We start from the raw sequence: 72,089 nt of genomic DNA on the forward strand, positions 1-72,089 counted from the left end.
ATTTAGGATTCCTAAGATGTTTATGCATTCATTTACCGAATAATTATCAAGCTAAACACTTGTAAACTGAAGAATGATGAAGTTCGTAAATTTGGAAAGGAGAGCTTTATTTCTCATAAAGGGTTGCAGCCTGCAGGTGGCCATTTCTGAGAGGCTGGGAAGCATAGCCTCCAGCCAGAAGCTGGAAACAGACCCTTCAAGGGAGGGGCAAATGGAACAGGAATGTATGCTGAGCAGGATGGCCAGATACATATATTCAATAACCTATAGGAAGACCCATGAATAATTTATGAACGCAGAAACGTATGCATGTGCAATTGAGCCTCATACCTCTCCATTGGACCCATGTTCAAAAAACGACAGTGTTAGCATAATCCAAGGGGAGAGTTTTCGGCCCTCTGATGTCAAAAAGCGAAGCAGAGGACTGGAAACTCTTACCATGCATCCTCCATCAGCTGGCCGGTACCACTCCATGGTTGGTGGTCTCTTACCAGAAAGAAATGCTGTGTATTATTTTGTTGAAACCACAAAAGGGAGGGACAAGAGTCAGGTGGTCGGTTGATATTAGTGGTGTTGGAGTCTGTTGACAGGGTTGGTTTCTGTTGAGCCCTTAGAGAAGAAAGCCTAATGCTGCTTAGCAAGAGAGAAGATATGATGAGGCGTGTCTGACTTCCCATCCCATCATGGCCAATAACTCAGTGTTCAAGTTTACTCTGGGGTTCCTTTGGCCAAGAAGGGGTCCATTCAGCCAGCTGGGGGGCTTGGGATTTCATTTTTATTTCTCACACTGGAGATGTAGCAACAACAAGACAGATATAGTTCATATTCTAATGGAGTACGTTTTCTGTTTTTGTTAGACATTCTATCTGTGTTCGTCAGGATTCTTTCTGTGTAAGTGACAGAAGCCTGAGTTATACTGGCTTAAGTGAGAAGAGAATGAATGGCTCTAGAAACTGGAAAATCCAGCTGGGAAGAACAGGATTGGAGAAGGATGTGGTCATACCTAGATTTAGTGGCTCAAATGATGCCAGGGAGACTATCTTTCTCCCACCATCTCATGTCTTTACTTTCCTTCATATAGTCAGGAAAGATGGTTGCTACCAGATCCAGGCTTGAATGGTCCTAATTTAGGACTCCCTGAAGGCTTGGAGCTTAGATTTTTTTATGGACAATTTGGTGAGCAGGGGCTAGGGAATGAGTGCTACTGATTGGTTAGGGATGAAGTCATAAAGGCATGGAAAACAATCCTCATGCACTGAGTCTGCATTTGGGTGGGGCCACAGGATCAGTTGAGTCATGAGTCAGAAATCCAGGTGGGGTGAATCTGAAAAACATCTCAAAAGAAACCAGTCTTAGGTTCTACAAGAGTGATGTTATCTATAGGAGCATACGACCCCTGAGCAATAAGAGATTATAGAAACTACACCTATCTTGCGACCTCTCATTAGTCTCACAAAGGTGGTTTCAGCACCCAAATAGGGAGGGGATTAGTTTTATGTCTAATTAGTGCTTCACCATTTGACATCAGAGGGCTGAAAACTCTACCCTGGATCATATTAACACTTCTATTTTTTGGGCATGGGTCCCACAAAGAGGCATGAAGCTCAGTTGCACATGCATGAATTTATACTTTCATAAATATTTGTGGATTCTCCTGTAGCTTGTCATTCTTGCTTTCAAGTTAAACTATAAATGAAATTCCTCCCAAAGTTAGCTTGGCTTATGACCAGGAATGACCAAGGACAGTTTGGAGGTCAGAAACAATATGGAACCAACTATGTCAGATTTCTCTTACTGTCATAATTTTGCAAAGTTGGTTTCAATCTTAGGAATCCTTTAAAGCTTGTTATTGTAAGGCCTACACCAGCACTTTCCAGACATAACTGTTCCTATTTCCTCTTTCCTTGGTCTCACTCAAGTAAAAGTGAATTCCTAGGAGAAGGGCCTCCTAAAATTATCAGGGACAAAAATTAACCTTTTCTTTCTTTTTTTTTTTTAACCAGAAGTTCCAGCCTAGGTATAATGGTTTCATTATGTTTTCTTGACTCATGATAGGACCAATAAAAGCTAATAAAACTACCAAAAGTTTGGCAAGACACAACACAAATGGTGTCATTTTCAAGTGACCCATCAGCAAGTCCTCACTAAGCTGCAGTTTTATTTCATAAGCCTTAGTAGGCAAAAGGGAACACAAAGCAGGAAAATATGGTCCCTTTTCCTCAGTGAGCTTATAATCAATTTAAAGAGAAAAGACACACACGACAGTTGAACAGTGAACTCTAGAACATGATAAATGTATTTGTTAACATCCAGTGATGATGTAATAAAGCACTGAGTTATAATTATCATCACAGAATAGAATAGTAAAGAATAAGGGGCCAACTGAGTCCATTTCTAAGAGTTTTCATGGTCTATTTGGCTGTTGTTATGCCTGTGGTCATTAAGGAAGGCTTTCTGGAAAAGATGGAACTTAAAGTGGGTCTTAAAAGATAAACTGAAGAGATTATGTGCAGAGGATAGCGTTCTTCCCTTGTATCGGCCATGATTCACTTAGCTTCCTCCCATATAAGCTTTAGGATACGATGCTATTGCCCTTTAAATTAAGAAAGTCACTCAGAAGACCTGAAAGAGCTGGCCACTTTTTGAGAAGGGAGTTTATCAATGTTGAAGAGTAGAGGGGTATTTGGAACATTTAGCATAAGTGTATGATTCCCAAACATAAAGATTATTCAAAGAAACTGGGATCTTTTGGGGGCCGTTCCTAGCCTTTGAAGTTGATGTTAAAACTTCAAAGTTTATAATTAAATTATTAACTTCAAAGTTAATAATTTTCTTCCAAAGTTGTAGAATCAGAGTTGCCACAGCCACTGCCTACAAGGATGACAACCAATATCTGAATATTGCAGTTGACCATTTATGAAATACCAGGCTGCCCCCCTATGGCCCCAAACTAGTCTAAGGATAAATTTCCCATGGAAAAACTGGCTTATATTCAAATCATCTAAAAACTAAGAGCTTACCCTTCAAAGTTTTTATTCTATCCTCAAAGACCCTACATTCCCCAAATTGGATTTTCACAATCTCTGGATGTTCTCAAATTTTATTGTGCTCTTCTGAAATTGGGACCCAGGTTGTGCTCAGAAAGTCTACTTCCTTGAGCTGTTCCATGTGACGATCTGAGCTCATGCTAGGGTGGCGTGTTAATGGCTAAGGTGAATGAGATTTGCCTATTGCCAGGCAGTGACCCAGCTCTTGGGTGATGCCACCACACTTCATTCTTACTCTTCCCATCTTGTGGGAGAATCTCTCTCCTGTTGGATTCTGAATCGATCCTGAACCTCTTGGAGAGGGGCTTCCCTCTGGAGGGTGTCGGAAGTGAGTCCAGAAATGAAGGCTTCCTTCATTTTCAGAAGGACAACTTGCAAGAAAATCCAAGAGAAAAACAAGTTTAGAGAAAGATGCATCCTACTCTTGACATCATCCTGAAGTAGATTTGAAACCCAGCTCTTTTAGTAATGAGCTGTATATCCTTAGGTAGCAAATGGCTTTACCTCTTTGAGTTTGCTTTCTTTAGGTGTAAAGTGGATTATTGGTTTAAACAAGATCACTAGAATAATAATCAAATTGTTAGTATCTATGAAGCTTTCTTTGCATCCTGTATTGCCTGAGGGGCTTCAATCGTGTGATTCTCCTGCGCACAGAGGTATTCTTTTTGTAGTCATTTGATAGATAAGGAAACTGTGATTCAGAAAAGTTAAGCAATTTGCTTAAGGTCACCTGGCTAGTAAAAGGCAGAGTCAGCTTTCCAGTCTGGGCAGTCTAACCCCAGAGGCAGTGCTCTTAAAAGCCAATACATCGTGTGCCTGGGTTGGAGTGGATACTACACGAATGATAGCAATGAACAATACTTGGGAATAAATGAAGGCTATGGAGAGACTGGTTGGTCATGGAAATATGTGAGGTGTTGGTGGGCTTTAGTATTGGGATACGAGTTGGGCAGGAAGACCACAACCCACCTGCCTATCCCAGCCAGACACGCTATTGCCATGACTGGCTCTACCCGAAGTACTGGGTCTGAGTCAAAGGCAGCTTTTTCTAAAGGCTTTGGATCACATGACAGCTTTGCTAGGCTGAGATAAATGCAGGGGCTTTCTGCAGAGGAATCTGTCAAAGGAAAGTTAGTTTCTGAGGAATTAATTGGAATTCCCTTAATGTTCCCCTGACATAGGCCTGAACACTGTGTTCATCCCCAGTAGATTATCATTAATCGGGTGAACAGGGAGACAGAAACAGCCTCTGATAGCTAATTTATTAACTTCTCCAATTTGAAGGAGTGGAGCAGACTGAGGTGCTTGGATTTATTTTGAGGGATTTGGTGTAGAAAGCTCAGTGGTGAATGGTATTGCAACCCTGATCTAAACAGAAGGATTAATGATTTCTCTTGGTCGCAACAAAAGTTAGAGTGGGAGTGCTCTTTTCTAATAGGTTTATCAAAGTATAATTGATATACAAAGAAGTTTACATACTTAATGTGTACAATCTGATAAATTTCAAAATATGCAAACACCAGTGATACCATCACCACAATCAAAGTAATAGACATGTCCAGCACCTCTAACCAAAGTTTCTTAGTATCCCTTCAGCTTATTTATGTTTTTATGATGATAAGAAAAGTTAACATGAGATCTACCCTCTTAACAAATTTTGAAGTGCCCTAAGTTCTATAAATCCGCTATAAAATATAGTGCCTATAATTAGCAATACAGTATTGTGGACTTCAAAATTTATTAAGAGGATATAATTTTTCTGAGATCCATAATTTTTATTACTATTTTTTCTTTCTTAGCTTTGGGTTTCCATTTCCTTTCACAAATCTCCCATAAGAAAATCTCCTAATTGTGTGTTTGTTCTCTTCCAGTTGGTGCACTTTGGGGAGACTGGTTTTCCTGTAGCCACAAGCCATTGTTTTGTGTAGTTGATGTCACTTCTGACACTTTATACTCTTCTATTTTCTCTTCCATGCCTATTCTACCACTCTTTCTCGTTCAACGTGGCCTCCAGAGGTTAAGTTGCCTGTGGATGGTTTTGTACTGCCCAGGATTATTATGAGGCTTTGGCACTGGTAGACTTAGATTCAAATGCCAATCTAGTCAATTTCTAGCTCTGTGGCTCTTAGCAATTTACTTAACATCTCTGAGCATTGGTAAGCGGGGATAATCTTAACTACAGCACAGGGTTGCCCTGAGAATTAGATGTGGTCCTGTGTGTTATGTCCAGAGCATAGCAGGTGCTTCCTGCCTGCTTGTTTCTTCTCCACTTTTCTTCACTGGAGAAGAGAAGGAAGGACTCCATGCTAGGTGTGAGTGAGAATCCTGACTGCAACTTAGCATGGGGCTTAAGGAGTGGCACAAGCTAATGCTTTCTAGAGGCTTGCTCTTGGTAGGCATGTTTCTCTCACTATGCTGGCCTGGAAGAGTTTGCTCGCTTCAGCTCTGGTTAATGGGCCTCAAGCAGTAAGATATTGCATAGAAAAGTCATCAAAACCCTGCTAGACTAGCTTACCATGCATGATTTTCCGAGATAGAGGTCACTGCTCTCTCTTCCCCTGGCCTCCTTATCCACTCACTTCACTCTGTAGATACCTCTTTATTGTCTTTTCCTGAGGTCCAAGTGATTTTGGGGTAAATCTTCACCTATGGTCACTTTTGTATCCCTTTGTTCTACTTCCCTTACTCTCACTGAAGGTGATAGGCTTGTGTTAAGAGTGATGAGTTCTGAAGTCAGACTAGTGGGTTTGATATATGATTTAATTTTGCATATTTTAAAACTTTATATAATTGAAATCATTCTGTATTTATTATTTTACAACTTGCTTTTACAACTTGCAGAATATTATGTTTCTGAGGCTTACACATATTGTGTCTTATATCTTTAATTCCTTTTTTCCCACTATATAATATTCCACTGGATAAATATGCCACACATGATCAACTGTATAGTTGATAGACATTTAGGTTGTTTCCAGATTTTCTATTACTATGAGTAGTCCTGCTATAAACATGTATTGAGTGCTGGTGAACATTTGCTAGAATTTCCTAAGAGCAGATATCTAAAGTTGAAGCTTGAAAATTGTTGAGTTATGGGCTACACCTATGTTCAAATTTATCACCTAATGCCAAATAATATTTTAAAATGATTATAACAAAATTCACTCCCATTAGTTTGGGTAACTAGTCGATTGCTTTATATTCTTGCCACCACTTGATATTGCTGGACTTTTTTTTTCCTTTTTTTTTGGCCATTCTGATGTATGCGAAATAGTATCTTGGGATTTTAGTTTGCATTTCTCCAATTTCTAATGAAGATGAGCATCTTTTCTTATATTTATTAGCCATTTGGATTTTCTCTTCATAAAATGTTCAAGGCTTTTGTCCATTTTACTATTAGATCATTTGTCTTTTTCTTATTTATTTGCAGGATATTTTTAATATATTCTGCATATTATTTTTTGCTGTTGTTATTACATTTGTTGCAAATAGCATCTCCACACTGGTGGCTTGTCGTTTACTCTCTTGATGGTGTCTATTGATGGGAAGTTCCCAATTTTAAAGCAGTCTAGTTTATAAGAAGTAAGAAATCTAACTGAAGCTTAGCATATTTGAGTGTCTTATGTAAGGCCTTTTTGTAGATGGTAGTTGAGAAAGATTTGAATCCAGATCTGAAAGAAAACATTGATCTCTTTCTACCAGATTGCACTGTCTCTACGCAGCAGTGTCTACAAAGGTCAGACATAGAATAGAAGTTCATGAAAGTTTTGTTGGATTGCATTTTCAGGTAATTCAGGGGCACTTTATTCCCTGCCCCTACCAGAATGATTGTTCAAATAAAATAAGGAGGTTTTATGATAGAATTTAGACACATCCCTTTATACCATCTTTCATGTCTAACCTCTTCTTTTTCCCCATGGCAGTAGGATTTTTGTTAAAGCTCTGGTTATATAGCTCATAAAAAACAATTTTACCAAAATTCAGTTAGAATCACTTCTATGTCTCCGTGTTGTGTGTAATCCTGGCTGATAACAACCCAGATAAAGAAAAATCAGGTTGTCTCTCTAAATGAGCACAAGGAGATTTGGGCATCTGTTCCTTTTAAACTAAGCATATTTTCAGTGTCATAAAACATTTGATACTGAGCTGGTGAATGAAAACACAAAAGAATTAAGAGTGCAGTGTTTCAGTGAATATCTCCTTAATCACAGAGAATGCGACTTCTTAATTTAAATTCTTGATTAGGCATGTTGGGCGCGGACAGCACCACTCTGATCTCATTAGCCCAAGTGATAATGTACACTAATTATCCCTCTTCCAAAGTCAGGGGCTCATTTATTACCTATATGAATGAACCTTTCTCTCATCCTCAGCATCAGAGTTAAAAATGAACTTGGAAAAGTGATGGAGATGCCGGGAAGGAGTAAGTTAAATGGCTTCAGGTTTCAGAGGAAGGAGCAGAGCCAGACAATTTGTGCTAAAGCCAAGCAAGATAATACTGACTTCTAGGTTTTACCTATGGCTTGAAGTGATGTGCAATCCCTACCATGTTCTTTCTCTCTAGTAAGTTAGTTTCTCCTTGGCCAGTTAACATGAAAATATAACACAAATGCTAAAGTCTATGATGCAACTTAACACTTGGGATTTGGGATGATAGTGATAGAAACATCACTCAACTTGGGGCACCCTGACCTGCTCTACTCCTGACCTCACCCCCTGGCCCCTGTAGCTCTCTGAGGTTGGAGCCCTGGAGTTTGATGAGCCATTTTAGTAATACTGTGTGGGTGGTTGGGGAGGGGGAGAAGTGGAACCAGAAAGTATTCCCTATTGCTTCTAAACATGGGGAACCCTGTGAGGCACGTTTGGAGTTCAGCTGAATTCCTTCAGAACACTAGTGTTATGATCTTAAAGGAGTGATTTCCAAGTTGGTTTCTAATACTCTCTACCTTCTCTTCATAGACGTGGAATCTTAGAGATGTTCTAATTTTATAACAAAGAAAACCAAAGCTCTTAGGAAAGAAGTTATTTGCCTGGATTGTACTTTCAAAAATGACCTTTTCATCATTTTTAGCACATGATAGGAGTATATATTAGTACAATTTTTCAAGGGTAGTTCCACATATCTATTAAAACTAAGTTAGTGCATGCACGTTGACCCAGAAATCTCACCCCGGAAATCTAGACTATGGAATATTTGCATAACATTTGAAGATATATATGTATGTCCTCTGTATCCATATAATGATTATATATAATATATATCCATATAAAGATTATATATATAATCTCATCTGTATCTACATCTATGTCACCCATGCCACCGTCTACATCATCATGTACACCTCTAGAGAGACATGACCTTATTTATTTATTTATTTTTGAGACAGGGTCTTGTTCTGTCCCTGAGGCTGGAGTGTAGTGGTATGATCTTAGCTCACTGCAACCTCCACCTCCCGGGCTCAAGTGGTCCTTCCACCTCAGCCTCCCAAGTCGCTGGGACGACAGGCATGCACCATCATGCCCAGCTATTTTTTTGTGGTTTTTGTAGAGATGGGGTTCTGCCATGTTGCCCAGGCTGGTCTCGAACTCCTGGGCTTAAGTGATATCCTGCCTTGGCCTTCCAAAGTGCTGAGATTACTGGCGTGAGCCACCATGCCCAGCCAACCTTATTTTTAATAGAAAGGAAAGTAGAGCCAACTCTAATACCTACCAGTAGGCAATTGGTTGAATAAACAATGGTACATTTCCATACGGAAATATAAAAATAATGAAAAAGTTTTTGAACTGGCACAAGAAGGTGTCCAAAATTGGCAAATGAGGAAAGCTGGTTTTAGGATTGTATATAAGTGTAGTATCCCATCTGTGTAAAAGACTACACATGTATTAGTATTTATGCCAATGGTTCTTTGTGGTTATTTCCAAGGGAGGGGTGGAACGGAAGCTGAGAAAGAGAGGCAGGGGAACTTCCACTTTATAAAGTATACATTTCAGCATTATTTGGAATCTTGCAATGAGCTGACTTTATGTTGGTAATCAGCAAAAGCAGCAACAATAAAAGCTTGCTATACAGTGCCGGTAAAGATGGGTTCTGCTATCCTGAGGCCAAGCACTGATAGGCTGTCAAAATTGCAATGCAATTGGAAATCACAGCCCTAAGCACACTAAATGGGTCTAACTCAGTGACTGTTAAAAAACAGCATTTCTCACAGAGCAAAATTGTCCCAGCTATTAGATAATATCCTTAGAAGAGTTGTGCTCATAGTAGATAGGAAGCATAATCTGTATCAGACACTATTTCAGGTTAATGCAATTCCTCTACTGTTTGCAATTTAGAGCCCACCTGGTGACAGAGCTCCAGCACCTATGCGTGAATTCATTGGGTTTACTTTTGCATGCACACGCTGGATTGTAGCACTGAGATACACCCTCCCCCATCTCTTTGTTCATCGAGTCACTTTTTTTTTTCCTTCTTTGCTTCCTTCCTTGTTTTTTCTCCTCTCTCTCCTTCCTCTTCCCTTCAGCAAACCTTTACCTAGTCTGTGCCATGCACTGAGCTGGGTGTGGTAGGAAATGAAGCTCTCAATTAGGATTCTTGCTCCAAGGAGTTAGTTCATAATCTACCGGGAAAGACTACCATGAAATGCAAATGATAAATTCTGATAAGGAAGGGGGCTTAAGAGCCAGGTTGGATTAAATGGTTTACAGGGTAGAGTCTTTGCTCTGCAGTATATTTTCCCTGTGGCCTTGAGAAGGTTACTAAACATCTCTAAGCCTGCTTCTTCATCTGTCATTTGGAAATAATAGTGTGTACCTCACAATAGTACTGACATGAAATAAGGCATGTGGTGCCTTTTTCCTTCCCTTCTTTTCTTCCTTCTCCCCTATTTTAAAAATATGAATAATTATGATAAAAGGATGTAAAAGTGCTACGGGAGCAGGAATGGGTGAGCTATGTGGGAAGTGTGGGAAGATACACAAACAGATGTTCAAGCAGGGCACTGGAGGATGAGCAGAACAAATTTTCATGGTAAAGACTGGGGAGGGAGAGGGTCCCAGGTAAAGGGAACATTGTAGGAAGACCCAGAGGCAAGGTACTGAGTCCTGAGGTTGAGGTGAGGGAGGGAGGGTGCTTGAGGCCTTATCTGTGAACTGGGTGTTATCCTACCCCTTCCCCTTCTTCTGTGGGAGCCCTAGTCCCATGTTTACTCTTCAATTTATAATGACAATCAGGAAATGCTTTGATATTAGCTCTTTAATGAGAATTGAGGTCATTATTTTTTTGTGTGTGAGCTTTTGCACATAAGGCTCATCTGTCATTGTGGAGTGAAAGTTCTTTTTTCCCTCTTAGAGGAGTTTGAGGCTTCCTAGAGCAGGAAGATTTGGCTCTCCCCTTCCTTTTTTTCCTAGGGAAGAGCCTTTCCTACCCACTGAAATCCCATCTCCTAGCAACTGCCTACAGCACTGCAGGGATGAGCCTGACTCTGCTTTTGAACTTCCAAGGTCAGGAGAAAGGATATCCTGCAGGCACATCTCTGAGAGACACATGTTTAAGAAAGCCACTAAATCATGGCCCAAGCCAGGCTTTTCATTAAAACGTAGTAGGGTGAATACTTTACAAGGAGAGGAAGCAGGTAAAAGATGAACAAGGCAGCTGCTGTCACTCACTTAATGCTCTGTTCACATTCAATATCCCACCCATTTATCACTCACCATTGGCTATACTTCCTTCCTCCTACTGGAAAGTAGTTTTATGGTTGGGATCAGCAAAGCTCCCCACGAGAAGTCACCACTTGAGGAGTCCCATCAAGATTTATTCTAAGAGGAGAGAAGACACACTGTTTGTTACTTCTCCAGTCAAGGACTAAAAGTCAAGTTGATTGATGCCCGTGATGAAATTGCGAAGGAAGTACAATGTGTGCTGTGGTGGTTGTGAGTGTGGAGTCAGAAAGCCTGGGTTTGAATGTTGGCTCTGCAACTTTCTGTAATCCCTTGGTGCCTCACTTTTCTGTCTTCAAAATGAAAATAGTGATAGTAATCCAATCAAGGTCTTGATATGAGGATTAATGGAGTTAATACACAGAGCACTCAGCACAGTGCCTGGGATGTGGTAAGTGCTCACTACGTGTTAGCTATTTTTGTTTTTTCTAACTAAAAATGAATGCTGACCTTTGACCAAAATTTAGGGTCTGTAGATCCTTAATTGGGGCTTGGAAGCAGTTGCTGGGAACACACGACTATCTATTATTTGTAAGAAAGGCAGTAAATGTGGTAGGCAAGCCAAACAGTGCCAAATGTGACTCTTAACTTTTTCAGCTCATTCAGTCAACACATTTCTATCAGGTGTCCACTACATACTGGTCACTTGCTATGGTCTGAATGTTATTTTCCCCACCCCCTCCCCAATTCATACATTGGAACTTAATACCCGATGTGATGGTTTCAAGAGGTGGGCTTTTGGGAAGTGACTAAGTCATAAGGGCTCAACCCTTATGAATGAGATTAAAAATACCCTTGTAAAAGAGGCTTGGATGAGCTCCCTCACCCCTCTTTTCTGCCATGTGAGGACACAGCAACAAGGCACCATCTTTGAAGCAGAGAGCGAGCCCTCACCAGACACTGAATCTGCTGGCACTTTGACCCTGGACTTCCCAATCTCCAGAACTGTGAAGTGTAAATTTCTGTTGTTCATAAATTACCCAGTCTAAAGAATTTTTAAAATAACAGTCTGAATGGACTAAGACATCACTCGTCTAGATGCTGAAGTGGTGAACCACTGACAAGGCCCTCTTGCCATGTGCTGGCTATGTAAGCTTGGATGTTATTTACCCTCTCCGAGCTTTACCTTCCACATCTGTGAAATGGAACTGCTAATAATAGCTGCTTCATAAGGTGATAGCTATTGTTGGTAGTTACCCATTACTTGTAAAATTGGGTAGGGATAGATCTCATATCACTCCAGCTGAATATAGGAGCAAACACACTATAACTACATATAGGAACAAATGCATTAACTAGGTCATGGGGGTAGAGGATATTTTTCATCCTGGTATTTAGGCTTTCATGAACCAACTTATTCTCTGACTGTAAGCTAACATACCTTATTCATTAATTACTTGGCATAGTTAGCTTCTTGACCCTGAAAAGCACCAGGATCTCTCTGAGTCACCATGTCGCCCAAACTCCTTTGTCAATTATGACTTTGAAAACTTTTCTGATGCTAGAGAGATTTTATTTTGCAAATACTGCAATAACTTGAGGTTTGGTCTAGGGTCCCAGGAAAAGAAATAAGCCATAACTTTGTCCTGTACTTTCTCCACCTATTCTAGTTGTTTTATGAGTCCTTACTCTAATTTGTTGGCTTTTTTCCCCTGCTTCTGTGCTCTCTTGACAATTTGCTTGCACCTTTTCTAGAATGCTCACTCCATCTTGTCCTTGATTATAGTTACCTGCTTACTACATCTGTATATATATTTGTTGCCTCACTACTTATAACATTTATAACATACATGAATACATAAATTCATATTTATTGAGGATTCACTGTGCCTGGGACACTGTGCAATGTGCTTTAGATACATTATCTTCTATTATTATTATTTTTTATATTCTCCAATTTAAAACTTTTAATTAAAAAGTAAACTTTAATGTCGAAAATGCAAACTTGGGGAGGGCAGAATGATCACACACAAGGCTGTCACTTCACACTTGGAGGGTTGCACAGTGGCCAGGCAGAGGCGCTCCTCAGTTCCCAGATGGTGCGGAGGCTGAGCCAGAGGTGCTCCTTACTTCTGAGATGGTGGGGTGGCCAGGGAGAGTCGGTTCTCACTTCCCAGGCGGTGGGGCGGGCAGGCAGAGGCACTCCTCACTTTCCAAATGATGCGGGGGCTGGCCAGAGGTGCTCCTCGCTTCCCAGATGGTGCAACGGCTGGGCAGAGGTGCTCCTCACTTCCCAGACAGGGCAGTGGCCAGGGAGAGGTGGTTCTCACTTCCCAGACGGTGGGGCATTATCTTCTATTGTTATCATCCCCATTTTACAGATGAGGAAATGGAGACTTAGAAACATTAACTATTTTGTTTGTAAATTTGCTTAAATTCCTTCTAGATTCTGGATATTAGACCTTTGTCAGATGAATATACAGCAAAATTTTTCCCCATTCTGTAGGTTGTCTGCTCTGATGATAGTTTCTTTTGCTGTGCAGAAGCTCTTTGGTTTAATCATATGCCATTTGTCAATTTTTGCTTTTGTTGCAGTTGTTTTTGGCAATTTCATCATAAAATCTTTGCCCATGCCTATGTCCTGAATGAAACAACTTCATTAAAAAGTGGGCAAAGAATACGAACAGACACTTCTCAAAAAAAGACATACATACAGCCAAAAACATGAAAAAAAGCTCAACATCACTGATCATTAGAGAAATGCAAATCGAAACCACAATGAGATACCATCTCACAGCAGTAAGAATGGTGGTTATTAAAAAGTCAAGAAACAACAGATGCTCAAATAGGAATGCTTTTTTTTTTTTTTTTTGAGACAGAGTCTCCTTCTATTGTCAGGCTGGAGTGCAGTGGTGCGATCTCGGCTCACTGCAACCTCCGCCTCCCGGGTTTAAGCGATTCTCCTGCCTCAGCCTCCCAAGTAGCTGGGACTACAGGTGCCCACCACCATGCCCAGCTAATTTTTGTATTTTTAGTAGAGACGGGGCTACACCATATTGGCCAGGCTGGTGTCAAACTCCTGACCTCATGATCCACCCGCCTTGGCCTCCCAAAGTGCTGGGATTACAGGCGTGAGCCACCGCGCCCCACCAGGAATGCTTTTACGCTGTTGATGGGAATGTAAATTAGTTCAACCATTGTGGAAGACAATGTGGTGACTCCTCAAGGATTTAGAATGGGAAATATCATTTCACCCAGCAATCCCATTACTGGGTATATTCCCAAAGGAATATAAATTATTCTATTATAAAGATACATGCACACATATGTTCATTGCAGCATTTTTCACCATAGCAAAGACATGGAATCAATTCAAATGCCCATGAATGATAGACTGGATAAAGCAAATGTGGTACATATGCACCATGGAATACTATGCAGCCATAAAAGGGAAGAGATCATGCCTTTTGCAGGGACATGGATGAAGCTGGAAGCCGTTATCCTCAGCAAACTCACACAGGAACAGAAAACCAAACACCACATGTTCTCACTTGTAAGTGGGAGCTGAACAACGAGAACACATGGACACAGGGAGGGGAATAACACATTCTAGTGTCTGTTGGGGGAGGGTGAGGAGGGATAGGGGAGCATTAGGGAACAGAGCTAATGCATGCCGGGCTTAATACCTAGGTGATGTGTAGACAGGTGCAGCAAACCGCCATGGCACACATTTACTTATGTGACAAACCTGCACATCCTGAACGTGTATCCCAGAACATAAAAAAATAAATAAATAAACCCCCCAAAACCAAAAACAAACAAACAAAAGAAACATGAAGTAACTTGGCTAAACTTATGAAACTAGTGGGGGTAGAGTCAGTAAGGAATGCAAAACCTGTTCCCTTAATGGCTAAACTTTTCTATACTATGAACCCAGGGATGAGGACAATTGTTGTACAATTTTGGTGTCCTCCAAAGCTTTGAGCACAGAGTTTTGTGGAGTTTAGAAACCCAATAAAATCTGCTAAATCAAGTTGCTTTCAAGCCCTAGTCCTATTCCAAATTTGGGGCACAGTTCTCTCATACATTTGACTATGTAATGAGAAACATTGTTTTGGGGCTGGTTATAAGATTTTCCATAAGCTTTTAAATGCCTCTTCTACATGCCAATCTTCATAATGTTTTGGATTATGATATTGTCACTGTTTTTGACTAGCCCAATCCTGTTTCTTATTCTATGGGGAAGGCCAAGTGTTCATGGTTTGAGCTTTATTGGCCAAGAGATCTCAGGTCCAGTTGTTCTAGACTTTGGATGTAAGTGCATTTTTGCAAAAGCTAGTGGTCATGCTTACAGGAATAAGAAGATATATTTTTTAAAATAAGGACTAATGATACAGAATCACAATATTGGAAGTGGGAAGAACTAGTAAACTCTTAGGATCATTGGGATCATCCAATCCCCTTGGTGTTCAGATACAAAAATGAAGGCTCAGAGAAGAAAATGGAGTTTTCTGAAGTCTATGAAAGGGTTGCAATTCACATTAGGTGGGTCTTAATAATCAAGATTCCTTCTGATACACCAGGCTGATGCTTTATGGATTGCATTCATAACAATTGAGAATCATTATTATTCATATCCTGGATTCATTGCAGATTAGAAAAAGAGAAGAGAAAAGGATGAAAAAAAGAGTACTCCCAGCCTTTCTCTTTTCTGTATACCTTTTATTTTTTTAAAGGACAAATTATGTTCATCTCTACTCAAGTATATGATAGACTGCAAATCTCCTCTATTCAACCAACAATGTCTTCATGGCAAGGAACAACATACTAAAAGCTTTTATCTATTTTTTCAAATGAGGAAAAATTTTTTTGGTTCTGTGGATTTGGTAGAAATTTGTGGGAAGGGCTCTGAATTTTTTTTTTCTTTTAGACGGAGTGTTGCTCTGTCGCCTAGGTTGGAGTACAGTGGCTTGATCTAGGCTCACTGCAACCTCTGCCCCTGGGTTCACGTGATTCCGATGCTTCAGCCTCCTTAGTAGGTGGGATTACAGGTGCGTGCCACCACACTAGGCTAATTTTTGTATATTTTTGGTAAAGATAGGGTTTTGCCATGATGGCCAGGCTGGTCTCGAACTCCTGACCTCAAGTAATCTGCCCACCTCGGGCTCCCAAAGTGCTGGGATTATAGGGGTGAGCCACCATGCCCAGCCAAGGACTCTGAATTTAAGATGGAGTCTTTTCTGAAAATTTCACTTATGTGTCTTTGGAATTTCATACATGTGAGTAGGTTTTGTTTGTTTTTTGCCAGATTTTAGTCATGCTTCTGGTTTCCATGTGAAACTCTCGCCTAACTGCCCTGCTAGCAGGAGAGTACTGAGCTAGAAGTCAGAAATCCTCACTCTGCTGCTGTCCAATGGGGTGATTTCTCCACATCATTTCACCTCCTCATTCTGGAAAGGGTGAACTGGGTTAAGCCTAAGAACTCTTCTGACTCTAAACTTATTAACATTCACCAATACTTCTAGAAGATAATGGTAAAACAAAAAAAAAAAAAAAAAAAAGAGAGAGAGAGAAAAAGAGGAACTTGAATAGGCCCCAAGGTTGGGAGTAATTGATTGCCTGTTTGGGGAAATCTCAGAGGCAGCAGGAATGTTCCTTGCCTGAGACAGCTCTTCCCCTTATGCATTAGTCCCCCTTTATCCACAGGAGATTCGTTCCAAGACCCCCAGTGGATATCTGAAACTGTGGATAGCACCAAACTCTCTATATTCTAGGTTGTTCTCTATACATACATACCTATAATAAAGTTTAATTTATAAATTAGGCAGAGTAAGAGATTAACAACAATAATATAATTGAATAATTATAGCAATATGCTAGATCATGGGTAAAAAACACTGCAGAAAGCAAAACCAAAGATAAGGGGGGATTTTTGCGCTTAAAAATTCCCTCCTAGTACTTCATTTCTTTGAATTATGTCATTTTCCTTTTCTTGTTTCCTTTTTGAAAACCTGGATATTCTCACCAACCAGCCTCATTCTCCTCAGATGTTTTCCTCCATGTGTTTAGAGCGCTTTTTTGAGGTTTTGGGGTGGGAGGTGGAGGAGGGGCTGGCTGTTAGCCCCTCATTTTTGCCCCTTCTCCTGTCTCCTCATATTCTGCTCTTCTTACTTCCCCTTACCTGCAGCCATCTCTAAACACTCAGCCAAGCTCTAAGCTGTGGCTTCCTCCTTCCTGCTCATCATCTAGTACTTGTTCATCTCTTTTTGCATTTATGGAAGTTGTCAAAATATTCTTTGATTGTCCTTCCTTTTTCTCTCACTATCGTGGATTGTAACTTAAAAATTTTTTAAATTACCGTGGTGGTGATGGTGTCTCTGAATGGGAAGTCGATAGCTATTGATAGATTTTTTAAATATCCAGGAAACTCCTTTGCATGAAGATTTACTCTGATTTGTATTTAGTGTAAAACCCAATTTAAAAAATCTTATCAACTTAGTAATAACTATTCCTCTAAATACTCCTCTAAACGTTTGTATAGTACTTACACAAGTGGTAAATCAATACTTATTAATTTAACAAATTATATCTCCCCAAATACTTAAACATTGGTTACAAACTTATTTAATAAACTCTTTAATAAACTCTTAGGAAGTTTATTACAAGTTTGCTATATTAGAATCTCTTCAATGCTGTAAGTACCTAAAATGTAGAAAACAACATATGCAAAATTATTTAATGATTACTAAACTGATTATTAGACTGTTTAAAAAAATCCAACCTAGAGTTTGAATATCATAGATTTCTCCTTCTTTTTTTAAAAATTCTCTTACTATTACACCAGTTTAAATTGTGTTTTATTTTTTATAAACTATAACTAGTTGGTTAAGTTTAACCCCCCCAAAAAAAAGTAATAAAAAATGTCTTCTGATGATTACTGTCTTAAGTTTGCTATAGTTTTACCAGATATTATTTTACATCTCCCTAGGGTATATTCATATTTATCAGACTCAAAAAAAATACCCTTTTAAGTCAGTAGAAGTTTTAGAATTTGGGTTGGTACACCATTGGTTAAGATAGGGGCCTTGGTTATGACGTCCAATGTGATTCAAACTCAAGCCACTCGTCATTAGGCCAAATCCCCTCTTACGATCAAGACTTATTTGTCATGGTTCTCTGTATTTCATATGGATTAAAAATTTCATTTTAAATCTGGCATCTTTTCCAGAAATGATGTGTGTTTTAAGTTTTGCTGGGCTGGCATTATCTATTCCGTTGTCCTGCCATCACAATATATTGTCCTGATAGGTTAAAATTATTGGAAATTTATGTATGCTTAATCAGGACTTCATTATTAATAGGGTTAGTTTGAGCTTTATTCTTCTAAGATATAAGGATTCAAGTCCACTTAGTTCCCTTAGTCTTTGGAACATAACTAATTTATCATCTTGGAGCACAACGCTAGACTTTTGTTTAAATTAGTTATTGTGTATGATCATTGGTACTAATGAGCAGCAGGGATCTCCTTCCACTTGGTTATTGTAAATAAATTGTGGTACTGGTCACCCTTCCTGAAATAGTCTCTACCTCTTTGGGGACCATTTTTCTCACATTCTGGGGGGATTTGTAAACTAAAAAATATATATTCATTTAAACCAAAATGCTCTTAAAATATTGAAATATGTAATAACACACTTATTATTAAACACACTTACTTATTAAAATCAGTAAAATTAATTATGTTCTATTTATTCTTGTTTTGTGTTACAATTATCTTTTTGTATATTTTGTAATCTCTTTTGTGTACTGTTATGCAGTCATGGCCTTATGGAGTTTTTCAATTAACTGGTGATCCAGACCAATTATGATTTTTTTTCCTATGGCAAAAAGCAAAGGAGTTGGCTTCAATGGAGTCCCACTGCCCAATTTGAGCATCGAAAATGAAATAATCATAGTTAATATACTTGAAGGCTGAAGCAGGAGAATCACTTGAACCCGGGAGGCGGAGGTTTCAGTGAGCCAAAATCATGCCACTGCACTCCAAATCAGTTTCCCCAAGCATTCAGGGATCAGGTTTTTTTTTTTTTTTCGAGACAGAATTTTGCTCTGTCACCCAGGCTGGAGTGCAGTAACACAATCTTGGCTCACTGCAATCTCCACATCCCAGGTTCAAACATTTCTCATGACTCAGCCTCCCAAATAGCTGGGATTACAGGTACGTGCCACCACATCCAGGCGTGAGCCACTGCGTCTGGCCTAGAGATCAGAGTTTATTTATTTATTTATTTATTTATTTTTGAGATGGAGTCTTTCTCTGTCATCCAGGCTAGAGTGCAGTGGCTCGATCTCGGCTCACTGCAACCTCTGCCTCCCGGGTTCAAGCAATTCGCCTGCCTCAGCCTCCCAAGTAGCTGGGATTACAGGTGTGTGCCACCATGCCAGCTAATTTTTGTATTTTTAGTAGAGATGGGGTTTCACCATGTTGGCCAGGCTGGTCTTGAACTCCTGTCCTCAGGTGATCTGCCCCTCTGTCCCCCAAAGTGCTAGGATTACAGGCGTGAGCCACCACACCCAGCCAGAGTCAGTTCCTGGGTGGGGTCACAAGATCAGATGTGCCATTTTATCAATCTAGGTCGTGCCAGCTAATCCATCAAGTGCAGGGTCTGCAAAATATCTAAAGCACTGAGTTTTGGCTTTACAATAGTGATGCTATCCCCAGGAGCAATTTGGGGAGGGTCAGAATCTTGTAGCCTCCAGCTGTGTGGCTCCTAAACCATAATTCCTAATCTTTTGGCTAAAATTTGTTAGTCCTACAAAGGCAGTCTAGTTGCCAGGCAACAAGGAGGTTTATTTTGGAAGCAGGCTGTTATCATCTTTGTTTTAAACTATAAACTAAGTTCCTCCCAAAGTTAGTTCAGCCTATGCCCAGGAATTAAAGGCTTGGAGGTTAGAAGCAAGATGGAGTTGGTTAGGTCAGATCTCTTTCATTGTCTCAGTTATAATTTTGCAATGGCCGTTTCAAGGTCTTTTGTGGTAAGTATTGCTTTCTAAGGGGAAATTCTTAGTATTTGAATTACTGGATCAAAGGGTATGAACTTTTTTTTTGGAGACGGAGTCTTGCTCTGTCTCCAGGCTGGAGTGCAGTGGCGCAATCTCGGCTCACTGAAACCTCCACCTCCCGGGTTCAAGTGATTCTCCTGCCTCAGCCTCCCGAGTAGCTGGGACTACAGGTGGGCACCACCACGCCCAGCTAATTTTTGTATTTTTAGTAGAGATGGGGCTTCACCATGTTGGCCAGGATGTTCTTGATCTCCTGACCTCGTGATCCGCCCACCTCGGCCTCCCAAAGTGCTGGGATTACAGGCATGAGCCATCACACCCAGCCCAGGTATGAACATTTTTAACTCTTTATATGAAAATAAGAAGAGTAATAATAATACCTAGTTCATAGGGTTGTTGTAAGGATGAAATGAGCCAATGTGTAAGGCACTTAGGATTGTTTCTAGCTCAGAGTAAGTATTCAGTCACTGTTGGCTGTGGCATTAGGGAATACTGAACTGCCTCCACAGTGGCTCTACCCACTTACTCTACTACAAGCAGTGTTGGAGACAGCCAAGCAGGCAACTTCTGAGCACAGAAGCTTTCCAGGAAGTCTTGGTTTTTACTGCGAACAAATATCTCCCCAGCTGGCCAGTGAAGGTGGTTGCTACTGTGAAGGTTGGCTGCTCACCAAGAGGGACTGAGAGTTCCTATTTGAAACTGCTAAAGTCTGACTCTCTGTCAGCTGCTATAGTGGTGGGTAAGGATAGAAGTCAGCCTGGGGACCACAGACAGGCCTTAATGCAACACATCGAAGGACTGAGTTTCCTGAATTTCTAGTAGGCAGCTAAAATTATGAGAGGCTGTGCTTCTGTAGGAAGATCTTCACATCCATTTCCAAGATGGCTCCCCAGTATCCTGAAAGCAGGAGGAACAGTGGATTTCAGCTCTGCAGGCCCTGTGCTAAGGGATGTGGGAGGTTGGAAAAAAAATCATAAGGACTGAATCATAGGACCTTATGATCCTATGGACTCTATACTATAGAAAGGACTGTCGTTGTTGTCCTCTAGTACACCTATCCCCAGGAGCTGTGAGTATTGTGGCTCAACACTTTTCTTCCCCATCCTCTCACTTCCTCCCAGCAGCAGCCAGTGACTGACTGATGTGGTCCTCTGGTGCAATAGATGCTTCAGAGCACTGCACTCCACCCTAGCCTAAGGCTAAACTTTACTGGGTACTACATTCCAGTTGAGCAACTTCCTTGCCCTATCCTGCTTCCTTCTCTCACATCTATCCCACCCTGCCACTCAGCATGCCTTGGATAAATCAGGTACACCCAAACTTCTCTGTTTTTAGGAAACCTAACCTAAGACTGGGAGATAAGATTAGTCAACAAAGTAGACTATTCTTTGATATACATAAGCTACATCTATATAAGATACAGCTTACATCTGTATCAAAGACCTAGTTGTGTCTAAGGGATGGGAGGAGGAGAGGGGAGAAGGTTACTTGCTGGAGATGCTAACTTTTGAGCTGAGTGTATATGTATAAAGACATAGTATATATATATTTATAACATAGATATATACTTAAGATGATTTCTTACAATAGCAATTGTTATTAAAAAACTATAATGTTAGGTTTTAGGGGGATGTGATATAATACAATGATGTAGGATAATTATTTTGACTTTTTAGGTCTGTTCAGTATGGTCTGCACAGCTCTCTCAACATTGTATGTATAACTAAAGGTCAGCAGTCTGGTCCTCTTGCTCATATCCTGGTACCCTGGTTCTACAATTCAAGCTGCCATTTATTTAACACATAGGTCTTGAGCATTTACTGTGTGCCAGGCATTGTATTATGCACTAGAATTTTTTTTTAAGAAAAGGATTAAGTTGATCCACTGCTCTACTGTTCACCTCTCTAATTGACTCATGGGTAAAGTGGAGGTGATAAAATCTAGCTGGGCGCTGTGGCTCATGACTACAATCCAAACACTTTGGGAGGCCAAGGCAGGAGGATTGCTTGAGTCCAGGAGTTTGATACCAGACTGGGCAATATAGCAAAATCACGTTGCTACAAAAATTAGCTGGGCCTGTAGTCCCAGCTACTTGGGAGGCTGAGTTGGGAAGATTGCTTGAGCCCAGGAGGCAGAGAATGCAGTGAGCTGAGATCACACTACTGCACTCCAGCCTGGGTGACAAAGCAAGACCCTGTCTCAAAAAAAAAAAAAAAATCCAGCAGTCTTGGAAAAGTCTGAATCATTCCTCCCCTTCCTCGTAGCTTTTTCAACTTTCAGATCACAAAGAGGAAACTTGTTTAATTTCTTTATTTATCTGCTCTTATATTATTAGGCAGCAGAAAAGGCCCTAGTGTAAGGATTTTTGAAAGACTTAACAATTTTATTATGACATGAAAGAATAATCATGTTTTATCAAAGTCATCCTCCCTGTTAGCTACACATTAGAAGAGGGAATTGGAAACTCCAGAGCTTCATGCTGTTTTCCCTTCCAGGACTAGAAAGACCACGGAAAAGCTATGAGAAGTGTTTTGAAAAGTTGCACAGTATAATGGATAATAAACTCAGAGCTCTGAGATGTATAAACTATACAATTCAATAGAATTTGCTTTTTCAAAAGCAGCTGCAAGAAAAAAACCCAGAAAAACACACTAGACAACAGTAATCTTACACATAGCTAAAAATCCATCCCATGTTGTAGAAGAGGAAATCAATAAACACTTTCCAAGAATTGAAATTCTTTCCTCCCAGAGGGTAGAAAGGGATCGTTTTAGTGATCTCAAGATGGCAGCTCCAAAATGTATTTGCTCTACAATTAATTTTAAGAAAAAAGTTAAAACATCTAGAATTGATGTGTTAAATGGGGTGGGACACACTAAAAAAACTTTACTTTTTCACTGTCTCCCACCTAACTTTTTGCTCAAATATACACAAGTGCACATGTGTATTCTCTCTCCGTCTCTCTGTCTCTGTCTCTGTCTCTCTCTTTTTCAGGGCCAATAATTCTTCCTGGGCCTATTGGTGTAAATAGGCAGGTCCTGTAGCTTATCTTCAAGTTCTTAGATGATAAAAAATCCACTAGACTTTTTAGTTGCTCAAGGAGTCTCAGTTTAGTAATTGTCTTGTTCCACGTAACAGGAAGGGCTTGAAACCTCAGTTAACCCTTCTCCTTTCACTAGCCTTGGCCTTGGCTGGCTTCTCTATTTCTCCACCTTTTCACTTATCCTCCTACTCCCTGTTTGGTTCCTAGCTAGGTAGTCTGGGAGAGATGGAGTAGGGGACAGGATGGAGTAAAGATGATCAGAATACGCCACCCCAAAATATGCCACTTTGGCATAAGGATTATTTTGAGCTGAAAGCAATTGAGAATCGACACATACAGGAAGAGTTCGCTGCCCAACCCTTATCTGCCTAAAAGCAGGGCATACATTTTCCCTTGAGAAAGGTACCCCCATTGTGCCAGAACAAAAAGAGAGATGCTTATCATTGCAGGCAGAAAGTCAACACCAAGATGAGTTTGCATAAATGGACGCCTTACCAAAATAACCTTTATCTTCCATTAGTCCCCCTCATATATTTCTTAGTCATATCCCCACAATTTATCATCCCTTGAAGCCCGAACCCCCTCTCCTTTGTTAAAAGGGTATATAAACCCCCAAGTCCAACTGCTTCTTTGAGTTTCACTTCTTTTCTGTGAACGCCCGTGCACATAAATATTGATAAAAATTGTGTGCCTTTATCTGTCTTTTGTTAGTTTAATTCATAGGCCAGGTTCTGAACATAGGAGGGTAGAAGAAAACATTTTTCTTCCCTAATGTAGAAAAGGGCAAGAAAGGATTTAGGAGACTGGCAGTGGTTTCTTTTTTCTTCTGTGTTTGGCCAGTGTTTAAAGCTGATTTTCACTTGGGCTTAGTGAACAATCAAAGCTGACTGCTTTCTTGGGAATCAGTGGTGGATTCTTTAGAGGTCCTACCTTACAGGGATAATTTTTCTTGTGTTCCCTGCAAAGCAGATGATTCTATTTAATCTGTTGGCCTTTTTTATTTTCTCTGTCACTCTGAAGGAATACATGGTTCATTCTGACTCTCTGCTGTCTTCTTATCCCTCCAGACAGTGCTCTAAGCCAGGATTGAAAGAATGTGTCTAGCAGCCAAGAGACCTTTAAGTATACTTACCCCCTGCCCTTTGTGGATAGGTGGCTGAATCCCAATACAGATGGGTCTCTTTCTGCCCCGCTGACCTCAGGTTCATAGCCAAATCCTCTGACCTTCAGATTTCTTAGGGATCAGTCAGATGTTGGTCCATGATTTCTCCAGCTCTCCAGGATACTCATACCAATCTCTTGGGTGCAGCTAGGTGATACAGGGGAATAGAGAAAATTAAAAAATACTGTAGAATAATAATGACCTTTTCATAAAAATACTTTTACCAGTCTCCCACCTTTCCAGCTGAATTTTTAGCCACAGCATAAATAGCTTAAGGTCAAGAGATGGGCAAAGATAACTCTCCTCTGAAGCCAGGTCTGATGGTCAGAGTTGCTGTTAAAGTACAAGTCTCATGGATTGCAATGGGAGTGATAGGGCCCAGAAACAAGAGTAGACAGGTGGATGCAATTATCATAATGAGTGGCAGGGTCAGAGTGGCAGCAGAGCGGGCCTGACCCACAGAGTTGAGATGTGCTTAATGAAACGCAGAGTGCCTAGGGGTAAAGGAGATGGCTGCCAATAGATGTACTATGCTGTCAGCAAGGGTATCATGAAAAGAATCCCCAGGAGTCTGAGGACAGTTGCTCTAATATGAAGTCTTGATTATTTGTCCAGTTTTCAGACCTGATTTGGTTTTCAAACTCCAAATGCATTGATTGATGAGGGGGGCTGTGTCCTCAGGAGGAAGGACCCTACAATGCTGTGGCAAGGATACACAGTAATGGTTTTCCCAGTGCTTCCACAATGGGACCTATGGCCAGGTACTCTTGTAATTATGTGCTGGAGAAAAGAGGAAGACCAAACTTTTGAGGACTCCTGGACACAGGGCCCAACTTAACACTGATGCTTGGAGACCTGGTGCTTATATTGACACTTGGAGACTTAGAGTGAAGTGAATATGGGATCCAGGTAATAAACAGAGTCCTGACCAAAGTCTAGTTTACAGTGGTCCGTTTAAGTAATAGACCCACCAGTAGTCATTTCCTCTCTCTCTTAATGTAAAATTGGGATTATCATACTTAGTAGCTGCCACGAGCCCCATATTGGACAACCCATGGGGTAAGGGATGTCATGGGGGGAAAACTGAGTGAAAGCTCTGAAAGCATAACCCCCCTCACACCCCTCAACAAAATAGAGCAAATCAAAAACAATATTGCATTCCAGGACAGTTGGGGGAGGAATGGCTAAAATTAGTGCCACTTTTAAGCATTAAAATGATGCAGGAGTGGCATCCCCTATATCTTCAATTAATTTACCACTCTGACCCCTGGAGAAACCTCATGTGCCCTGGAAAATAAAAAAAAGATCTTCAGAAAACCAACCATGCAGAAGCCCCAGTCATGGCAGCTGTTCCAGATGCAGTATCTTTGCAAGGTTAGATTAACATGACCTCAGAAACATGACATGTGACCACTGATTTGGCAAACACATTCTTTTCTATTCCAACGAGAAAAAAAAATCAGAAATAGTTTACATTCATATATAGTGGTTAGTAATATACATTTACAATTTTGCCTGAGAGCTTTGTTAACTCTCTTGCCCTCCGAAGAGAACTGGACCATCTGGTCATTAGGCAGAACATCACATTGATCTACTGCATTGATTTCATTATGCTAATCAGGCCCAATGAACAAGAAGTGGCTAACATGCTAGAGATTTTGGCAAGACACGTGCTCTCCAGTGAATAGATGATAAATCCTGTAAAGATTCAGGGACACACACATCAGTAAAATATTTAGGGGTTCAGTAGGGGGAAAGGCAGCCCAGGTCACCCTCTCCAAAGTAAAAGAGAAATTATATGTCTTGTACTTTCCTTCAATAAAAGAAACACAGTGTCTGGTAGGCTTCATTGTGTTCTGAAAGCAACCTATCTCCGCATCTGAGAATATTGCTCCGGTCCATTTACCAAATCATTCAAAAGGCTGCCAGGTCTGACTGGGACCCAGAGCGGAAAAAGGCTTTGTAGCAGGTCCAGGCTCTGGTGAAAGCAACCTGCTATTTGGGCTACACAACCTTGAAGACCCCATGGTATTAGAGGTAACAGCAATAGAAAAAGATGCCATGTGGATCTATGTCAAGCCTCGGTGGGAAAAGTACAACATAGGCTCTTTGTTGTTTTAGATCAAGAATAATATGCCTTTATGCACCCTTTGGAAAACAACTCCTGCCATGCTACTAGACCTTGGTAGAGATCGAGCATCATGAGTTACTGGGATACCATGTGTCTGGAATTGCCTATAATTAGCTGTCCCTATACTCACCAAGTAATAAGATTAGATGTGCCCAGGAATACATTGTAAGGTGGACATGGTATATCTGGGGTTGAGCATGAGTAGGACTAGGGTACAAGCAAGGTGCCCAAGTAGGTATTGAGAAATCAGTGTCATCCTCTGTTGCATGAAAGCCCTTCCCTCTGCATATACCTCTGGCTGTATGAGCTACCCTTTAGGACCAGCTGAGAGAGGAGAGAAAAACCCAAACCTGGTTTATGGATGGGTTAACATGGTATGTGGGGGCAGGCTGAAAATGATAACTGCTTTGCAGTCTGGAGACCTTGAAAGACAGTGAAAGGCATAATTCCCTCATTGGGCAGAACTTAGGGTAGTGCGCCTGATTGGCCATTTTGTGTGTAAGGAGAAGTGGCCAGTGGTTAAAATATATATGGAATTATGGGCAGTAATAAATGGCCTGGCCCTCGGTGGGGGACATATATATTTCCTGCTTTCTGTCTTTATCCCCTTCTCATGTCTTTCTTGCTCTTTTTCCTTCATTTTAGTATAGTACTTGGAATGTATAAGTGCTCATTCATCCAAACATCCGTTCATGCCTGTTCTGTGCCAGGCATTGTTCTAGGTGGTTGGAGGAATTCAAATGAATCAGAAAGTTTCATCAGTTTTTCATCCTCTTTCTCCGCCTCACTTGCACTTACCATGTGCTTTCTACATGCCTGGCACTGCACTCAGTGCTTTCTAGGTGCACTATCTCATTTAATCCTCAGAAAACCCCATGAAGAAGATTGGTGGTGCTATGAGATGAACCCAACACAGATGCTCACATAACTTGTCCAAGCCTCAGTCAATAAGTGCCTTGCTGGAATTTGAACCCAGGCAGATGCCTTGTTTTGAGAAAAGTATCAATGCCAATAGTCCATGAGGGTTCACACATGAAAGGCCAGTCATTAACACCATTAACATAAGCAAGTTCTATTTTCTTGTTTGTATTCTTCTTATGTATTTTAATGTTGACATGGATAAGTTGCCCTTAAATTGCCTTTGGATCTCCATTGTTCCAAGGGGTCATGATACAATAGTATTCTTCACTGGCCATTCTTTATACCTTGTGAGACAGATCCTCTTTGAGCACTGCAACCTGACACTTTCTAGTTCTTTATGAGAAAGTCTTTTGTAGGTTTTCTTAAAGAAGCCTGCTTCCAAAAAGTTACTGGGAATGTAGCAGTCACTACATTAGCTGTGTGATTGACACATGGAAATGTGAAATAGCTTGCCCAAGGTAATTCTGCAGGCTAGTGGCGATGCCAGCTCATGATCTGTAGATCCGGCTCTGTGCCCTTAGCTGTGACCATTGGATCAAAGAGTCACCTTAAAATCAGGGGGCACCTGTAAGCAGCTTCAGTGTGCAAGTGCATTGCATACTGTTGGTATTTCAACGACTATTTATATGATCAGCAGTTTTGCTGTGTTTTCAGTGGCGTCAGTAATTGCCTGTTTATGGTAAGCACTTGGCATTTTTGCTTAGTTTTTTTTTTACTTTTTATTCTTTAATTCATTTTAATGTCGATGTCATCATTGGTAATAATATAATATTGGGGAACTTCAAAAGAATAGCATTGGTATGTGAACAAAACTCTTGTTTTACTCGATGAATGTGCCTTTAAATCAACCTCGTGAAATCTTTCTTGTGACACAAATCACAGGGTGGATGTTGATCATGGAAGCTGCCAGCAGGTATGAGACTTTACTTAAAACTAAATGATTTTGCATAATTAGTTGAGGGCCACAAAAATTACCTCATAAACTGGCACATTTTAAGAGATGACTTTATAAGCTGGGAAATGTATGTGGTCTCAGCAATTAGACAATGAATTAACAAATCCATGCTTGTCATATAAAATCCCTTCCCACTCAGGAATAGGCCAAGAATTGTAGAAAGTTAAAAAAGTTCTCCAAAGATGTATGTCAGACAGGTTTGGTCATTTGCTTTCTTCTTCATTTAAATTCTCATAGTTACTTATAATATGACTCTTAAGTTACTCTAAGTAACTTATAGTTACTTATAAAGTTACTATATTGTTACTTATAGGAAAAGGACTAGGGTGACCTGAATGAGGTACTTGCCTCAGGAACAAAATGAAAAAGGGTGCCAAAAACTCAAGAATCAAGATAAAACTATTTTAATGCAATATTTTTAAAACATCAAAATTACAACTAAAAATCCTTGGTGGACAAAATATCAACATTTTAAATAATGTCAGAATTTGACCCTGGCTAGCATGACCCATCTTAACCCAATTCCCCATCCTGTCTGCTTATCGAAATACTTCCTGTATCCCATGCCGCCCCCTCCCCGACCTCCACCACCCCACTGTAAGCTGCAGGAGGAAGAAACCACCTCTAACTTTTTCACCATGGTATCTGCGGGGCCTGTCACATTGGATGTGCTCAGTACATCTTTTTTTTCTTTTCCCCATGAATGAATGAAAAAGTATTTTTTCCAGTGGAAGGAGGACTAGGCTGTGAATCTACAGATAGCCCATGCCAGCTACTCACTGTGTGACCTTAATTAAATCACTTCTCTCAGCCTCATCTTTGAAAAGAGGGCATTGAACACTATGAGTCTTGTGGGTCTTTCCAGCCTTTACATAGTAAGATTTGTACCTGATATTAGGACAGGCTGTCATCATGGGGATTCATCCATCCAATCATCCAAGAGCATTGATCACTTGCCATCCTAGTACCTAACAGTGGGCTCGATGCTGGAGAAATGAAGATCAGAAACAAGGGTCTCTGACCTTCATGAGCCCACAGTGCAGCAGGAAGGCAGACATGTGGGCAGGCATGGGGGAATGTAATTAGAGCTTAATAGATTCTAGAAGAAACATTAGGGAGGAATCCCCGAGTCTCCCAGGGGCATTCCACATTTTCACAGAGGATTTGAGCAGAGAGAGAAGGATGAGGAAGGGTTTGTCAGCTGAAGAAGAAAGGGTGGGGGCTTTCCGGCTTAGGGTAGAGCATGTGTGTGACTAGATGTGTTTTCTTCCCCTTTCCAGAGAGTACCATATGGAAGGCAATGGATGCTAAGAATAGAATGGGGCCTTTTAAAATTAAACTCGAGGGTGAAGGGGGAGACAGTGAATTTTTTTTTTTAGTATAGTAAGTAGAGGAGTTATACTACCGGGAGTTCATCTCTGCAGTGCAAAGTTGTAGGGTTTTTTTTTGTTTGTTTTGTTTTTTAGAAATGGGGTCTTGCTATGTTGCCCAGGCTGGAGTGCAGTGGCTATTTACAGGTTTCATCATAGCCCACGGCTGCTCCAAATTCCTGGCCTCAAGTGATCCTCCTGCCTCAGTCTTACAAGTAGCTGGGACTACAGGCATGCACCATCATGCCCAGTTACAGTGCAAAGTTTTGGTTGTCCTTAAAATAATACATACTGAAGCCAGACTCCTCTTGAGGGGCTCTGTGCCCTCTCTTTGTCTGCCCTCACCACCTAAAACCTCTCCCCACCCTACCTGAGAAAATGATGGTCCCATCTTGGCTGAAGGTGGGATATATGAAACTGGACAAGGTAGAGGTGTGTGTGCGTGTGTGTGTGTGTGTGTGTGTGTGTGTGTACTTTTACATGGTCAAGTTTCATGAGAGAGTGTGGTTTATGGGGTTAGAGAATTATATGCTGGAATAAGTGAATTTGCCCCCAGTGGAAACGATTATTGCCGTTGTTGGAGGGAATAGCAATAATCAGGGAATCCCCATCCTCCTGATTTCACAAAGGAAATAACCTTAGCTAAAGGTCAGGTGATGTTTGCAGATCATCCAATTGCATTCTCTTCCCACTGGAATCCCATTCTCTAGCTGGGTAACTCAGGTACCATCATTTAGGTGATCTCCAGGTTATGAGAACTCATTTGATTGGTTTAAAATGCCAGAAAGTGTGGACTTGGCTAATCATATAAATGCTTAGGTTAAAAAGAGAAGAATAATAAACATTTTTCTTTATATTGGAAAAATTCCCTTGGTGGTGGTTAAATTTTTTGATATATGTCCTTTCATTTACTGTCTTACTACTATATATACTTCAACAGACAACCCTTATAGCAGCACCTAAGAGTAAGATGCCAAAAACAAAAATAAATGGGGAGAGGGGACTCAAATGCTCTCAGATTGGGTTTTTAACAACTGTGATCAAGGTTGACCCCTTATATAGTAGTTGATTATCTTACAAATCAGCATTTCGGTCAAGAAAACTGAGCCCCAGCACAAAAAGAAACTCCCTTCCAGGGCTCCTGGATTGAAACCTCTGTTTCAGGACAGCCCTCTGGGGAGCTCCTCTCCACGGAAAGCTGATGCTGAGGTGAAAAATAAGGTCTCAATGCAGTTAGAGGCTTCACTGCTTGGCAGTCATTTGGGAACTCCCTTGCTTTTTTTCAGAGAGCATTTGAGGTCGATGAATTCTGGTGACTGTGACCTGAGGCTTCACAGGCCAAAGGGAAAGACAACAGAAGCCGATGTTTACTCCCTCCCTCCCTCCTCCTGATTTCACAAAAGGAATAACCTTTGCTAAAAGTTTGCAGATCATCTGATTACACTCTTATTCCCACTGGGATCCCGTTCTCTAGCTGGGTGATGCAGGTACCATTGTTTAGATTATCTCCTGCATTTTAGGTAGTGTCTCTTTCCTTTTGTCCTACCCTGAGAGAGGAGAATTTTCCAACAATGATTATGAGGCTGGCTCTGTGCTACAAACCCCGACAAAGAATAGCATTTGTACTCAGCTGCAAATTGTATTGGTTCAAATGCAAAGCAACATTAAATATTACATACTTTTTTCCTCTTGTCATGACCTAAAAATTGTAATCTAAGTGAAGAAAAATAAGGAGGCTTTGTCTTATGGGCCAAAAGTAATCAATTGCTTTTGGGAGTGCTGTGTTGAGAAGGATACTGAGGCTGCTTTTAAGCTCGGTGAGTAAGAATTCTGTGATCAACTAGGCATGTCTGATGAGTGTGGGAAAGGGAAGTACTGGCACATGTGCCAGAAATTTGCATCATCTTGATCTTAGTTTCTAAACTCTCTCTCTCTGTTTTGCAATCACAGGGACTCTTTTTGCATCCTTTAAGCCTAGCCTCCCAAGTTTCACATGTTGGTATCTTATGCAATTAGATATACTCTCAATTCACAAAGTGTGTCTTTCTCTGCTAGTAATTCTGTAATCTCTACCTCTCATTAATATGTTTTATACTTAGCTCTTATGGTAGCAATCAAAGGATTACTAATCTTAAATCAGAGTATAATTTTTACCTATTAATTTGGAAAACATTTTGAAAATTGTATTAGCTGGTGTTAGTGATAATAGAGAATAAAATGGGCACTCTAATACACTACTAGTGGAAATGCAGTTTGCTAAATCTTTTTGGAGGACAACTTGAAAATGTATATTAAGAGTCTTAAAATGTGAACATATCCTTTGATCCAGGAATGATTTTTCTTGGCATTTAATGTCAAGAAATAATCATGAATGAACAAGTATTTATATTCATGTATGTACATTAAAGTGTTACGTATAATAGAAAGAAGTAAGAAACAGATATAGTTAGCAAAAGTTAAATAACTATGATGTAATACTAATAAAAATAGCAGCTTCCTTTTCTTGATTATATGCCAGATACTTTACATATTTTACCTTATTAATTTTCTATGTCAGATGAGGAAACTGAGGCTGAGAAAGGTAGAAGAACTTCCAATCCTAGTGATATGTGTAGATTAGTTAATCTGAAAGCCTCCTATTATAAAACATGTAGAATTGCTGGAGAAAATATAACAATACTTAAATGACCTATTTAAATGAATAGTTGCACTGGCAAGAATGTAAGGGAAATCCCTAGGAGCCAGAAATGAAGAGGATGTTGAAACAGTGAATGTCAAGCAGAAGTGTTGACTGCTCTCAGGGTACAGCTGGAGATGGGGATTTCTGGTCTCTGTAACCATGGGGCTTAGATGTTAATATCTATCTGAAGTTGAAGATGAGGTATACCCTAGGTGAGGTGTGGGATCTCACACTGAATAAAGTTGGATTTCAGTGAGTAGGTGGACTAGGAAAAATGTTCACATATTGTCAAAGTGGGTCAGCAAGGCAGTTCTTCCCTCTCTAAGCATTGACTGAAAAATAAAACCAAGTAAAAAGTTTCTAATGGGATATCATAATCACTGGCCTACTCCAATTGAAATGGACATTTGAATGTAAACAACCCAAATGATCTAGGAATTCATAAGCCTTAAAGTCTTCCTGAGCTGGTAATACTTTGGGAATACTCAACAGAAGCAATTGTAGAACTTCTTTGAAACGACAAACCTAAAATCTAGATTAAACATTATTCTCACTGACAAACCCAAAATATAAAGTTTTATATAAAATTATATATATTTATTTAAATTTACTGCAAACTACAAAATAGATGAAGACAAAGAAAATCCAACGCAAGAAAGAGCAGAAACACAAATGAGAGAACTCAGATCTTAAAGCACTTTAAACAATAAGATTATCAAATGAAGACTACAAAATAAGCATGTTATGAAGAAGAAAATCTTAATGCAGAAAAAGCAGTCAACTTTCAACATCTATTCATGAGCAAATTTTAGCAAACTAGAAATGGATTAAGGGAACAGTCTCTGTTGATAAAGAGAATACAATAAACATTATACTTAATGGTACTATGTTGAACCCTTTCCTTCTGAGATTGGGAGTCAGTAGGGATATCCTTTAAATTCTATTAAAAATATATTGAAGAAACTAGCCAGCTAAATATAGCATGAAAAATAACAAAAGCGTAAAGTTTAGATACTCTTATTTGTAGGTGATATGATTGGGTATGAAGAAAATATAAAAGAATGTGCAGGTGATTTATTAGGTATATTAAATAATTTGGCAAGGTTTTCAAATACAAAGTTGACAGCCAAAAATCAATTGCATTTCTATCAGTCAGCAACAAAAAAATAGGAAGTAAAATAAAGAAATATACTATTTAAAAATATATGAAAAAGTTATATGTTCAGGCATAAATCTAACTGAAGTACAAATCCGCCGTCCAGATAGACATAAAATATTATCGAAAGAACAGCTACACAGAGAAATACACCATGTTCATAGATTGAAAGACTAAATATTGGTAAGACATTAATACTCCTCAAGTTGATATATCAAAACTAAGCATGCCCAGTAAAAATCTTAGCAGCTTTATATCTATATCTATTATATCTATATCTATGTCTATGAATGTGTATGTATTTTGAAACAATCAAAATTACAGAAAAGTTGGAAACATATTCAAAGAAATTTTTTTCCTTAACCATTTGAGAGCAAGTTGCTGACCTAATGCCTTACTGCTACCAAATAGTTTATGTCTACTTCCTACAAAGACACTTTCCTTAATTACCACCAAAACAGAAACCGTATATTGCTGTATCAGTATCATATAATCCTCAGACCTCATTTAAGTTTCATTAGTTGTCTCAATAATGTTTTTCATAGAAAATGATCCCTTTAGAATCAGACTTAGTTGTCATTTGTCTTTAGTATTCTTGAGTATGAAGCATTTCCTAGTTTCCTTGTCTTTCATGACCTTGACACTTTTGGGGATTACAGGTCAATTATTTTGTATAATGTCTCTCAAGCCAGGTTTGTGTGGTGTTTCCTCACGATTAGATTCAGATTGTACATCTTTTGGAGGAATATGACAGAAGTTATGCTGGGTTCTTAATGAATCCTATCAGATGCTGCACAATTTCAGTTTGTCCCATTATCAGTAATGATCTCTTTGATCACTTGATTAAGGTGCTATTTTGCCAAGCTCCTTCACTATAAATTTCCTATTTTCCCCTTTGTAATTAATAAGTATTTTGTGGGAAGGTACTTTGGAAATATGTAAATGTCAAATGGTTTTCTATTTTATCCAATAGCCTATACTATACTTTTGTCATTGTTTTTTTTGATGTTCAAATTGTCCCCAGTTTGGCCAGTGGAAGGTTGTTCAAGCTGACTTGATGTACTCTCATTACTCTTTGAGCACCTTCTTGCTTTGTGGCACAAAAGACGTTCCAGGTCCATCTTGTACATTCCCTGTCTTTTCCCGGCAATCGGTCATCTCTCCAAGGAGTTTTGATTCGTTTTAGTGAAAAATGGAGTCAAGACCTGGAAGCAATGTGTGCACATTGATATTAGAATATTAATTACTTTTAGACTTTCTCAATGTACAAAAGGAATACATATATTTATATATACAAAATCTAACTATGCATTTAAAAATCTGACCTTATACTAGTACCTTCAATTCCAGTCCAACACGATAGAACACATTCTAGTTTTGTCCTTATTCTGTGTATGTAATTCACTACTCTGACAGTGAAAATCCTGGCTTCTATTATCTTTAGTATATTTACTTCTTTAATCCATAGCTCTTTATATCACTAATTCACTTCCCCATATGGATGTCCTCATTACCATGTGTTGGCTCTGAGGCCCCATGTCATACTGCCCTTGCCCTCCATCTTCTGCATGGGCTTCCTGTCCCCTTTCTTGGGCTCTGACATTCTTCTCTAAGCCACCAAAGCTAGCCTGCTTCACCCACTGTGGATACCTCTCTTGTTCTTCTTTACCGAATGATTTAAGATTAAATTGTTTGGGAAGGGAAGGAAAAGGAGAAGAAGAAAGCACAGAAGAGTTTTCTGTGTGTTTGTTTTTTCAGTGATGGGGATTATCAAACAGATAATAAAACATGTATGGAAATGCAACAGAATGGGAATGGTGAAAATGATCTTGAAGATGAAAAAAGTTCTAGACTTTACTGAATATAAAGACTTATAATTAAGACACTATGATGTTTGGGCAAGGATAGACAAATAAACTAGTGAAATAGGATGAATAATCCATGTAAAAAGTAAAGTAGAGGTTCCTCTTCAAAGAGATTCTCCTCTCCGTCTAATTAGGAATAAATAGTAACTTCTCTTAGAAGCAAAATTTATTCAAAGACCTGTGCTAACATTCTTAAATATCTGCTAGCCATAATAAAGAAATCCATGTACTTTATGTTCTTAGCTCCCACAGTTTAGCCTAAATATTTGCCCTGGCATGCTTATACTGGTCCAAGAGGGCATTAGGTCATAGCTTGTTCCTCTTCCTTATTTGAAGGTGCTTTTCCCTTTCTCAGCATTCCACAAGTTACTTCCTCCTTCTTTTGTTCTCCTCTGCCTTTGCCTGTTTTAAAAAGTTCTAAGTTGCTAGCCAATCAGGACAAACACAGAATGTGAGGTCCCGTTCCAGCCAATGGAAACTGGACACAGCAGTAGGGTGGACGCATCAGGTTATAAATGACCCTGTCTCCTTTGTTCGGTGTACTCTCATGGCAAAACTGCTGGTGAGTGTACCCTTTCTGCAGAAAGTAAAAATGGCCTTGCTGAGGAAATTAAATTTATGTTCAAGTGCTATTTCTTTACGGCACCGGGAAACAAGCATTTCTAACACCCAGAAAGATCTTACATAAACAGATATTTGATTGATGACAAAAGGGGTACTACAGAGCAGCGGGGAAAATAATGGTTTTCAATACTTTATCCTGAGTCAATTAAAAGCCCTTAACAAAATGGATCTAGACTCTTATATCATACCATACATACAAATAAATTCCAGTAAAGCTTCTATCAGATTGTAGACGGGAATTTCTTCATGACCTTCAAGTAGAACAAATTTTAGATAGGACACAAAAAGATTTCTTACCACAAAGGAAAGAAAGATAATTTGAACCACCTTCAAATTAGGACTTTTTTTTTTTTTCATCAGAAGATCTTGTGAAAGAGTGAAAAGACAGATCTACAATGGCAAAGATGATTTTAATAAATATAACTGAAAGGCTGGAGTTTTGTATGTGTGTGTGTATTTATATATCTCTATCTCTCTATATATCCCCTAAAAATCAGTAAGAAAAATGCACAAGAAAGCTAAGAAAATTGCACAAGATACTTAACATATAATTTACAAATTAAAACATTCAAAAGGCTTATGAAAAGGTGCTTAAATTTATTAGTAATTAGGGAAAATACAAAATAAGGCCAAGATGAGATACAACATGTTGTCAAAAATTTGAGAACAAGAATGTTCATACATTGCTGGTGAGAATGTAAACTGGTACAACCACTTTGGAAAAGTTTGACATTGTTTACCAAAGTTGAACATATGGCAGATTTCTGGTTCCTGCTTCTGCGTGAGTTTGGAAGTTTCCACTCTGTCCTAACAACAAATAAAAATCTAAACAGACTAAAAAATCAACAACTCTTCTTGGGCCTCTAAGAGAGGTGAGGGCACACTACTAACCCCAAGATTGGAGAGACAGGTAAATACAGGGAATCAGGGCTTACTAGAGCAGAGACTCAAGAGTGGAAATCACCCCCAGAAAACAGTGCTGGGGTTGGAAGACCTGAACAGTAATTGATGAATTGCAGGAAGCTCAGTATAGGCAGCTCTGATAGTTAAAAACTTCAGGAGGACCCAGTTATAGGAAGATCCCCACACTTTTGTGAATTTTATTTCCTGGAGTCAAACCAGGTTCTCAGAGTAAATATCAGAGTAAAGTCCCTCATGCTTCCAACAGGAAGAGGGGAGGAGTCATTTTAAAATATGCCAGCGCACTCTGTTTTTAACAAAGGCTGCCCTCAGGGGAATCTATTTAACTAGCCCCTAACTGCTGGAGTTTTATCAGAGGCTAAGTGACCTGAGGGAAGGGAAGTACCCAATTCCAGTGCCCTCTAGCCTTCTACTGGGAAAAGGGAAATACCTAACTCCAACCTCTCCCACCTCAGCTATTACATGCCACCTAACAGGATTGAAAAACCTGAGAATCACTTACAAAGTTCACAGTCCAGAGGCAGAGGCTCACGGGAAGACTGAGACCTCATCAGGGAATACCATGAACAATTCTACATCCACAAGATTGATAACCTAGAAGAAATGGAACAATTTTATGAAAGACACAGTCTGCCAAAACTCACACAAAAAGAAATAGACAATTTGAATAGGGTTATCTATTTAAAAAATTGAATTGTAATTAATAACTTTCCAAAACAGAAAACACCAGGCCCAGATGAATTCACTGGTGAATTCTACCAAGCATTTAAAGAAGAAATTATACTAAATCTCTGTAATCTCTTTTAGAATATAGAAGCAGAGGGAATGCTTCCTAACTCATTCTATGATGCCAGCATTACCCTAACACCAAAACCAGATGAGATCATTATAAGGAAAGAAAACTAAAACCCAATAGTTCATGAACATAGGTGCAAAAATCCTCAATGAAATATCAGCAAATTGGATATAACAATGTGTAAAAAGAATTATACACCATTATCAAGTAGGATTTTTTTCCCAGATATGCAAGGCTTGTTCAGCATTCAAAAATGAATTTATACAATCAATTACATCAACAGGCTAAAAAAGGAAAATTCCACAATTAATAAATACAGGAAAAACATCTGACAAAACCCATTCATGACACAGATAATTCTCAGTAAATTAGAAATAGTGGGGAATTCCTCAACTTGATAAAGAATATCTACAAAAATCCTACAGCTAACATCACACTTAATGGTGAGGAATTAGAAATTCTCCCACTACCATCAGGAACAAGGCAAAGATACCCCCCCTTACCACTTATTTTCAACAGTGTACTGGAAGTCCTATCTAATGCAATAAGACAAGAAAAGGAAATAAGAGATATAAGATTGAAAAGGAAAAATAAAGCTGTCTTTGTTCATAGATGACATGGTTGTCTATGTAGAAAATCTGGAAAAAATTGACAAAAAACACTCCTGGAACTAATACGTGATTATAGCAATATTGCAGGATAAAAGATTAATACACAATAAACAATTGCTTTTCTATATATCAGCAATGAACAAGTGGAATTTGAAATTAAAATCAATACTATTTATATTAGCACTTTAAAAATAAATACTTCAGTATAAACCTAACAAATTATGTGTAATATCTACCTGAGAAAAACTACAAAACTCTATGGAAAGAAATCAAAGAAGAACTAAATGAAAGGAGAGCTATTTCATGTTCATGGGTGGGAAGACACAATATTGTCAAGATGTCAGTTCTTGCCAACTTGATCTATAGATTCAACACAATCCCAATCAAAATCAAGCATGTTACTTTGTGAATATTGACAAACTGAATCTAAAGTTTATATAGAGAGGCAAAAGACCCACAATATTAAAGAACAAAGTTGGAGGACTGATAGTGTCTCTGACTTCGAGACTTTCTTTCATTTTTTTTTTTTTTTTTTGAGATGGAGTCTTGCTCTGTTGCCCAGGCTGGAGTGCAGTGGTACTATCTCAGCTCACTGCAAGCTCTGCCTCCTGGGTTCACGACATTCTCCTGCCTCAGCCTCCTGAGTAGCTGGGACTACAGGTGCCTGCCACCACACCTGGCTAATTTTTTTGTATTTCTTAGTAGAGATGCGGTTTCACTGTGTTAGCCAGGATGGTCTTGATCTCCTGACCTAGTCATCTGCCCACCTCAGCCTCCCAAAGTGCTGAGATTACAAGCGTGAGCCACTGCGACCAGCCCTGACTTCAAGACTTTCTATAAAGTTGCAGCAATCATAACAGTGTGACATTAGCCAAGAATATGCACATAGATCAATGGGACAGAATAGATGGACCAGAAATAGACCCACGTGAATATAGTCAACTCTTCTCTGACAAGGGCACAAAGGCAATACTGGAGCAAAGATAGACTTTTCAATAAATGGTGCTGGAACAATTGGATATCTACATGCAAAAATAAATAAATAAATCCAGGTTCAGACCATATACCCTTTACAAAAATTACCTCAAAATGGAACACAGACTTATATGTAAATGCAAAACTTCTAGAAGATAACATAGGAGAAAACCTAGGTGATCTTGGGTATGGTGGTGACTTTTTAGATATAAAACCAAGGCATACTTCATGAAAGTAAACCAGCAATAAGCTGGACTTCATTTAAAATTAACTTCTGCTTTGTGAAAGACAATGTCAGGAGAATGAGAAGACAAGTCACAGATGGGAAGAAAATATTTGCAAATGATACATCTGTTAAAGCACTGTTGTCCAAAGTATACAAAGAACTCTTAAAACTCAACAATAAGAAAACAAGCAATAAGAAACCATATTGGCCATGTGGATAACTTCTTTGGTAAGGTGTCTTTTCAGGATAAAGATCTTAAAAGGATAAAGGATAAAGACCTTTTAAGGATAAAGACCTTAAAAGACACCTTGCCAAAGAAGTTATCCACATGGCAAATAAACATATTAATAAATGCTCCAAATAATGTGTTATAAAGGGGATGCCAATTAAAATAATAATGAGTTTCGAGGGGAGCCAAGATGGCTGACTAGATGCAGTTGGGAAGAGCATCTGCCACTGAAAGACCTGACCATTAAGAAGACCATCCCCCTCCAAGCACATCTTCTGAAGGAAGGCATTGAGAGTGGGTAGAGAGAGAATGCAGACCCCAGGCTGGAGGGGGAGGAAGCTGGGAACCCTGAACAGGACTCCTGAGTGCCAGGACTCATTCCCATCCCCCAGCAACTCCTGAGGAAGGGGTGAGTTAAATAGGAGAGGAGAGGCCCACTCTCACTACAGACCTCCAGAATCCCAGCAGCAGGAGACCCCATGACCCCCATGGACATTTGAGCTGGCAGAGCGAGCTGCTTAGAGAAGTGGCAGGGACATGACTCCAGCCTGTGTAGCATCCAGAGGGCTTGATGTCATAACAGCTTCAGTGGAGCAAGGCCAGAGATGCCCATTCCCCAAGGCTCACCACACTCCTTTGGGTAACTCTGGCCTTTGTTAACTGTTGGACATGGACAGAGAAGGGCTGTCTTGCCCAACAGATATGACCAGGTTAATCTGAGTGCCCTGTTTTCCCCAGCCTCTTCCAGGGTCCCTCACTAGCCATGCTCATTTGCAGTACAGATTTGGATGCCTAACTGGGGTACTTCCTGGTGGTTGCTGACATAGCTCCTTCACTGGTAGACCCTGCCTAACCATTGGAGAGATATAGCAGATGGGTTCCTGCTGATGTGTACCCACCAGCAGCCTCCCTCCACCATTTTACTGATGAGCCCCACTTGCAGCATCTCCTCACTGCTTTGCTGGTATATGGATGCATGCAGACCTCACTACCCTGCTGCTGGCAGCACATGCATGTGTGTGTGTGTGTGTGTGTGTGTGTGTGTTTGGACCCTACCATACTACCTCCTAGCCACTATTGGTGTGTGTGCATGAATGCAGACCCCACAGCCACCACCCCACCAAAGCACTTTTGCTAGCAACCCCTTCAGAGTGTTGCTGCCAGAGACTGGGAACATGTTGGCCCTTCCAGCACAGCAAGTGCTTTAATCTCAAGGGGCCACAGAATAAAGCAGTGGGCTTGGGTCTAGCCCCCTAGGGTTACAGCATGCAGTGCTGAGGTGAGCCAGAGCCCCCTGAAATCATTCAGAAACAAAGCCAGTTGACTGAACCCAACTTATACCACAGTCAAACCCTCAAGGGCATCAAATGTGAAGGCAAAAAGCCCCACCCAAAAGACAGCAACTTCAAAGAGTAAAAGAACATCAGCCCACACAAATGAGACAGAACCAGTGCAAGAACTCTGACAACTCAAAAAGCCAGAATGTTTTCTAACCACCAGATGACTGCATTAATTCCCCAGCAATGGTTCTTAACCAGGCTGAGGTAGTTGAAATGACAGACTTAGAATTCAGAATCTGGATGACAATGAAGATCATCAAGATTCAGGAGAAAGTTGAAATCCAATCCAAGGAATCTAAGGAATCCAGTGAAATGATACAAGAGATGAAAGATGAAATGACCATTTTAAGAAAGAAGAAAACTGATGTGATAGAGCTGAAAAACTCACTACAAAAAGTTATACTACAGTTGAAAATATTAACAACAGAATAGAACAAGCTGAGGAAAGAATCTCAGAGCTTGAAGACTGGTTCTTTTTTTTTTTTTTTTTTTTTGAGACAGAGTCTCACTCTATCGCCAGGCTGGAGTGCAGTGGCATGGTCTCGGCTCACTGCAACCTCCGCCTCCTGGGTTCAAGCAGTTCTCTGCCCCAGCCTCCCAAGTAGCTGGGATTACAGGCATCCGCCACCACGCCCAGCTAATTTTTTGTATTTTTAGTAGAGATGGGGTTTCACCATGTTAGCCAGGATGGTCTCGATCTCCTGACCTCGTGATCCACCCACCTCAGCCTCCCAAAGTGCTGGGATTACAGGTGTGAGCCACTGCGCCCGGCCTGAAGACTGTTTCTTTGAATCAACTGAATCAGACAAAAATAAAGAAAAAAGAATAAAAAAAATGAACAAAACCTATGAGAAATATGAGATTATCTGAAGAGACCAAATCTATGACTTATTGGCATCCATGAAAGAGAGGGAGAGAGGGCTGCGCATGGTGGCTCATGCCTGTAATCCCAGCACTTTGGGAGTCCAAGGCAGGCAGATCATGAGGTCAAGAGATCGAGACCATTCTGGGCAACATGGTGAAACTCCATCTCTACTAAAAATACAAAAATTAGCTGGACATGGTGGCATGTGCCTGTAGTCCCAGCTACTTGGGAGGCTGAGGAAGGAGAATTGCTTGAACCCAGGATGTGGAGGTTGCAGTGAGCTGAGATTGTTCCACTGCACTCCAGCCTGGCAACAGAACAAGACTCTATCTCAAATAAATAAATAAATATATAAATAAATAGAGGGAGAGAGAGCAAGCAACTTGGAAGACGTTTTTGAAGATACTGTCCCTGAAAATTTCTCCAACCTCGCTAGAGAGGTCAACATTCAAATTCAGAAAATTCAGAGAACTCCATTGAGATACTGTACAAGGTAACTATCCACAAGACATATAGTTATCAGATTTTTCAAGCTCAATGCAAAAGAAAAGATATGAAAGGCAAGTAGTGAGAAGGGGAAGGTTATTTGCAAAGGGAACCCATCAGGCAAATAGCAGACCTGTCAGCAGAAACCCTGCAAGCCAGAAGAGATTGGGGGCCTATATTCAGCATCCTTAAAGAAAAGAAATTCCAACCAAGAATTTTATATCTGGTCAAACTAAACTTCATAAGCAAATAAGAAATAAAATGCTTTCCAGACAAGCAAATGCTAAGGGAATTTGTAACCATCAGACCTACCTTACAAGAGTTCCTTAAGGAAGGGCTAAAAATGGAAAGAAAACACCATCATCAACCATCACAAAAACAGACTTAAGTACATAGACCATTGACACTATAAAGCAACTACACAATAAAGTCTAAATAACAACCACCTAACAATGTGATGACAGGATCAAATCCACACATATCAGTACTGACCTTGAATGTAAATAGGCTAAGTGTCCCACTTAAAAGGTGCAGAGTGGCAAGCTCAATAAAGAAGCAAAACCCAATCGAATGTTGTCTTGAGGAAACCTATTTCACATGCAATGACACCCATAGGCTCAAAGAAAAGGAATGAAGAAAAATGTATTCTAATTTCAGATAAACCAGACTTCATACCAAGAATGATCAAAAAGCACAAAGAAGAGCACTACATAATGATAAAGGGTTCAGCTCAACAAACAAACTTAACTATCCTAAATATTTATGGACCTAATATTGGAACACTCAGATTCATAAAACAAGTTCTTAGAGACCTATGAAGAAACTTTGACAACCACATTATAATAATGGGAAACTTCAACACTCTACTGACAGTATGACAGATCATCAAGGCAGAAAACTATCAAAAATATCTGGGACCTAAACTTGACCCTTGACCAAATGGACCTAACGGCCATTTACAGTACACTCCACCTAACAACAAGAGAAAATATATTCTTCTCATCTGCACATAGCACATACTCTAAAATCGACTACATGCTCAGTCATAAAGCAATTCTCAATAAATTAAAAAAACCCACAAAATTATGCCAACCACACTCTTGCACCACTGAGTAATAAGAATAGAAGTCAGTACTAGAAGGTTTCTCAAAATCATACAATTTACATGGAAATTAAACAATCTGCTCCTGAATGACTTTTGGTTAAACAGTGAAATTAAGGCAGAAATCAAGTAATTCTTTGAAACTGATGAAAACAAAGATACAACATACCAAAATCTCTGGGACACAGCTAATGCTGTGTTAAGAGGAAACTATAGTACTAAATACCCACATCAAAAAGTTAGAAAACTCACAAATTAGCAACCCAACATCACACCTAGAGGAATTAGAAAAACAAGAGCAAACCAACCCTGAAGTTATAAGAAGAAAAGAAATAACCAAAATCGGAGCTAAACTGAACAAAATAGATGCGAAACACCATACAAGAGAAATAGAACTAAAAGTTGGTTCTTTGACAGAATAATTAAGATTAATAGACTGATAGTTAGATTAATGAAGAAAAAAAGAATATCCAAATAAATGCAATCAAAAGTGACAAAGGGTGTCTTTATAGCAACATGATTTATAATCCTTTGGGTATATACTCAGTAATGGGATGGCTGGGTCGAATGGTATTTATAGTTCTAGAACACATGGACACAGGAAGGGGAACATCACACACCAGAGACTGTTGTGGAGCGGGGAGGGATAGCATTAGGAGATATACCTAATGCTAAATGATGAGTTAATGGGTGCAGCACACCAATATGGCACTTGTATGCATATGTAACAAACCTGCATGTTGTGTACATGTATCCTAAAACTTAAAGTATAATAAAAAAAAAAGTGACAAAGGGAATGTTACCAGTTACCCCAGAGAAATACAAAGAACCCTCAGAAACTATTACATCTCTATGCACACAAAGTAGAAAACCTACAAGAAATGGATGTTCCTGGAAACATGCAACCTCCCAAGATTGAAACAGGAAGAAATTGAAATCCTGGACATACCAATAACAAGTTTTGAAATTGAATCAGTAATAAAAAGCCTACCAACCAGAAAAAGGCCAGGACCAGAGGGATTCACAGCCAAATTCTACTAGGCATATAAAGAGCTGGTATGTGCATGTTCTAACTTATAAGTGGGAGTTAAATGATGAGAGCACACGGACACAAAGAGGAGAAAAACAGACACTGGGGACTACCTGAGGGTGAAGGGTGGGAGGAGAGAGAAGATCAGAAAAAGTAACTATTGGATACCAGGCCTAGTACTTGGATGATGAAATAATTTGTATATCAAATCCCTGTGACATGAGTTTACAAGCTTGCACATGTACTCCTGAAACTAAAATTAAAAGAAAAAGAACTGGTATGAATCTTACTTAAACTATTCCAAATTTGAGGAGGAGGGACTCCTCCCTAACTTATCCTAAGAGGCTAGCATCATTTTGACACCAAAACCTGGCTGAGACACAATGAAGAAAGAAAATTTTAGGCCAATATCCCTGATGAACTTAGATGCAGAAATCCTCAACAAAATACTAGCTAGCTGAATCCTGCAGCACATGAAAAAGCTAATCCATCATGATCAAGCAGGCTTTATTCCTGGGATGCAAGTTTGGTTCAATATAAGCAAATCAAGACACGCAATTTACCACATAAATAGAACTAAAAACAAAAACCACATGGTCATTTCAGCAGACACAGGAAAGGCTTCTGAAAAAATTTAACATCGCTTTATGATAAAAACCCTTAACAAACCAGGCATCAAAGGAACATACGAAAAAATAATGAGAGCAATCCATGACAAAACCACAGCCAACATCATGCTGAATAGGCAAAAGCTGAAAGCATTCTCTTTGAGAACTGGAACAAGATGAGGAAGCCCACTCTCACCATTCCTATTCAACATAGTACTGGAAGTCCTAGCCAGAGCAATCAGGCAAGAGAAAGAAATAAAATACATCCAAATAGAAAGAAAGGAAATCAAATTATCTCTCTTTGCAGACAATATGATTTTTTACCTAGAAAACCCTATAGTCTATGCCCAAAGGCTCCTAGAACTAATAAACAACTTCAGCAAAGTTTCAGGATACAACATCAATGAATAAAAATCAGTAGCATTTCCATATTCTAATAATGTCTAAGCTGAGAGCCAAATCAAGAACACAATTCCATTCACAATAGACACAAAGAAAAAACAAACCTAGGAATACAGCTGACCAGGGAAGTGAAAGATTTCTAAAATGAGAATTATGAAACACTGCTCAAAGAAATCAGAGATGACAGAAATGAAAAAACATTTTATGCTCATGGATAGGAAGAATCAATATTGTTAAAATGGCTATACTACCCAAAGCAACTTATAGATTCAATGCTATTCCTGTCAAACTGCCATCAACATTTTTCACAGAATTAGAAAAAACTATTCTAAAATTCGTATGAAACCAAAAAAGAATGCAAATAGTCAAAGCAATCCTAAGCCAAAAGAATAAAGCCAGGGGCATCATACTACCTGACATCAAACTATATTACACAGATGCAATAACAGAAACAGCATGGTACTGGTACAAAAACAGACTTACAGACCAGTGGAACAAGTTTGAGAACTCAGCCATATGGTCACACACCTACAACCATTTGATCTTTGACAAAGTCGACAGAAACAAGCAATGGTAAAAGGACTCTCTATTCAATAAATGGTGGTGGGAGAATTGGCTAGCCATATGTGGAGGATTGAAACTGGACCCCTTCCTTGTATCATATACAAAATAAACTCAAGATGGATTAGACTTACATGTAAAATCTAAAACTATAAAAACCCTAGAAGAAAACCTAGGAAATGCCATCCTGGACATAGGCCCTGGCAAAGATTTTATGATGAAGACCCCTAAAATAATGGCAACAAAAACAAAAATTGACAAGTGGGACCTAATTAAACTAAAGAGCTTCTGCATGGCAAAAGTAATTGTCAACAGAGTAAACAGACAACCTACAAAATGGGAGAAAATATTAGCAAACTATGCATCCAACAAAGGTCAAATATCTAGAATCTGTAAGGAACTTAAACAAAATAACAAGCAAAGACCAAACAACTCTATTAAAAATGGGCAAAAGACATGAACAGACACTTCTGAATAGAAGCATACATATGGGCAACAAGCATATAAAAAGTTGCTTAACATTAGTAATCATTAAAGGAATGCAAATCAAAACCATAATGAGATACCATCTCATTCCAGTCAGAATGGCTAGTATTAAAAAATAAAAAAAAATAACAGATCCTGGCAAGGCTGCAGAGAAAAGGGAATGTTTATACATCGCTAGTGGGAATGTAAATTAGTTCAATCACTGTGGAAAGCAGTTTGGAGATTTCTCAAAGAACTTAAAACAGGCCAGACGTGGTGGCTCATGCCTGTAATCCCAGCACTTGGGAGGCTGAGGCAGGCAGATCCCCTGAGATCAGGAGTTTGATACCAGCCTGGCCAACATAGTAAAACCTGTCTCTACTAAAAATGCAAAAATTAGCTGGGCATGGTGGCAGATTCCTATAATCCCAGCTACCTGGGAGGCTGAAGCAGGAGAATTGCTTGAACCTGGGAGGTGGAGGCTGCAGTGAGCTGAGATCACACCACTTGCACTCCAGCCTGGGCAAGAGAGCAGACTCTGTCTCAAAAAAAAAAAAAAAAAAAAGAAAAAAAGAAAAAGAACTTAAAACAGAATTACTGTCCAACCCAGAAATCTTGTTACTGGGTATATACCCAAAGGAGTATAAATTGTTCTACCATAAAGACATGTGCACACGTATGTTCATCGCAGCAATATTCACAGTAGCAAAGACATGGAATCAATCTAGATGCCCGTCAAAAGTGGACTGGATAAAGAAAATGTGGTACACATACACCATGGAATACTATGCAGCCCTAAAAAGTATGAGACCATGTTCTTTGCAGCAACATGGATGGAGCTGGAGGTTATTATTGTAAGTTAATTAACATAGAATCAGAAAACCAAATACTGTATGTTCTCATTTATAGGAGGGAACTAAACATTGAGTACACATGGACACAAAGAAGGGAATAATAGACACAAGGGCCTACTTGAGGGTAGAGGATGGAAGCAGGGTGAGGACTGAAAAACTACCTATTGGCCACTATGCTCATTACCTGGGTGATGAAATAATCTGTATACCAACCCCCTGTGACAATTTACCCATGTAACAAACCTGCATATGTTCCCCTGAACCTAAAATAAAAGTTGGAAAGAAAAAAATAACAATGAGATACCACTATATGCCTATTAGAATGGCCCAAGTCCAGAACACTGACAATACTAAATCCCAGTGAGGATATGGAGCAGTAGAACTCTTCATTGTTGCTGGGAATGAAAATGGCACATCCACCTGGAAAGACAGTTTGGCAGTTTCTTGCAAAACTAAACATACTCTTACCACACAATCCAGTAATTGTGCTCCTTCACGTTTACCCAAAGGAGTTGAAAACCTGTGTTCACACAGAAACCTGCACACAGATGTTTATATCAGCTTTATTTGTCATTGCTAGAACTTGGTAGCAACGAAGATATACTTCAGTGAGTGATGGATAAACAAACTGTGGTACATTTAGATAATGAAATATTATTCTGTGCTACAAGTAAGGGTGCTATCAAGCCATGAAAAGATAGAGAGGCCTTGCCTCCATGTTGATGGGTGCTGATGGATCAGGGTGCTGGTTGCTGAAGGTTAGGGTAGCTGTGGCAATTTCTTAAAATAGGACAACAATGAAGTTTGCTTAATCAATTGACTTTTCCTTTCACAAAAAAATTTCTACTGTAGCATGTAATGCTATTTGATAGCATTTTACCTACAGTAGAACTTCTTTCAAAATTGGAGACAATCCTCTCAAACTCTGCCACTGCTTTATCAGCTAAGTTTATGGAAGATTCCAAGCCCTTTGTTGTCATTTCAATGATGTTCACAGCATCTTCACCTGGAGTAGCTTCCATCTCAAGAAACCAGTTTCTTGGCTCATCGTAAGAAGAAACTCCTCATCTATTCAAGTTTTATCATGAGATTGCAGCAATTCAGTCACATCTTCAGGCTGCTTCTAATTCTAGTTCTCTTATGATTTCTACCACATCTGCAGTTACTTTTTCCACTAAAGTTTTGAATTACTAAAAGTCATCCATGGAGGGTTGGAATCAATTACTTTTAAACTCCTGTTTATGTTGACAATTTGACCTCCTCCTATGAATCACAAATATTCTTAATGGCATCTAGAATTGTGAATCCTTTCCAGATGGTTTTAGATTTAGTTTGCCTAGATCTATCAGAGGAATCACTATCTATGGCAGCTATAGCCTTGTGAAATACATTTCTTAAATAAGATGTGAAAGTAAAAATGACTCTTTGGTCCATGGGCTGCAGAATGGATGTTTCGTTAGCAGGTATGAAAACATTTATCTCCTTGTACATCTCCATCAGAGCTCTTGGGTGATCAGGTGCATTATCAATGAGCAGTAATATTTTGAAGAAATCTTTTTATTTTCTGAGCAATAGTTCTCAACAGTGAGCTTAAAAGAGTCAGTAAACCATTTTGTAAAGAGATGTGCTATTATCTAACTTCTGTTGTTCTGTTTAGGATACCTCTGTTTTTTTTAAAGATGGAGTCTTGCTCTGTCACCCAGACTGGAGTGCAGTGGCATGATCATAGCTCACTGCAGCCTCAAATTCCTGGCTCAAGTCATCCTCCTGCCTCTCCCTCCTGAGTAGCTGGGACTACAGTGTCATAATTCTTAAGGGCCTTAGGATTTTCAGAATGGTAAATAAGCATTGGCTTCAACTTAAAGTCACCAGCTGCAATAGCCTCTCACAAGAGAGTCAGCCTGTCTTTGAAACCAGTCATTGACCTTTCCTCTCTAGCTATGAAAGTCCTAGATGACATCTTCTTCCAATAGAAGGCTGTTTCATCTGCATTGAAAAGCTGTTGTTTAGTGTAGCCACCTTCACCAATTATCTTAGCTAGATCATATGGATAACTTGCTGCAGCTTCTTCATTAGCATTTGCTGCTTCACCTTGCATTTTTATGCTATAGAGATGGCTTCTTTTCTTAAACCTCATAAACCACCCTCTGCTAGCTTCTGGCTGTTCTTCTGCAGCTTCCTCAACTCTCTTGGCCTTCACAGAATTGAAGAGAGTTAGGGCCTTGCTCTGGATTAGGCTCTGGCTTAAGGAAATGTTGTGATTGGTTTGATCTATCCAGACTACTCAAATTTTCTCCATATCAGCAATTAGGCTGTGTTATTTTCTTATTCATGTATTCTCTGGAGTAGCACTTTTAATTTCATTCAAGAACTTTTCCTCTGCATCCACCACTTGGCTGTTTGGGACAAGAGGCCTAGCTTTCAGCCTGTCTCAGCTTTCAACATACCTTCCTCATTAAGCTTAATTATTTCTAGCTTTTGATTTAAAGTGAGAGATGTATGGCTCTTCCTTTCATTTGAACACTTAAAGGCTATTGTAGGGTTATTAATTGGCCTCATTTCAATATTGTGAAATTGTGTCTCAGGGAGTAAAAAGGCTCAAGGAGAGGGAAAGAGATGGGGAACAACCAGTCAGTGGAGCAGCCAGAACACACAGAACATTTATCTATTAAATTCTCTATCTTCTGTGGGCACAGTTTGTGGTGCCCCTGAATAATTACAATAGTAACATCAAAAATCACTGATCACAGATAATCGTAACAGATATAATAATAATGAAAGGTTTGAAATATTGTAAGAATCGCCAAAATGTGACAGAGAGATACTAAGTGAGTACATGTTTTTGGATTAATGGTACCAACAGGCTTGCTCAATGCAGGGTTGCCACAAACCTCCAATTAAAAAAAAAAAAGCAACATCTGCAAAGCGCAATGAAATGAGGTATGCTGGTTCATGTAGATTCCTACATATGAGCACATGTCTACACACACATAAGGCCATAGAAAAGGGAAATGCACCAAAATTTTAACTCCTTATTTTTGGGTAGTGAGTTAACTTCTGAACTCTTTAAACTAGCTAATTATTATTTTTATAACTGGAAGAAACATAATATAAAAATAATTTCCCACTTGTTTAAAAAATTGTTTTTCATGATTTTGAAAACTGGTCATTTCATTTCCTATCCTGCCTAACTTATAGATTGATATATAGATAAATATGTCATAGATATTAAAGTTCTTTTCACATGGAATGAAAACAAACCATAGATATGGACTTTTTATTAAGAGCTTCCTTTTCTGTTTATGCTTCCATGCTTTTCCTACAAGCCACTTCTAAATATGAAATGGATGATAGTTTATGTACTTTTCAAAATTATCAAATTGACAATGAAATGGTTCTTTCTACCATCTTTGAGCTCTGTAAACAAACACCTCACCTTTTTGAGCCAGAAGCCTATTACTGCAGTAAATCTGTCTTTAACCACCCTGTTAGAGTTCCAAGTGGAAAGTACACCTCTTGGTTTCTATGCTCAGCTCTATAATTCATGCTGAGTAACATCTTCACCTTGACACACTCCATTTCTTTTCTGGAAGCTGAGGGTGATGAAAATCCACATATGGAGGATAACTGAGTGGCCAAGGATAAAACTTTATGTAAAAGAAAACCCTTGGATACAATCCTGAATTTCTGCCATCCCACTCACCCATCCATCTGAAATTGTTTCTGTTATTGAATCCAAGAATTCATGCAGTCCAAACACATTAAACTTAACATTTTTCTTGTTATGGAAATCGGAATGCAGGATTTATCAAATCCTTCTTTGGAATGCTGGCCCTTTACAGCTAACAAGCTAAGATAGACAGTTTGTCTGCCTTCTTGGATGATAAATCGTAAATACTCAAGACCCAGTATGTTAGACACCTGTGCTTCAAGTATTACAAGGCATTTTGAGAGATCACCTGGCCCATCTTTCTCCTCCTTCCCCTTCGCAATCCTGTTTGTCATAATCTGATAGCAAAGATAATTTACTCTTGGAAGAAAAAAAGTACAAAGAGGGACTATTTTCTAACTGGGTGTGAGTTGGAAAGATCCTTCTGTTTGTTTTGGTAATTTAATTTCCGAAATATGCACAGTTCTCCTTCAGTATGTAGACATTGAATAAAGGCCCATTTTCCAGCTGAGTTAACATGCCCCTGCAGGTCAGTTTCTTACTCTGAGCAGTGACAGAGAGGGTCCCCCCTGGATTGCTTTGCTTTCAAATGCGAACCTGGCATATTGAAGATCTTGGTTACCTGTTGCTTATGTGCAGATCTGGCATATGCTCTCCTGTTTCCTAGTGATAAAAAGATGAAGCTACAGACTTCAAACTATACTTCATGATGCCGTGGGATCTGAGTTGCCATATGTAAAGAGACAGAGCCTGGGGAATTGTGAGAGGAAGTTTCTGTAGTCTTATCCTCAGTCAGCTGGAAGATGATCAACTTACATATGCCCTGCGCTAGTAAAGAAGCAGACTTCCAAGCATCAGAAGCTCTATTTCCTATGCCATGGCTATCTGCTAAGAGATCTCCCATTGCAAATCATGGTCCAGCATCCAGCAAGTGCGGTGTGATGGGCACAGGGGAAATTTTGATCATGTTAAGATGGCATTATGGCTAAGGAATCTGAGAATGCATGAATTCTGTTTTGTCAATCACCACTTTCACTGCAGGGTTACTGAAGGGACCTCACATACCAGAGGCAAAGGAAACAGTAATCAAAATTGCCACCACTTAAGCTGGTGCATAGTCACCTCATGAGAGCTATCCTTATAGATGGATTGGAGCAGTCAGCTCAGGCTCCAGGCATCCCCTAAGCAGGCTTCTGTCTCCCTTAATTTTCAATCTTACCATTACCATCAGCTTCTGGAGACAGAAATGCCCTGCATACCTGGGTGAGGATGAGAAGAGAAGAGGGGGAGAAAGGTGGTTGAGACTGTTCCTAGCACCTTATTCTTCAAAGTGTGGTCCATAATACCAGCAATATCAACATCATCTGAAAGTTTCTAAGAAATGCAGAATCTGGGGCCCCACCCGAGACTTGCTGAATCAGAATCTTCATTTTCCAGAAGATCCCCATGTGACTTGTATGCACATTTGTGTTTGAGAAGCACTGTCCTAGGGGATGGGCTTTAGGTCAACTCACTAGCTCACTGATGTGTCTTCACTGTGACTTTAACACACAGTGGCTCTGCCCTCCACTCTATCCCAAATTGGAGAATTCACAATAGTACTCTTTACTGTTGGGAAGAAATGAGAAAGGGGGCAGGACAAAGATAGCTGAGAGATTCTGCCTACTGCATATGGAAAATGCCAGTTCTAATGAAATTAAATTGCTTTCTTTATGGCAGGACTCTCTCAGCATGGTAATGTGCATTGTGACTTTTGAGAAGAGAATATAATATGCAACATTGCCCAGACTTTTAAATTACAGAACCCTGTTTGGCAAGAACATCTATTAACAATGAATGTGTCATGGAACACAGCATGGGAAGTGCCAATCTCAGGGGCACCGTGGTTCTTGTTGGAACAGATAGATTGACACGCTCCTTCCTCCTCCCAATATGAGATTGAGCAGAACTTCAAATATGTAGTTTTTCCAAGGGTTAAGACAGCAGTAGTGAAATTATATCTTACATGATGGTTAGGAGCTAAAGTTAGCTCATGAAGCAAAAATTGTATTTTAGTCAAAAATTTCTTTGAAAAAACTTTTAGATAGTACTGCATTACAGACTCACTCCAGAAGTTCAATACAGCTTGTGTTATCTTCAGAATTGGCGCTTGCCACTGTTTCTTTAGGTAAGTAACAGATCAAGTATTTGGACACCATCTGGTTTGAAGAGCATGTATCTTTAAACACTAGAGTTACACACGGCATGATGAGATGCTGATACTTTTAGATGTGGGTGGAAACTAAGACTGACTGAGGAACAGCATACTCATATCTCCTATCCTAAGCCACTGAGACTGAATGAACTTAGTGGAATGGTTCATGGAATTATCCATACTACTTAAGTAGTTCTGCCTTTTTTTCCTCTCAGCATATATTATTAATTTACATACATTAAATTTGCATATGCTGCAATGTCTCTGTGTTGTATACACAATTTCAGAGAGTGTTTTTGCCCTCTCTGGAAAACTAGATACCTGGATTCAAGGGACTCACCAAATGGCCTTTGGTGAATTTAATGTGGTCAACAGTCTCATTCTTAAACTCTTAATAATTTCAGAATTTTAGCAACAGTGATAGTTGCCCTAGATAACAGAGACCAATACGTTTATGAATCAGAATGTAAATTTATGTTGAGAAATATAGCCATTGCACAGACTGGAATGCTGGTGTCAGCAGATCACTATAATTTTCCTATAAGCAGCCAATGTGGGAAGCCAAATTATATTTCCAAAGGCAATTCTAAAATATTCAATGATAAATGAAACTGGATCAAGTGAGCCAGTCATTCCATTGGCTTGTATTGTGCAACGAGTGTATGAGTTTTCAGCAGCTGGGGAATTGGTTGGACAAATGATGGACAAATCACTTTTATGTCCAGCTGAATTCACCTTTCTCCCATACATTCACAAGGAACTGAATTTATGTGAGTTTCCAGGGACAACATAATAGAGTTCAAAGCCCAGCGTTATTAATGCTTTTCCTTTGTGTTTCCTTCGTATAAAGAGAGGATGGCCTTTGCCAACCTATTCAGCTCACTTTGTTAGCCAAGTCTGTGAACAGGGGAAAATTACAGCCTTAGAGCCACTATCTGATAGACACACTAAGATTTTTGGATGGTATTTTCTTTTAAAGGGTGTCCTTTGACAGATTGGAGGATCAAGCAGTTCAGTAGGCCCACCAACATAGGTCTCCTTCTTGCCCTCCCTTTGAAGGAGACACACCACCCCTGTAGATAAAATGATCCTCAGCTATTGAGACAAAGCAAGCCATTTTCCTCTTACTACATCATCCACATTTCTTCTTTCCTCTCCCTGGAAGCACAGAGCATTGACCATATAGATATTTCTTCATATTCTTATTTCCATCAATTGAAGTGAGTGTGGTCTAAGGCAGGGGTTGACAAACTTTTTTTTCTGTAAAGGGACAAGTAGTAACTATTTTTGGCTTTGTGGGCCATACAGTCTTTGTCAGCTCCTCAGTTCTGCCTCTGAAATTCAAAAGCAACCATAGACAATACATAAATAAATAAGCGAGGCTGTGTTTCAATAAATTCCATTTATAAGCACTAAAATTTGAGTTTCACACAATTTTTATGTAGTACAAAATATCCATCTTTCAATATGTTTTAATCATTTAAAAATATAAAACCATTCTTAACTCATGAGCTATATAAAAAAACAGGCAGCAGGCTATGGTTTGCTGATCCCTTATCTAAGGAATTGGCTAATTTCCCCACCTATATCACTGTTTTCTCTTGCTTTTGGTTTGGTAACAGGAAATAGTAGGACTCATTACTTGCTTCATGTTTTGAACATAGTATAGGGAGGTAGGATCACTTAGCAGTTGTAAGCATGGGCTTTGTAATTAGATACAACTAGGTTCAAATCGTAGTTTTACGTCTAGTTTTAATCCTTGTTTTTTTTTTTTTTTTTTTTTTGCCCCTTTACCATCGGGGCAAATTGCATAAGGTCTCCAAGCACCAGTTTCCTTATCTATAAAATACATAATTCCACACCTCATTGGATTAAATGATATAATGTATGTGAAGTATTCAACAGTGTTTACAATTCAGTAGCTATTATTAGTGTGTTGTTATTGTTATTAGGGGACCTGTGTTTTCCATTTCTAATTCTCTGTCTCCTTTTATCTGGGATCAGTCAGTCTCTTCTCTGAGTCAGCTTTTAAATGTGGGGGGTTTGAAACTCTGGTCATCTTCAGATCTAAAAATGTTTATGACTCTTTCTGCTTGTAATATAACCCCTTGCATTGTAAAGATAATCACTGTTTATGTTCCAAGAGTAGATCTTGGGTTTTTGGATGGCAGCTCTGTGTTTGTGAGAAATGGGACGAGAGAGACGTAGGAGTTTTTATTCTGGTGATTTATGTTTAACAGAAGCATTGACTCCTTGCTCTTCTTCTTCCTGGGATAGTTGAGAGTTAACATGAAACAAAATTCTTTTGGAATCCCAGGGGACAGGTGCCATTATCTGAAGCAGAACCTGGCACTCACTGAGCCCTATGGTACCTCAACTATGATACCATGATGTTTATGGGACTCAATTTGAAGAACCCAGGTGAAAAAAGACCCACGAAATGAAAAAGAGACTCCAAATGCAGATAGCGTATCTTCCCCAGCTAAGTGAACTGTGCCATCCAATTATTTCCAATTACAATTGCATTCCTTTCTTTAATGTTTTCTATGCTGATATCCAAGTTGCTAATGAAAGAGGCCCCCGCTTTATGATCCCCATTGTTGCGACTTGCTGGGCTTAATTGCTTTGTCTCTATAACAGACAGACATTCTGAACAATTAGACAATAATAAGGAAGCAAGATGGGGAAATGGCTTAGATTCTTTCATTTTAATTATGCTGATAGTGCACCCTACAGTTCTGAATCAATGCTGAAGTGCTATTTTTGATAGCATTCAATAACATCCAACTAGAGCTAATAAATTTATATTTCTAATGCAAAAGAACCCTTTCCTCTATCTCAACTGATTATTGCTTTTTGCAGAACAGTAATACTTTCAATGCACATGACATGTTTAACCTTCAGCTTCCTTCACAACCGTCCTATTATTCTATATTCTTCCGTTTTACATATAGGAAAAATGAAAGGTCTAAGCTGGCTCAAGCTCATGTAGCATCTTGGGAATCTAGCTGCCTAGGTACCTTCCAGAATGCCTCTTAAAATTCATGTTTGCCCTTAAAAAATTACTTTTAAAGATGCCAACAATATAAATATGGAGCTCAGATTTCAGTCTGTTCTGAATGTTGAAAAATGCAAGGCCCTGCACAATCAGGTTCCTGCCTCATCTCTAATCTCCTTGTGTTCCACTCTCCTATTTGCCTACTGTTTCCAGCTATTCTGGTCTTTCAGTCTTGAAAGCTTGAAAATGCAAGCTCAGTCTTGTCTGACGGTCTTCTTCTGTCTTTGCATGACTGTTTCCTTTACATCCTTCAGTCTCAACTCAAATGCCACCTCCTCATAGAGGCCACCCCTGATCCTTGCATCTCCTTTGCTCTTCCTCTCACATCCCTCCCCTTTCCGTTACTCTCTTTCATTGAATTTAGCTTGTTTCCTTACAACACAAGTTGTAATTATATATTTACCTTTCTATTTGTTACTCATCTAGGTGCATGAAGGCAAGCATTACATGTATTTTGTTAACCACTGCAAAACCAGGAAATTACATAGTACTTGAAAGTAGTAGGTGCTCAATAAATATTTGTTGAATGAGTAAGCAAATTAATGAAAGATTAGATTCTTTTTCTTTCCTAGTCTGTAATCTTGGAGCAGCTGTGTCTACTGATATCCTCTCCAACCTTTCAGTTGGATCTCTGTAGACTGACCTTACTCCTAAGGGTGTGGATTACTTGAGGACAGAGATTTTGGCTTGTAGATCTTTGTATTCTCACTGTCGCACATTGTCTTACACTGTACTTTCTATATGGCTGTGAATAAGTCAATGTTAATGAGAGATGTGAAATAAAATTCCAAAAAAGCCATGAATTTATCATTTATGTTTTATGTGTGATGATATTGGTTTGTCAAGAAATTGATGTACTTAAAAATAATGCTGTTTGTCCTATGATTAATGACACTTATATGTTTATATATACATTTATCTTATTTTGCTTTTATATAAAATGCAGTCTCAATGTGGATAATGCCACAATTCAGAAAATGATGTAAGGAGAAATAAAAACCACCCATAATTCCACAGTCTGGAAAGAAGACTGCTAACCTTGTGGTGTATTTTCTTATAGACATTCAAACACAAACACACACACTTACACACACACATACACATATACTGTTTAATTACAAATAATGAAAATGAAGTTGAATACTTTTGTCATTATTCACTTACAATTATATCAAGATCATTTTTATGTCATTGCAATTCTTTGAATATATAATTTTTGATGATCATAAAATATACAATTGAAAGATAAATTATAAGGTATTCAAAAACTTTCCTAATAAGTATTAAGTTTTTCCATGCTACTTTTGGCTCCAGTAACTAACCTTGCTGTGGTACAGATGGTCTTACTGGGTCAAAAAGCAAGAATAATTTAAGATTCTTGTCCGGGTACTCAAATTGCTTTCAAGAAAGTTGTGCCAAATTATATTTCCACTAGATTGAGTTGACAATGTTGGTTTATCCCTACCTCTTTAGCATTGAATATTTTGTCTTTTTCCTCTCTTGTGAACTTTGTTTATTTCTTTTGTCCCCTTTATATTGAGTGTTAGTGTTTTTCTTATGGATTTGTACAATCTGTTATATACCAAATATTTTTTATGTTTGTCATATTCACGAAAACATTTTCTTCTGCCTTGCCATCATTTTTTTATTGGCCTTTAAAACTTTTTTTTAAAACTAGCTTTATTGAAGTAAAATTCACCTAAAATAATGTTCACCAATTTTAAGCATGCAATTTAATGAGTTTTGACAAATGTATTGAGTCATGTAACCACGACTGCACTCAAGATATGAGACATTTTCATTATCCCAAAAGTTTCCTTATGCCATTTTGTACTAAGTCTATTCTCTTTACCCCGGTACCTGACAACCACTGCTCTACTTTCTGTCACTTTAATTTAGTCTTTTCTAGAATTTCATACAGATGAAATTTTACATTAGTTTTTTTGTGTGTGTTTGACTTCTTTAAGTAAGCATACTTTATTTTAATCACAAATATGTATTTTTGTGTGTGTTTGTCTTCTTTAAGTAAGCATACTTTATTTTAATCACAAATATGTATTTTTGTGTATAACGGTAGTTTGTTCCTTTTTATTGCTGAGTAGTATTCCATTACATGGCTATAATACAATTTGTTTATCCATTCACCTGTTGTTAGGCATTGAGTTGTTTCCAGCTTTTTGGCTATGAAGAATAAAGCAGCTATGCCAGAGACTTCCACTTCTGGGCAACTTAGAGAAACAGGGACTGCATTTATTCTCCCATCTGAAACAACAGCAACAACAAAAACTAGACAAATATATAAAACAATGGTTTTTCAAGATATTGGACATGAGAAATTGATCCCTGAAAGATGGAAAAAGGGAGCAAAGAACAGATGGTGCAAATAGAAATCAATCTATTAACTAAAAATCACATCAAATGTAAATGGTCTAAATTGAGATTGGCTTTCAACTGGAAAATTTAGACCATGAAAAAGTAAAACTTAATTATATGCTACTTACAAGAAACCTACTTTAAATATAAAGTCACAGATAGGTTAAAAATGTAAAAGATATAATATTCTAACACTAAACAAAAGAAAACTGGATTGGTTATGTTAATATCAGACACATAGCCTTTAGAACAAAGAATAATATCAGGGAGAAAGATGATAATTTTTATAATTATAAAGGGGTCAATTCATCAAGAGGACATAACAATTCTAAATGTTTATACACCAAATAACAGAGCTTCAGAATACATAAAACAAAAATTGTTAGAACTGCAAAGAGCAGCAGACAACTACACAATTATATTAAGAAATTTAAATACCTTTCTCATAATATTTGGTAGAACAAGTAGACAGAAATCAGTAAGAATACAGAGGTTTTGAACAACACTCTCAACCATCTTGACTTGATTGGTATTTATAGAATGCTCCACCCAAGCAAAATACATGTTCTGTCCCCATCCAGGGCACACAGAACATTTACCAAGTCAGACCTTATTCTAGGATACTAGTAAATGCAAAAGAATTTGAATCATACAAAGTATGTTCTTTAACCACATTAGAATTAAATTAGAAACCCAAACCAGAAAGATCTCTGGAAAATTCTCAAATATTTAGAAATAATATAACATACTGCTAAATAACCAATGCATAAAAAAGAAATCAAAAGGGAAATGAGAAAGTACGTTGAACTGAAGAAAAATGAAAACACAACGTATTGAATTGTGTGGGATCCTGTTAAAGCAGTACTCAGAGAAAAATTTATAGCACTAAATAATTTTATTAGTAAAGAAGAACGATCTTAAATCAATTTCTACTCTTCCGCCTAAAGATACTTAAAAAAGACCAAATTAACCCTAAATAAGCAGAAAAAGGGAAATAGTAAAGATCTGAGAAGAAATCAAGAAAAATGAAAACAGTAGAGAAAAACAATAAAACAAATATCTGATTTTTTAAAGAAGGCTGGGGAATATCTAGTTTTATGAGGTTTTTTTTTTAAAAATAACATGAGTGAGTATTGAATTTGGTCTTTTCTGCATCATATAATTTTTCATTTTTAGGTTGTTAAGATGAATTGTATTGATTACATTTCAAGTGGCAAAAATTTTACATTTCTTGTTGTGCAGGCCTGTTGGTTATGCATTCTCTCAGCAGTCTTTTGTATAAATAAGCCTTTATTTAATTTTCATTTTTAAAAGATATTTTCAGTTACTAAAGAATTTGAGGTTGACAGGTTTTTCCAGCATTTTAATGGTATCTATCTGTGTTGCATTTTGGATAGCATTTATGCTGTCTTCGATTTTAACTGGTCTTTTCTTCTACTATGTCTAAGCTGCTATTAACCCTGTTGGGTTCACTTTCCACTTTAGATACTACTTTTTTTCATCTCTAGAAGTTTTAGATTTTTTTTTTTTTTTACGTCTTTCTCTCTTCATCATGCTCAAGTTTTCCTCTTCTTTCTTGAACATATAGACAATATTTATAGCAGTTTTATCATCTGTCTCTGCTAGTGCCAACATCTCTGTCATTTCTGGGTCTGTTTCTTTGGATTTATTTTTCTCCTGATTATGGATTATATGCTCCTTTGCATGCCTGGTAATTTTCAGTCGGATGTCAGAGCTTGTGAATTTTATGTTGTTGATGGATAGATTTCCTTGTTTTTAAAAATATTAATGTTGGATTTTAGCTTAGTTACTTGTAATCAGTTGGATCCTTTAGAATTTTCTTTTAAGTTTTGTTAGGGCAGATCCATAGCAACTTTTAGTCTAGGCATAATTTACCCTCATCGTTAAGGTGATTCTTTCCTAGGCTCCTATCTGTTGTCCTGTATGTTATGAGGTGTTTTCAATCTAGCTATTAGGAATATGCACCATTTCCAGGCCTGTTTGATCTTATGGAATCATTTTTCCTACTTTTGTGGTGGTTCTATTCCTGGCTGCAGGCAATTTCCTCTATTGAATGAAGAAATCACCACTTATCCAGAGATTCAACAGGATTTTTGTGCCGTCTGTTCCTGTACAGATCATTGTTCTCTAGTCCCCTGCTCCACAAATTCTAGCCCTGCGTGAAATGTTATCTCCATCTCCTCAACTGAACGAGACCACCAAGCTCTATTTGATTTCCCCTTGCCTGTACTGTAGCTTGGAAATTGCCTCCAAGCAGTTTAAGTTTGCAATGGTAGGGCTCACCGTGTTTGTTATCTCAGAGATTACAGTCCCCCACTGCCTGTTTTCAGTGTCTGAAAATTTGTTTCAAATATTTGGTCCAATTTTCTAATTGTTTAAGGTGGAAATATAAATCTGGTGCCTGTTACATCATCTTGGCTAGAAGTGAAATTTCAGCCTTTTAATTCTGATTTTCTAAAAAAAATACAGAAGTTTACATTTTATGGTTGTTTATTTTTGTGATTCCTTCAATTGAATTTATATTTTTTCATTTATATATTTGACAAATACCTATATTTTTTCTAGGTTAGAAATATTTTAATTCATTTTAATATATCTAAAATTTGGCCAGGTGCAGTGGCTCATGCCTGTAATCCCAGCACTTTGGGAGGCCGAGGTGGGTGGATCACCTAAGGTCAGGAGTTCGAGACCAGCCTGACCAACATGGTAAAACCTCGTCTCTACTAAAAATATAAAATTAGCAGGGCATGGTGGCACATGCCTGTAATCCCAGCTACTTAGGGGGCTGAGGCAGAAGAATCAATTGAACCTGGGAGGCAGAGGTTGCAGTGAGCCAAGATCGCACCATGGCACTCCAGCCTGGGCAACAAGAGCGAAACTCCATCTCAAAAATAAAAATAAAAATAAAATTTATGTTGGTATCTGACCAGAAGTATTGTGCTAAGGATTTAAAATCTCTTTATCATTTATGAATGATCCATCTCTTCTTTTATTGTTTTTATAGTATTTTCTATTTTTTGAAGTATTTTTAGTATTTTAAACTATTTTTTAGGATGTTGCTTTTTCCTCATGATTATTCATAAGTAGGCTATAGTTCATCATTCTTACAAATAAAATATTTTAACAAATTCTGTCTTTAAATATATTATTACTAGTATATAGAAAAGCTATTAATTTTAAATATTTATCTGGTATCTATATATTTTGCTAAACTCTATTCTTAAATCCAATTTAAGTTAATTCTTCTGGGCATTCTAGGTAGACAATTGTATCACTAGCAAATCATTACTTTCTTTCCTTTATCCTGTTTTGTGATGTTCATAGTAATTTTCAAATCTCTAAATTTTTTTTTAGAATTTTCCCACAACGTCATTTTTATTTTGAGTTCCAGGATACATGTGCAGGTTTGTTACATAAGTAAATGTGTGCCATGGTGATTTGCTGTACCTATCAATCCACCACCTAGTTACTAAGCCCAGCATGCATTAACTATTTTTCCTGATGCTCTCCCTCCTTCCATCCTACCACCCAAAACAGAGTGTGTTGTTCCCCTCCCTGTGTCCATGTGTTCTCATTGTTCAGCTCCCACTTATAAGTGAGAACATGCAGTGTTTCGTTTTCTGTTCCTGCATTAGTTTGCTGAGGATAACGGCTTCCAGCTCCATCGATGTCCAGGCAAAGAACATGATCTTGTTTTTGTTATGGCTGCATAGTATTCCATCGTGTATACGTACCACATTTTCTTTATCCAGTCTATCATTGATGGGCATTTGGGTTGATTCCATGTCTTTGCTATTGTGAATAGTGCTGCAATGAATGTACACGTGCATGTATCTTTAACATAGAATGATTTATATTTTTTTGGGTATATACCCAGTAATGGGATTGCTGGGTTAAATGTTATTTCTGGTTCTATGTCTTTGAGGAATCCCTACATTGTCTTCCACAATGGTTGAACTGATTTACATTTCCACCAACAGTGTAAAAGTGTTCCTATTTCTCCACAGCCTCACCAGCATCTATTGTTTCTTGACTTTTTAATACTAGCCATTCTGACAGGCATAAGATGGCATCCCATTGTGGTTTTGATTTGCATTTTTCTAATAACAGTGATGTTGAGCTTTTTTCATATGTTTGTTGGCCACATAAATGTCTTCTTTTGAGATGTGTCTGTTCATGTCCTTTGCCCACTTTTTAATGGATTTTTTTTTCTTGTAAATTTGTTTAAGTTCGTTGTAGAGATTCTGGATATTAGGCCTTTGTCAGATAGATAGATTGCAAACATTTTCTCCCCTTCTGTAGGTTGTCTGTTTGCTCTGATGATAGTTTCTTTCATTGTGCAGGAGCTCTTTATTCTTCTTCTTCTTCTTCTTTAAGTTTTAGGGTACATGTGCACAACGTGCAGGTTTGTTACATATGTATACATGTGCTATGTTGGTGCGCTGCACCCATTAACTCGTCATTTAGCATTAGGTATGTCTCCTAATGCTATCCCTCCCCCATCCCCCTACCCCACAACAGTCCCCAGTGTGTGATGTTCCCCTTCATGTGTCCATATGTTCTCATTGTTCAATTCCCACCTATGAGTGAGAACATGCAGTGTTTGGTGTTTTGTCCTTGTGACAGTTTGCTGAGAATGATAGTTTCCAGCTTCATCTATGTCCCTACAAAGGACATGAACTCATCATTTTTTATGGCTGCATAGTATTCCATGGTGTATATGTGCCACATTTTCTTAATCCAGTCTATCATTGTTGGACATTTGGGTTGGTTCCAAATCTTTGCTATTGTGAATAGTGCCACAATAAACGTACGTGTGCATGTGTCTTTATAGCAGCATGATTTATAATCCTTTGGGTATATATGCAGTAATGGGATTGCTGAGTCAAATGGTATTTCTAGTTCTAGATCCTTGAGGAATTGCCACACTGACTTCCACAGTGGTTGAACTAGTTTACAGTCCCACCAACAGTGTAAAAGTGTTCCTATTTCTCCACATCCTCTCCAGCACCTGTTGTTTCCTGACTTTTTAATGATCGCCATTCTAACTGGTGTGAGATGGTATTTCATTGTGGTTTTGATTTGCATTTCTCTGATGGCCAGTGATGATGAGCATTTTTTCATGTGTTTGTTGGCTGTATAAATGTCTTCTTTTGAAAAGTGTCTGTTCATGTCCTTCGCCCACTTTTTGATGGGGTTGTTTGTTTTTTTTTTTGTAAATTGTTTGAGTTCATCGTAGATTCTGGATATTAGCCCTTTGTCAGATAAGTAGGTTGCAAAAATTTTCTCCCATTTTGTAGGTTGCCTGTTCACTCTGATGGTGGTTTGTTTTGCTGTGCAGAAGCTATTTAGTTTAATTAGATCCCATTTGTCTATTTTGTCTTTTGTTGCCATTGCTTTTGGTGTTTTAGACATGAAGTCCTTGCCCATGCCTATGTCCTGAATGGTAATGCCTAGGTTTTCTTCTAGGGTTTTTATGGTTTTAGGTCTAACATGTAAGTCTTTAATCCATCTTTAATTAATTTTTGTATAAGGTGTAAGGAAGGGATCCAGTTTTGGCTTTCTACATATGGCTAGCCAGTTTTCCCAGCACCATTTATTAAATAGGGAATCATTTCCCCATTGCTTGTTTTTGTCAGGTTTGTCAAAGATCAGATGGTTGTAGATATGCAGCATTATTTCTGAGGGCTCTGTTCTGTTCCATTGGTCTATATCTCTGTTTTGGTACCAGTACCATGCTGTTTTGGTTACTGTAGCCTTGTAGTATAGTTTGAAGTCAGGTAGCATGATGCCTCCAGCTTTGTTCTTTTGGCTTAGGATTGACTTGGTGATGCGGGCTCTTTTTTGGTTCCATATGAACTTTAAAGTAGTTTTTTCCAATTCTGTGAAGAAAGTCATTGGTAGCTTGATGGGGATGGCATTGAATCTATAAATTATCTTGGGCAGTATGGCCATTTTCATGATATTGATTCTTCCTATCCATGAGCATGGAATGTTCTTCCATTTGTTTGTGTCCTCTTTTATTTCATTGAGCAGTGGTTTGTAGTTCTCCTTGAAGAGGTCCTTCACATCCCTCTTAAGTTGGATTCCTAGGTATTTTATTCTCTTTGAAGCAATTGTGAATGGGAGTTCACTCACGATTTGGCTCTCTGTTTGTCTGTTATTGGTGTATAAGAAAGCTTGTGATTTTTGTACATTGATTTTGTATCCTGAGACTTTGCTGAAGTTGCTTATCAGCTTAAGGAGATTTTGGGCTGAGACGATGGGGTTTTCTAAATATACAATCATGTCATCTGCAAACAGGGACAATTTGACTTCCTCTTTTCCTAATTGGATACCCTTTATTTCCTTCTCCTGCCTAATTGCCCTGGCCAGAACTTCCAACACTATGTTGAATAGGAATGGTGAGAGAGGGCATCCCTGTCTTGTGCCAGTTTTCAAAGGGAATGCTTCCAGTTTTTGTCCATTCAGTATGATATTGGCTGTGGGTCTGTCATAGATAGCTCTTATTATTTTGAGATACGTCCCATCAATATCTAATTTATTGAGAGTTTTTAGCATGAAGTGTTGTTGAATTTTGTCAAAGGCCTTTTCTGCATCTATTGAGATAATCATGTGGTTTTGGTCTTTGGTTCTGTTTATATGCTGGATTACATTTATTGATTTGCGTATATTGAAACAGCCTTGCATCCCAGGGATGAAGCCCACTTGATCATGGTGGATAAGCTTTTTGATGTGCTGCTGAATTCGGTTTGCCAGTATTTTATTGAGGATTTTTGCATCAATGTTCATCAAGGATATTGGTCTAAAATTCTCTTTTTTTGTTGTGTCCTTGCCAGGCTTTGGTATCAGGATGATGCTGGCCCCATAAAATGAGTTAGGGAGGATTCCCTCTTTTTCTATTGATTGGAATAGTTTCAGAAGGAGTGGTACCAGCTCCTCCTTGTACCTCTGGTAGAATTCGGCTGTGGATCCATCTGGTCCTAGACTTTTTTTGGTTGGTTAGCTATTAATTACTGTCTCAATTTCAGAGCCTGTTATTGGTCTATTCAGAGATTCAACTTCTTCCTGGTTTAGTCTTGGGAGAGTGTATGTGTTGAGGAATTTAGTGCAGGAGCTCTTTTGTTTAATTAGATCTCCTTTGTCAATTTTTGATTTTGTTGCAATTGCTTTCAATGTTTTTGTGTTTGATCATGATCTATTATTTCACACCTTATAATATATGCTTGCTAGTTATTTATTTATTTGTTTGTTTACTTGTGCTTTTGGCCATAGCGGTGTTCAGCAGAAGGCTTGTTTTTATTTTTCTATGCTTTTAAAGGAATAACCCTTAGTGACAAGTATAACTCCTCCATTTTCCCTGTTGTAGTCATGGGTTTACTCAGAGCCATTCATAACAACCCCATCTCTCAGCCAGCTTTTGGTTGACCCTGTAGGCTGTAGAATTTTAAACTAAGAGAATTGTAAGTTACTTAGAGACAATTTAGTTCAACCTTTTTAATTTATAGATGAAGAAACTGAGGTTTAGCATGATGGTGATGGTGGTGGCGTGAGAGGTGAAGCAACCAATCAAGCAGCTAAATAGTCAAAGAGTTGGACAAGAACTTGGGTCTCCTAAACTTCTTCTGGTGCAGTCAACCAGTTAAACCGAATAAATGTATTGTGAGCACACTATTGATTTGATTGGTAACTACCTCATAAACACAATATAATAGTAATGAACTGAAACGTACCAAGAGCCTTTGTTTCAAAATGTGTGAGAGTAATCACAGTGTTGAACCTTCACAGAGAAAAGTAAGCAAGCCAAGTCAACCAAATTTGTTCCATTTGTTAAAAAAGTAATTTGCAAGGAATTACCAAAATGTCCTTACTTATAAAACTCTTGGAGAAATAAATGTTAAAAGTGTCTAAACATTAAGATGAAGATCTCAGTGAGGTAAAAGTATGGGTGAGTTTTATTGTATTCTTTTTTTCCTTAGAGTTTTTAAAAAAAAATGTTAACAAGAGTATGACATATTTAATATAACAAGAAAAAAGCTATGAGTTTTCAAAGTTAGGCTGATGGCATTAAAGAACCTGTGTGCCAGAGGACAAAACAAGAGGACCATCATATAGGGCCTAATTATATTAAGGTAATGTATAATATCCATCTTAAATTCCCCAGGAGAGACATATATGATTCCTTGTGTCCCTTAGAAATGAAAACTGATTTTTCTCATGATCTTGTTTGAGGTGAAAAAGTACCTATTGATTTATGTTTTAAAAGGCATTATATGAGCAGAGCTATTCTTGAAGCTGAAGGCTTCTTCATGCCAAAGATACTCAGTTGAGATTGGGGAACCTGTCAGAAGTAATCCTTTTAAAACAAAATCATAACATATTATGGTGATTCCATGCAAATTTTTAAGTTGGTGGAAGTGGTGAGCTTGACTTGTTTATTTTTCATGTCACTCAGAGAAATGTCAGCTCGGGGTGTTCCTGAGGCTGTGGATTGGGAGAAGCACTGAAGCACTTAGAACTGCATCTGCAATTTTAGGGCATATGCTGATAACTGCTCTCTGGGATCAATAGTTGAATGCCCTTTAGTGCTGTTTTGATGGAAAAAAATACAAGTTTTTATGATTATTGTCAATACACAGTGTTCTTATTGAGTCTGAAAGTATGGAGACTGAGAAGAAGGTAATTTGGGTCATAGATTCAGTTATGGATAATAGGAAAAGCCTCATTTTCTTTCTTTTTTGAGACGGAATTTCACTCTTGTTGCCCAGGCTAGAGTGCAATGGTACAATCTTGGCTCACCACAACCTCTGCCTCCTGAGATCAAGCAATTCTTCTGCCTCAGCCTCCTGAGTAGCTGGGATTACAGGCATGCACCACCATGCCTGGCTGATTTTGTATTTTTAGTAGAGATGGGGTTTCTCCATGTTGTTCAGGCTGGTCTCAAACTCCCGACCTCTGGTGATCCGCCCACCTCGGCCTCCCAAAGTGCTGGGATTACAGGCATAAGCCACCGAGCCTGGCTCTCATTTTCATTAGAGTTTTGGATATGGACACTACCTATCATTTCTCCCCTTGCTATGGCTTTAACCCGCATAAATAAACCAGTGTACAATAAATCCTCAATAATGTTCAATAAATGAATATATGAAAACACTCCTCTGGTGACATGGGACATAATAAAATTATCTCTGACATTTCCTTGGTCTGTTCTTCCAAATTCTGAGGGCCTTTTGCAGACTTCCCCCAAGAGGAAGTCTCCTTGCCTGTCAATCACTGGGAAGCTACCTGAATGCATGTCCCACTTGACTTCAGGCAGTGACGCTTTCTAACCCTTCTCTTGAACCTTCCCCAGGAGTTGCCGTTGCTACATAGAGGAAAACTCTGAAAGGAGAATTGTAAGCAAATCAATGATACAGAATTAACTGTAATACAGGGTAGACTACAGTCATAGGAAACACACAGTGTGAAAAACAGTGAGAGGAGTTTAACCAGTGGGTGCTGGGAAGACTTCAGTGGGTGAAGTTGAGATAGACTTTGGTGAGTGAATAGGACTTTTACAGGTTAAAAATATGGGATGGATCTTCTAGACAGAGGAAATTAGTATAGTTCTGATATTTGACCTTCTGATTTCTGGCCCAGACTGACTTGGCATTGAAGTCATTTCTGTCGCCATGAGAAGGCATAAATTCTCTGATCTCTAATGTGGGTCCTGCATTCTTCAAAACGTGTTTAGAGGATCCAGTTCTTCATTTTCTCTCTGGTTTGCTAAAGCAATTCTACTTGGCTTTGTACTTTGCTCCCACATTCCATGGCAATGCTCTTTGACTTGCTCATCTTTGAACCACCATCTCTGACATTCTATGCTGCCGTCCCATGCCTGCCCTCTAAAGACTTTCATCTTTACCTCTCTAACCTTACTCACCTTTTGTTTTGCTCCTAGTTACCGTTATCATAACCTTTTAAAAATCTTTTCTAGGTTCATGACTGCCTCTCTAACTTAACTGTGAATCTAACCCTTTGTGACTGTAATTGTTATTTTTCTGAGTATTCTGCAGACCTCTCCCTTCCTGATGCATGGACATATGGCTCAGCTTTGCAGTATGTTTTTCATGACACCACAGTACTTTCTGCATTTATATAACTCTCATAGATTTTCTTTATTCTTTTAAAAACATGATTCTCCACAGTGAGGAGGAGGAAAGAGTTTTTTTTCTTTTTTTTTTTTGAGAAGGTAAAACTGATTAATCACCATTCTTTCTGATCATGACAACACATAATCAGTCAATTGCTGGCCTTAAGAATATAAATTTCAGACCATGGAATATTTCTTAAAATTGTAGAAGTTTAAGATTTTTTAAAACATTGGTTGCTATGGTTGTATTTTTTAATTTTGGAAGGATTAGCAATTTTTTCTTTAAAAAATTAAAATGTGTATCTCTGATGCTATTAGAACTGGGTGTAGGCTAGATACTGAAGACAGTTTGTGGATCTCACAGTGGTGGTATAGTTGCCTCCTAAAGGAAGACTGTAAGAGAGAAGTGCTACACATCCTGTCACTTTGCAAGAACCAGCTCAGATCCTGTGGAACCCCAAATGACACTCTTGGAATGTGGCTTTATAAACTATGACAATAAAATAAAGAATTATTAAAAATAATGATACAAAGAAGACACACAGCCTTGGCTGTGTCTGGAAACATATAAAATGGTATCTCTTCAAGTTTTGAAGGAACAGTGTGCTCTTTTGAAAGACATAAGGGCATGTAAGTGGCTTTACTTAACCTTTTAAATGAAAACTTTTTATCAACTGCAGAGAACAAGACATTCTATTTTGCTTTTCTTTTTTTGAGACAGAAAAAACATTTCCCATTAATTCAAGAGTAGGAGGAATTCACACTATTTTCATTCTCTGCAACTTTGCCTTTTAGCAGTTTGTTGTGATTATCTTTACATACTCCTAAGGGTAGTCACCCAGCCTGGGACTAACAGTTTACCCCAGCATGAGGTTCAGGATGGAATGCATACAGGACAGAATGTCAGTGTGCTTCCTGGACTCTTGATCACCTGAGTTTCTGGTTGTAGAACAAGTATCCTGAAATCACAAGCTGTGTTAGCATTCTGGAAATGCTAGAGAGAGCACTATGGCTTGTTTCAAAATTGATAGCAGTATAACCAGCTGGGATCTGAACAGAATCCCACTCACTGCAGCCTGGGCTGGGCTGACTCAGCTGAAACTGCATTTTCTGGGTCTCTGGTGCTATCAGAAACAGGAGGTACTCATCTCTAGTGCAATGGGCAAAACATGTCACCTGAAGTCCAGAGGTCTGAGTTAAAGTCTCAACACAATTGTTAATAGCAGGATGCAAATGGGTAAGCAACGTAATCCATCTGGGTCTCAGTTTCATCACCTGTCAATAAACCTGAGGTTTATTAATGATCCTAACCTCAAAGAATTGTTAAGAAGATCAAATTACAATCTGTAATGTGATATAACATAGTGTCTAAAAGCACAGATTTTTGAAGACAAATCCTTATTTATTGAGTAAACAAATATTTATTGACACCTACTATGTTCCAGGCATTCTGCTGGTTTATAGCATAGTGGAGGAGACAGGAAGTAAACATTTAAACAGCAATGAGCAGTATCATTCCAAAATTTGTGAGGGCTGTATAGAAAAGAGCAAGGTTTGGTGAGAGAATATTGGGAAGGGGAAACCTCCTTTAGATTGGGTGGTCAGGGAGGCTTAGAGAGGTAGGTTGGCTCTGCCTAAGTGTGTTAACCTTGGGCTAGTCAAAACTTACGTTAAATTTGGTTGGAGAATGGCTGTGAAACTCAGAAGGAAATGTGTCTGAAGTAGGTACATATCTCAGTCTACCAACTCATATGTACAAGAGGTGTAACGTTCTCTGCTCTTCCATAAGTGAATTTACCTTATTTTGTGCTGCCATTGTTCTAGGAAACCAAAGCTAAGTGAATTTACTTTGTGTTTGGTGACTAGGGGCAAAAGGGATAAAGTTTAACTGCAGTGTATCTGGGATCTCCTTTCCATGGGAGGGGTTAATACTAAGCCAGCATTTTTACCAACACAGCCCCCAGTATATCACCCATTGCTTTTTGTACAGTGAATCCTCAGTAATGTTCAATAAGCGAACATGTGAAAACACTCCCGTTGTGACAGAGGACATAATGACATTATCTCTGACATTTTCCCAATCTGTTCTTCCAAATTTTAGGGGCCTTTGTAGACTTCCCTCAAGAGGAAGTTTCTCTGCCATGATTCCTTGCCTGTCAGTCACCAGGAAAGCTACCTGAATGCATGTCTCACTTGCCCTTAGGCAGTAACACCTTCCCATAACCCTGACCTTTCCTGGCAGCAAAACTGGACTCTCAAGGCCCCAGCACCACTGCCCAGTGACCATCCTGGAGAAGCCTCCTCATTTATCTACAAGGTCATCAAACTCACTTTATCAAAAGCTCTGATAGTGCTAAATAATAACATATTAGATACATCTTAATGCAATATTACAAGCATATCATCCTTGAGGAAGACATTTTTATTAAGGACAGACTCTCTGCATGCCAGTATCATTAATGGTGATAATGATTATGAAAATAATGATACTAACAATGACATCACAATTACTTCTTGATTATCAGCTTGTACTGATCCTACAAAGATATTACTCTTATTTTACAGATAGAAAAATGAGGCTCAGAACTTGCCCAAGTTCACTCAGTAAATAAGAGCAGACGTAGGATTTTAACCCACTACATGGATGGGGTTTTAAGTGTGGTTGGAGAACCACAGATATCAGAATTACCTGGTGTTTATTTAAAACATAGATTGATACATACCCCACAGAGACTGGAATTAGAATCTCTCAGAGTGGGGTCCATTTAGCTCCCCTTTAATGTACCTTAAAATTTGGAAAGCAGCACATTAAACTACAGTCTTTCCACGAGCTGTCCCAAGTCCACCGGCTCAGCTGGTGGAGTTAATCTCTCTCTGCTCCCCATATCCTTAAAAATGGATTCTAGATGAGTCTGAAAGGGATCATCTTCCCTCATTTTAGGTACCCCAGAACCCATCTGCATCCCAACTGGTCTGATAAGGATAAGGAACTGAGAAGAATAAAACAAACTGAGCAGTTTCACACACACACACAAGTGTGAATATTTATGTATTCATAGCTAAATACCTTTTAAACTTTTTATTATATTTGGTATTTAACTTTTACATTTTTAATTATAGATTCACAGGAAATTGCAAAGAAATGTACGGGAAGGTCCAGCGTACCTTTTACAAAGCTCCCCTCAGTGTTAGCATCTTGTATAACTATAGTATAATAACAAAACCAGGTAATTGATGTCGGTATAATTCACAGACCTTATTCAGATACATGCACATTGTGTGTATGTATGTGTGTGCATAGTTTCATGTAATTTTTTCTGATATGCAGTGTTGGTAACTAACACTAAAATCAAAATATAGTACTATGTCATTTTATATTCTTACCAGCAATTATTGAGTAATTCAGTTTCTCTACATCCCTTCCAGCCTTTATCACAATTATGTCATCTGCAAAAAAGTCAGTTTTGTTTCTTCCTTATCAGTTTGTATGCCATTTATTT

The sequence above is a fragment of the Pan troglodytes genome, chromosome 4 (assembly GCF_028858775.2).
Source record: "Pan troglodytes isolate AG18354 chromosome 4, NHGRI_mPanTro3-v2.0_pri, whole genome shotgun sequence".
Taxonomy (NCBI): domain Eukaryota; kingdom Metazoa; phylum Chordata; class Mammalia; order Primates; family Hominidae; genus Pan; species Pan troglodytes.